Source organism: Hemicordylus capensis, chromosome 4, assembly GCF_027244095.1.
Source record: "Hemicordylus capensis ecotype Gifberg chromosome 4, rHemCap1.1.pri, whole genome shotgun sequence".
NCBI lineage: Eukaryota > Metazoa > Chordata > Lepidosauria > Squamata > Cordylidae > Hemicordylus > Hemicordylus capensis.
Window position 1 is genome coordinate 110,650,104 of NC_069660.1, and position 66,796 is coordinate 110,716,899.

At 42.3% G+C, this 66,796-nt stretch overlaps 1 protein-coding gene and 1 long non-coding RNA gene across 12 annotated transcripts; one reads left to right on the forward strand and one right to left on the reverse strand.

The window, feature by feature from the left end:
• Positions 1 to 25,792: 25,792 nt before the first annotated feature.
• LOC128324987 (uncharacterized) lies at positions 25,793 to 29,924 on the reverse strand. The gene is made up of 2 exons (XR_008307204.1): positions 29,115 to 29,924; positions 25,793 to 27,273 (listed from the first exon to the last, which is right to left on the reverse strand). It is a non-coding gene; the product is annotated as an uncharacterized LOC128324987 (long non-coding RNA).
• On the forward strand, positions 27,711 to 55,504 carry LHX8 (LIM homeobox 8). 11 transcript variants are annotated; one of them, XM_053250279.1, is made up of 9 exons: positions 27,711 to 27,729; positions 32,525 to 32,614; positions 33,274 to 33,438; positions 36,480 to 36,601; positions 42,532 to 42,752; positions 44,344 to 44,447; positions 51,986 to 52,081; positions 52,715 to 52,898; positions 54,939 to 55,504. In XM_053250279.1, exons 2-9 carry the CDS (start codon positions 32,537 to 32,539, stop codon positions 55,013 to 55,015), a joined length of 1,047 nt encoding a protein of 348 aa, XP_053106254.1. In that variant the 5' UTR covers positions 27,711 to 27,729; positions 32,525 to 32,536; the 3' UTR covers positions 55,016 to 55,504. The 11 variants fall into 11 exon arrangements, with proteins under 11 accessions (XP_053106254.1, XP_053106247.1, XP_053106255.1 ...); XM_053250272.1 differs by lacking the exon at positions 27,711 to 27,729 and adding an exon at positions 30,116 to 30,338; XM_053250278.1 differs by lacking the exon at positions 27,711 to 27,729 and adding an exon at positions 30,709 to 30,727.
• The last annotated feature ends 11,292 nt before the right edge of the window (positions 55,505 to 66,796 follow it).

Sequence of the window (66,796 nt, forward strand, 5' to 3'; positions counted from 1 at the left end):
TTCTAACCTGAAATTTGACTCTCACCTGATGTCTGACATGCCCAGGGGGCAAAGAATCTCATTCTGAAATGCTCAGAATTGTATCGGGTCAGATTCAAACCAGATCTGACTTTTTCAAACATGCACAGGCCTACTAGGAAGCATCCCAAAGTAAACTATCCCTTAATCCTTTGGCTGCATTCTGTAGGGACTAGCTACACTGGAGATTACATGCATTCTCTTGGTGATTTGTGTTTTTCTTTCTCACATTAACACCCCCATCTCTACCAAACCCTGGAGAAAATTAACATGCCCCTTATTGGTTCAGCAGAGCTATGGTACCACTGAAACAAACGGGGTGTCTTGTATGCACTTACTTTAATTCCATAGTTTCTCATATGAACCATTTGGCATTCCATCCGCCAAAGTTAGCTAACAGACACCTCGCCATTCTTTATGCAGATGACACAGTCATTCTTCCACAGACCCTGGTGAGTCTCCAAAGAGCCTTACACATCCTGACTGTATTTTGCCAAGAACAAGCACTAGAGATTAATTACACCAAAACTAAGACACCATTGTGAAGCTCCCAAAATTTTGGAGTTGGTCATTAGATGAGTACAAATTAGAACAAGAATTTTAAGAATTTTAAACTCAGGGGCATTGTTTTCCATGCCTCAAGTAAGCACAGTGCGCATCTCCAATATGTAATTCAGAATGTTCAAAAGTCTGCATTAGCCATCCAATCCTCGGGTGTCTTGCTTTTTGTCCCTGCAGCGGTTAAATTATTTTTGGCCAGGGTATATCCTTATCAAATGGCAACTCCATATTTTCAAAGATTTCCTTTTATTAGTTTAAGCCCATTGCTCCTCTTGGCAAGTTTGGAGATCTGTTTCCTCCTTATGTGATGCTGAGCAATAGCAAAACTTTAAAGGCAAAGAACGGCAGTAAAGTCTAACAATTGGCATAGATAATAAGACTAGTGAGCTTTGTTTTTCTAAATATTTATTTAAAGCAGTCTGAAAGCAAACAATTTTTTTCTTTTTCAAATGCTTGCATATTCTCTAATTATTGCTGCTCTGAAATAGGATAGGGAAGGTTTGCTTTCAAACTTCCGAGTTAAAAGCCACACATTGAAGACCTCACATGTCTCTTCAGCGCAATGCCAGCTGCAAAAGTTTAAACATATCACTTCATCCTTACGCATTTCGGGACCACATGCGGATTTGCATAACTTGCACCCAGATATGCGTTACTTTTCCAAAACAAGAAATTAATGTCTATCTTTGAAAAAGTACGTGTCTGAATTGAATAAATGGTCGTGTGTGTGTCGTCTTCTTTTTCAACGTTGATACATCATGGTAAACCAAGCAAAAGTGACAACCAGTCTGCACTCTTTTCATAGAGATGCCCTTTCCTAAAGCTGCTGTGAACAAATCTCTCAAGAGTTGTTCCTTTCCAGGAACACTTGTTCTCACAGAAAGGCCATGAATGTTGTTTGGAGGAGCCAAATAAGAGCTTCCGTTGTAAAGAGAACTAGAATTAAAAGAGGGCTGTATGCCAGAATATCCCTCAAAAGTTCTCTAGATAGACTGAGAAGCTGAAGGAACCATTTTGTAGGAGGTCCTGAGAATACAGGCAAAATGTTTGCCCCACTTACTAGTACTGGCAATTGCACTTCCTACTGCTGCTGATTGCTGAACACAATTGTGTTTATCTTTTAACCACAAAATGCCTGAATGACAGCAGGAAGTATTGTCCACACTCTGACTTGGCTTTAGATACTGTTAGGCAGAGGTGCACTTGGTTATTTTGGAACCTGGACCTAAAGGACTTTGGAGCCCCACCACACCCGAGGCACGTTAAGCATCATTTTTTAACACATAGGTTCTTGAGGGCACAAACCACACCACCCAAAACAGACTAAAGAGGATTTCAGGGCCCCCAGCGGATAGAGATGTGCATAAACTGGTTTGAAGGCCATTCTAAAGGCCTTCAAACTAGTTTGAACACAGCACTGGCTCGAAGTTCTAAGCCGGCGGGGGTGCCTCTTTAAGGGTGGGAGAGGGTTCACTTATCCCTCCTGCTGCTTTCCCCCACCAGCACTCTGTTTTTTGCCAAGTCCATGGGGCGGCAGCTTACCTCCCTGCCGCTGCTTCCCTCATATTAAGCCAGAAGTGGCCGGAAGTACCAGATGCACGTGTGACCATCGTGTGTGTGCCCATCTGACGTGAATGCACATGCACACAACAGGCACACACACACCCAGTACTTCCAGCCAGAATAATTATTTTCTTTCTGTGTGCACAGGCATGCATGCCTTGAAATCAAATCACATTTTCTAGAAAGTGTAGGCTACCACAGTGGTAACAAGTGTCCCAATTGTCCTTGTATGGAGGTGTAAGCACATAGCTATTACAACAGAGTGTTGAAGCCACTGTGTAAAAGAAATCTGCATGCACACATACACATATGCATGCACTTATTAGGACTGTCAAGCTATTAATACTAGTTGATTAATAATATTCACTTAAGTGATTAAATAAATTTTCATAGTACAAACAATTCCTTTTGGGTTATTGAATGCAGTGTGAAATAACTGACAACTTAATACATAAAATTAGTGTCAGAAAATTCCATTGTCAGAAAATATTGAAGTTGGCTTTTCTTTTTGTCATTTTCCATTACAGTAATGTTGAAGAATGAAAAGGTGTGCTTTCAGTTCTCATCCCCACCATTTAAGATTTGCCATCACTGATTATAATTACCCCCCCACACTGAATAATAAACTTAAGCTTCCATGTATTAATCTACCAATTGAACCAATTAATTCTTGCAGCTCTTTTTATTTAACCAACTTCTGTCAGTCACAGCATAGTTGAACTTCTTGAGCTCCTTTTTCAGAGAGAAAACAAGAAGCTAAACCCATAGTCAAGCTTGCATACAAACAAGGTTAGTAACAATGTAATGGGGGGTGGAGTGGTACAAAATCTGCTTGGCATGCAGAAGGTCCCAGGTTGAATCCTTGGCATCTTCAGGCAGAGCTGAGAGAGACTCCTGCCTGAAACCATGGAGAGTTGCTGCCTCTCAGTGTAGACCAGGGGTTCCCAACCAGTGGTACTCCAGATGTTACTGACCTACAATTCTCATCATCCCCAGCCACAATAAATTGTAGTTTATTAATAAAATGTAGACAGTTCTTAACTAGGTGAACCAGTGGCTTCCATAAGGCAGCTTCCTAGGTTCCTGTATAAGATAGTTTACCTAAATTAGGGCTGAGGGGAACCAGGTTTAGCATTAGCATTTCAAATTCAACTAATTTCTTTTACACACTGGCTTCATAAGAACATAAGTACAGCCCTGATGGATCAGGCCCAAGGCCCATCTAGTCCAGCATCCTGTTTCACACAGTGGCCCACCAGATGCCGTTAGAAGCCTACAGGCAGGAGTTGAGGGCATGCCCTCTCTCCTGCTGTTACTCCCCTGCAACTGGTACTCAGAGGCATCCTGCCTTTTAGGCTGGAGGTGGCCTATAGTCCTCCGACTAGTAGCCATTGATAGACTTTTCCTCCATGAAGTTATCCAAACCCCTCTTAAAGCCAACCAGGTTGTTGGCTGTCACCACATCTTGTGGCAGATAATTCCACAAGTTGATTATGCATTGTGTGAAACAGTACGTTGTGTGAAAGAGTGCTTCAGCACTCTGTTGTAAAAGCTATGTGTTATAACCCCATACAAAGACAACTGGTACATTAGTTACCACTGTGGTAGCCTACAATTCCTAAGAAATGTGAATTGATCCCAATGCATGCATGCCTGTGCACACAGAAAGAGATTCTGACATCTTTTATTCTGACATCTGACAATAATTCTGACAATTATTTTGACATCTCAGAAGATCCATTATCTTCTAGATCAAAGTCCTTAAGTCCTTACTGAATCAGTCATCTGTTGGCTGATGGATGATTTCATTCTCACAAAACATTCAGTTTGACATCAGATTATATTTTATCATCTTTGAAACACATTTCAATGTTTTAACTCTAGATTTATTTGCAAAGTTAGAGGCAACTGTGGATAATCATAAAAAGACACATAAAGTATCATACTAAATCACAGAATACGTAGATTTGTAGACAGACAGCATTTTGTCCATTGGTCACCAGAAACAGATAACATCAACAAAAAAGAAAAATCAGCGGTACAACCAAGATGGCAGTCTTTAGACCAGACCAAGCTCTTGGCAAGGAAGAAGCAGCAATGTCACAATGGTAATCAGGCTGAGACTGTTAATGGTGTGTGTGTTAGGGGGAGCACACAAATGGAATGTTCGTGAGATTATTAATCTGAAACACCACAGAAGATATTTTAAAAAACAAAATGTCTCCCATTGCATTTATACAAATGCAATATCGCTCTATCTGATACTTTCACAAAACCAACAATTATTTTAATTCACATGCCCAGTTCTACAGGAACATAAAGAATGTGGTAGCAGCAGACCACCCACTTCAGACAATGGAATATTTTGTTTCTAGAGAATATTTAGCCTGATGTCATTCTAGTGTAATGCAGTCTTACAATTAAGGAAGAATTGGCCATCTGAGTCATCTTTCCCTGCTCTTCTTTACCATCCTGCCTTTTGCAGACAATATAATTTCTAACTAGGAGAACTGGTGCGCCTTAAATGCTGGTCTGATGCACCAGTAATTGACCCTGGTTCCTTCCAGTCCACACAGCTTCCAATGCTCACCATAGACATGCCCTTGAAAGGCCTTTCTCTAGGATATTTCCAATTTTCCTAACATGCACTACACTGTGAACAAGGAGCATGCCAAACTATCATTTAGATTAGCTGAGACTAGAAATGTAAAAGGGGAGACAAATTGTTTAGTGTCTCTATTCATGCTCATGTCTAAATGTTTGTTTCCATGTGTGTTTATGGATATTGTGTTTCTGTTCTTGTCCAGAAAATGTGAATTTTCCCCCCTGCAGACTCACTTATTCCAATTAGTTTCAATGTGGGAACCACCTCTACTTCTCCTGTCCATAAAGATTTTGTTTTCCAGGCAATTTGCAGGAATTTGGGATAGGCAGATTGGGAGGACAGATGGAATGGCCAAGGTTAGTCTGAATGATATGATGCAGCATCCTTGCTAAAGTTAAGCAGATGCTAGTTTGGTCAGTAGCCAAGGAGATCCCTTGGTATTCCCTTGTCCACTTCACTGAGTTTCACCGTGGAAGAAAGGTGGGATACTCATGTAATAAATACACTGACTGCCTATGCTTGCAGTTGTTGGTTCTGCCTCATGCTGTGATTATAGCTAAAAGCAGTGGGGACAGCAGTCAGTGGATCAGAACTATGCCCATGCAATAGAGCTGTGCATCAAATTGGAAAAACAATTGGATCCAATTCGATACAGTCCCCAGAGGCACTCTTACCCCTGGACTTCGGGGCTCAAGTCCAGGGCCTCCACAGCCCCTGGGGGCCTTCAAATCCTCTTTAGTCTGTCCCGGGTGGTGTGGTTGCCTGGCAGAACATGATGATGCTTAATTGCAGGGGGGCCTCCAAAGGCCTTTAGGTCCAGGGCCCACAATTACCTAGGTGCACCTCTGACAGTCCCTATAAGTAACATTTTCATCATACTGGTTTCTATGCAAAATTCCTAATATTGGCACTGTCCAGTATGGTATTTTCCATATGATATTGAGCTGTATGGATTCTATCTGATTATCCAATGGCTTTTTTCATGCTGCTTTTCTCTGTTACGAATGTCACAGAATGTTCTTATTGAATCTGGTGATGAGCCATATATGGAAAAGGCTGAGAGGGAGAACGAGAACATGTGATTGACATTGCTGCTTCAAATCAATGCCTCTTGAAGCTTGCAGCTGCTCATAACATGCTGTAATTGTCTCATCTGCCTTCCAATCGGAGTGCTTAGGGGGAAGGACATAGAACTGAATACTTTGGCAGAACTGCTGCCCCTCAAAAACTCAACACCTCCCTAACCCTTCAGACTTGGTTGCTTCTGCACGCAAGTGCTGCTGCTCCAAAACTGCACACCTCCAATGACCAGCCTGCCTACCTTTTTCTCAAGCACCCTGGCATAGATCATCAGTCTGTACTTCAGGGGACAAAGTCACCCCAGGAAGGGCTTCCCTCCCACCATCTAAGTAAAGGAAAGATCTATGCAAAGTGTGAATGGGAGAGGAAGGTTTGCCTGTTTCTCATAAATCACTTCTGCATGAAAAGGAGGCAGTTGTGTAGATTTTCAATTACATAATTGAATATCGCCTACAATTTATTTTATTACCATACTGCCTGTCTTCTGTTGCAAGAAGTATCTGCCACCCTTGGTTGAGATGAACAACCTTTACCTTCTAGGTGAATAAGCATCTTCTAGGTGAATCAGCATCTTCTAGGTGAATAACCACATGATGTTCAAGCTCTGTAGGGTTTGGAAACTATCCTTGTCTTCTTGTAACAGAACCCCGGAAATTAGTATATCTATCTAAGTGGGGGTAAGGGGGTGGCCATTGGGGTGGATGTGGCTATGGGGTGTGGCTGTCAGGGTGGGCGTGCCTATGAAACCTGTCATGAAGAGCACTTGTGCTTCTGGATCTGTGACTATACCACTGAATCAGGATGGTATCAAGTCCTGAGAAGGGTCCACCACAGAGGCGTAACTAGGGAAAACGGCGCCCGGGGCAAGCACTGAAATTGCGCCCCCCCCCCACTCTCCTTCCCCCCGGCTGCCCCCGGAAATATGGAAATGTGTCACAGTCATAGTCAAATGTGGGTTGTGGGCTGCATCAGTGCAAGTATACTGGGGCAGGAAAAAGGAAACATGAGGCTACAAGGCTCTTTAGAAATATATATTTTAAAGAAATGTCTTGCATACTAACAGCCTAAGTTTGCAATCCTCATGGCCAGAAAATAAATGCTTTTAAACATAGTAATAGGTTTTGTGTCCCAAAATGGAAAAGACAAGACAGGTATTCTAGTCTTTTCCATCATAGATATTCTAGTCTATTCAAGATTTATGCTTATATTATAATAGAGACTTAAATTATAATAGACATATATTCTAGTCTATCATAGATATTCTATGTTTATTAATTCTATAATAATGTCTATTTGTAGCACACTTTACGTTGGTTGTATTCCTGGGAAACTCAATGGCCACATTCAGCCACCATTATTTGAGCCATGATCTCCTCCTCTTTCTGCTTCCCTCTCATACACAGTCTTAATAAATAACCTCCTGGTTTAATTAAATCACCGTTTGCCTATGCACATGAACAGCAAAACTGAGGTTTGGGCCCTTCATATACCAGAATTGCAAACCACACTGTGTGATCCTAGTTTGGAGGGCTTACTCAGCAGTTTATTGGATGTAAGCTGTGAATGTGAATGCATCCAATTGGATTGAACGTAAGGGCAAGTTATGGTTTGATTACGTAGGAAGCTGTCTACAGAGTCAGATATTGGTCCACCTAGCTCACTATTGCCCACACTGACTGGCAGCAGCTCTCCAAGGTTTCAGGCAGGAGTTTCTCCCAGCCCTACCTGGAGGTAGGGATTGAACCTGGGATCTTCTGCATGTTATTTGCAATTACATCTGACTTGCTTGAAATAAATACACATAAATAAATACCCCCCCCCCCAACATACATCTGACTTGCTTGAAATTACACAGGCAAATCAAAAAGATCATGAATAAGTAGGGGTGAGATTTTTCTTTGTTTTAAAAAAGCCTTCCCAATTTCCTCTTATTTTTAAAACTCTCTCAAAGGAAAATATAAGTTTAATATGTAAAACAAAATACACATTGAATGAAAAACCGTGATTAACTTTTAAAAAACTATTAAGTATGTAATTAGAAGGATTCCATTACATTAAGATACCAATTTCTTTAAAGCCAGAAATAATTCCTACTGAAACTTTAATTATTTAAACAAGGAGAGAAAAAGGCATGTTATCTTCCCTAACAAAGATTAAAATCAATTTAATTGGTTGTCCACTGCCTTGACATGATTCTCACTGTGAGTCAAGCAACCAAAAAGGGAAATTAATATCGCAGCTGTTAATCAAGTGATATTTGTGCACTCTATCTTATTAAAGCTACAGGGGCAGAAAGAAAAACTTCCCATTGCTACTTTTTGGACCAATTTGTTCACACTGTATTAAATGGGATTTCCCCCCCTTCAAAAATATAGATGCTGTACTTATGTTTTGGAGACATAACATCTACAATATGCACCAAATGAACAAGGCTGAAAATATTGTAGACTGTATGTTGCTAATAAAAATCTGCTATAAAGAATAAGCCTAGTATTAGTCCAGACAGACTGAACATTATTCAAAAATTATATTAATGAGTTCCAAATTAAATTTGCCACCCCACCCCCCATGCTAAGGGATGATCCAGAAGTTGTAATTACTAGCAGAGCTGCAAAGATCTTGTGTACTAGTACTACTAGTTTCCTTTTGCAATCCCACCTCTGCAAAAGGAAACTCATGCATGCAAGCCAGGAGAGTGACTTGTGACTCCACTTGCATTGCATGAGTTTCCTTTTGCAGAGGTGGGATTGCAAAAGGAAACTCGGGCAATGCAAGTGGAGCCACAAGTCGCTCTCCTGGCTTGCATTGCGTGAGTTTCCTTTTGCAATCCCACCGGGACTCACACAATGCAAGCCAGAAACACAATGCAAGCCAGAAACTCACACAATGCAAGCCAGGAGAGCGCCACTGGCTCCACTTGCAGGCAGCTACCCTCGGTTTAGGGGTGGGAGTGGGGGTGAAGCCTGCTATGCAAAGCACAGATGAGCTAAAAGGAGGGCGTTATGCAAGGGAGTAGGGGCATTCTCTCACACACAACACACACAGGGGAGAGAGAGAGATTTGAGCAATGAAACTTACTTTGTTAATGCAGAACAGAAGAATAAAATGCAGCCAGAGGGCAGTGTGGTGGGCAAACGGCAGGCAGACAGACAGAGTCAAGGAACGTCCCCAGCAGCAGCTCTCGCAAGCTACTCCGCTCCACTCCTCCTGCGTGCAGCAAGCAGGGAGGGAGGAACTGAGACAACCAGCATGGTGGTCATGTGTTCTCCGGCAGCCAATGGGAGCTCCTGCCCACCGGAGAGCTCTGTAATGACCAAAAAAAAAATCACAAAAAAAATTTTTTTTGCCAAAAGCAGGGGACTGGCAGGGGCACTTTTTGGCGCCCCCCCCAAGTGGCGCCTGGGGCACATGCCCCCCCTGCCCCCCTATCGTTACGCCCCTGGTCCACCATTAACCAATCTGAAAGTTTCTTTGCCTTTTGACTTATAATAATAAATGTATAGACATTTTGATGATATCCCATTATTTCCTATGAGCTATTATATTCTATGGGCCAATGCATCGACTCAATGGCCAATACTGATACACTGAACAATTCGATATGGTACAATTATTGGTTGGAAGATTCAAAAATAACTTGCATCTGATTGACTCCAGTGACTTTGCCCATGTACAGCCCTGTTTTCCAAAATATAGATTAGTATCTTCCCACTTCAGCTGCAGAGGTTTTTTTCTTTTTCTTTTTTTAGGACCAGAGACAGGCAAATAGAAATTTCAAGATGTTAAGAAGAGCCCTGTTTCTAGAGACCGTTATACCTAATGGTCTCTGGTGTATACAAAAGATTTTTTTAAAGCATATACCTACAAGCATAAAGTTTGAATGGGACAAACAGGTGCTTGAAAACATTTATGTCATACAGTTACATTCAAAAGAAAGCCAAAATCTAGTCATGGCTGCACTACATTGCCAACCTGATTTTGTAGCAGTGTGACATGTAGAATGGACTGAGAAAATCATTCTGTGTACACTCACTTTCAACTATAACTGTTAAATGGGTTGGCTGGATTTTGTATTGTTTCCAAAACTTTCACATCCTGTTTTACCAGAGGTAACAGTGGGACAAGAGAAATATTTGTACCTATCAAGACCAAATGATGCTTCTGCCATAAAAACGATCATCTGATTGAAGACCAGAATGCTTCCTAGGTCACTTTCAAAACCATGAAATATATATATTTGTCTTCCCAGCAAACACTCTGCAAAATTTCAAAGCACTTGATAGCTCTCAAGTCTATAGAACAATTAAAGCACATTACACAGAATGGAGCAGGGGAAAATTCTGTGTCTGTAAGTGTGGGCCAAAGTCCAACTGGACAAGAGATAATCTTATCCAGAGGACGAGTGTAAAAATGTTCCTAGCAGTGCAGAAAAGCGCTGCTGAGTACAGAATCTAGATCAGAAACATATGTGCTTCGAAAAGGTCCAGCAACAGCAATAAACACTGGATGCACATTACAAATATTCCCATTGCCAAAAGGTGGGGGAGGAAAAATGGAATAAATAGGCAAGGGTGAGAGAGAGAGAGAGAGAGAGAGAGAGAGAGAGAGAATGAGAATATGTTCGAGCCTGCCTATCTATGAAATAGTACATCAATTTCCCCAGACTTGACATTGCAAGTCTTGTGAAGTGAAGTTCTATGCATGTTTACCTGGAGGTAAGTCCCAACAGAGTTTCAGTGGGACTTATTGAGTTCTTCCCAAGTATGGATAGGATTGCAGCCATACAGTGTGATCCTAAATACATTAATTCAGAAGTAAGCATCTCTGAAATCAGTGGGACTGGCTCCAAACTGAGGCTGCAATCCACCTATGCACACTTACTTAGCAGTAACTCCCAGTGAATGCAATAAGGCTTGTTTCTGAGGACACATGCATAAGATCCAGCTGCATGTGCAAATGACACACTATATTGTGAAGATCCATCATCCATCTTCAGTCCAGGCCTCTTCTACCTTTCAGGACCCCATGTGTACAGTTCAGAATCAGGACAGGTTGTAGCATGAAAGAGAATGTCATTTCTAATTTTCTGTCGTGTTATTTGGAGCTTCTAAAAAGAGTTATGGATAATAAAAGCACAAAATGACAAGGTTTCCGGTAAATACCTAATAGAGCCTCAGACTGTCATAACTAAGCAGCATTGAAATCAATGGGACATGATGACTAACTTAAATCTCATTAATTTATATGGGACCTATTCTTGACTAACTTAGGGTGGATCTTGCTCATAGTCATAAAGGATAGTAATAAAGTCACAATTGATACCTACCAAAGAACTCACTATAATCTTTCCATTCTTCTGCAGGCAGATCAGGATAAGTAGGCTGTCATTCCAGGTTACAGTGTGACTCACATCCAGGCTCTAAATAACACATTATTTAGTTACTTATATGGGGCACCAATGCATACACCGCTACAGAAACCTCATGTTTCTTTTCGATTTTGACCCTTTGGGGGACAATCTTGTTTATTTTTCTGTGTAGAACACTTTGAGAAAGCTGTTGGAAAGCAGTATATAAATATTGGTAATCATAATTTTAATATCAGTGTATAATTATGGTCCAGCCAATGGAACTGTATGAATGGCAATTTGTTTTTAAGATTCTGTTTTATTGTTTATGCGGCAACAATGTACATGGCACTTTATAAAGTAATATATCCCCCAGTCTTCCTAATTTCAACCCTCTTTTGACCCATGAAGAATGCAGATTGGCTTACTTACTTGAACTACCTAGTGACCATTCCTTTAATTACCAGGAAGCACTGACACATGCCACTTTTGTATCTAGATTCCCAACATCCTTTAGCCCAGATTTACACGCCTTTAATTATCTCGTAATAAGAAGAAGCTCCAAAGGGTGTATCTTTTTTCAAAAGGAATTCATGCAGATGCCATAAACTATTGGAGGAACTGCGCATTGTTTTTCCCCCCTCTCTCATGAGAAATTAGAGAAGTCTCATAAGCAAGCTATGAGCAAGTAAGTCTCATAAGCAAGTCTTTGCTTAAACCCAAAAACAATTTTAATCTGTGGGAGTTGGTTCCAAGTCCAAATGTTTAGGATCAGGCCATTTCATTCATGGTGAAATTTTTTTTTTGGTTCTGAAAGACTGTAACATGGGAGACAAAATTTCCTCTCACACACAAACATAACACAGAATCTACCTTACCCCTTCTTTGACCAATCTACTAGGTTTGTTGTGGTTGTTGTTGTTTTGCTTGCTTGCTTGTTTTCTTCCCTGGAGCTGCCTCTTGTCAACCAGGGTGGTCAAAAGTTGTTTGTTTTCTTCTTTGTTTCGTTTTTTAAAAAGTTATTCCATAATTACCTTTTCCCCCTGTCGGTCCTTCATTGGTATAATGTAAATTGTCATCAGAAGTGGAACGGGGAAAATACATACAAAATGTGCCCTTTAAGAAAGCCAAGCAACCCTCCCCTCCTTTTGTGGAGCTGACAATGGTTTTTTCATCTGCTTTCTTAGCTCCTGCCGCTTTTTCGAGTTATTAAAAAACGGAGAGCAGTCACTACCTTGAAGGTATCGAATTATGCAATTGAAAGTGAGGGGAGAGAGGCGGGGGCGGAGGACATACACAAAACCAGGACTGCGTTTAGTTCGCAGAAACTGAAAATTAGCGTTAGAGATAAACAGCCCACCCATCTTCGGTGGCGGGATCAGGACGACTTAAAATCATTATTCAGCACACCAAGTCTCCAGGGGAAATTGTAAGGTTGATATAATCACACAACCGCCCCACCAAAAAGTATAATTCCTTTCAAGACTGTATTCAATAAGGTGTTTTCCCTTCCATGCAGTCAGTGGAGTGAAAACCTGAAATTACAATCACGATGTTTGTGTTGAGTTTAAACTCTGATGAGATCAAGCTTCATTTATAAAAAGTGGAGGACCAGGCTGCTGTTTTGAGTTGGTGTGGGGGTTGGGGTTTTTTTGGTTTTTTTGGTGGGTTTTTTGTGGGGGGTTTTTTGGGCAGTATACTGAAACGATCGGGTCTCGGGTGGGAGGCTGTCTCGAAACCTTTGCAGCAAATAATTTGATTCAGTGCAAGCAAGGTAATCGCACTGTGGTATATATACCACAATACACAGATGTATATGAAGAGTATGTGCTTTAATCCATCACACACAACACTCCGGGCCAAATTAAGTGTATTTGGGACTCACTGAATTTTTTAGAAATCTTGATCTTTAAACGGTCATTGAGTTCCAGAAGAAGTCACTGTAAAGCCAGGATCTTTTGGGGGTACTATTTTTCCACAGTTCCCCCAAAGATCCTGGCTTTATTCCCTGCCTATATTTGCAGAAATTTTCCTAGGAGATTGCCCACCAGGACTTGAAAGGAGGTCTGCTCTCCCGCTGGTATTAGTAAGGATTCGAATCGGATTGCAGAAACCAACCGGGATGCGAAGTTTGGCTCTCAAACGGATCAGGGAGAACAGCTGAACTTCACTTCTGGGCCACAGCTGCAGCAGCGGGGAAGGGGAGGGGATCCTGCGGGAAGACCTCTGTTGCGATGGAGGTTTTTGTGGGTGTGAGTGAAAAGATACAGGGTACCTCTCACAGCCTTCATCCGGGACGAGAGATGGAGGCCTTCCAGCCCGTTCTTCCCTGGAGGGCTGCTGGAGAAGCGAGGCAGGAAAGCACATCAGTAGGTCTCGAACTTGCTTCAGCCAGTGGGCTCGCCTTGCAGTCCTCTCTTGTTTCCAAGAAGATATAGTTACGTCTAGGAGGGAGTGAGGACCAGGGAGACTCGCTCAGTCAAGGTGGCAGAAGATGGAGCCCTTAATAAAGATTCACACTGTACAATCCGAGCTGTAAAGAGGTCGAGAGCTCTGATTGTGCTGCTGCCTTCAAGGGGAGCGGAGGGGGCGGGTTGTTTTCTATCAATAACTGCCAAAGGTGTCAGTGCCACAGCCGCCTAAGTATTCCCTGCCTTGAAGGGGGAAACTTTCATACAAGGCGATGGTTTCAAAGGACAGGAAAAGAGTTTAGAGAGAGCTTCCTTTTTGTGTGTGTGTATACACTACGGACAGTATAAGAGGCGCCTTGCGGCGTTTACAGTACATAAGCAAGTAGACGTCCCCAAGAAACTCCCAAATCTAGCCATGGGGAAGACAAAGATGACAGAGTTTAAAACTCTTAAATGTAATGGAGTCTGGAGACATGGGACCAACCAATATCCAATATTAGGACCAACCAATATCCAAAAAGCAGTATGCAAACTTTCAAGTTACACAGAATGTCTGCTCAAGCTAGGAGTCCTGTAAGTGTGAGGAGGAGGAGATTGGCTTGTCTTTGTTGCAGTCTTAAAATGGAAGAGGGGGGAAACTGGATTAAGGCTGCAATCCTACATTCACTTCCTAGTAAATCCCATTGAAAGTAATGGATGCATGGGATTTTGCTGTAGGTTAGGTTTGGGACTGGGTGAAAGGGGCTTTGCAATCTTCAGACAAGGTTAGGCAGGGCTGATCCTAACTGAAGCTGGGTGAACTATGAAGCAGGCCACTGGAAATGGTAGGTTGTGGGCAACCCCTGCTAACTGGGCAAAGAGGCACCTTTTACCGTGGTGATTGTCTTTATTTAGCAGGGGAAGAGTAACTGGCCCTATCCACCCCCAGCACAGTACTTCCAGTGACTGTTGCTGGTGTCTATCTTCTGTTTCTTTTTAGAATGTGAGCCCTTTGGGGACCGGGATCCATCTTAAGTGTTATTTCTCTGTGTAAACTGCCCTGAGCCATTTTTGGAAGGGCGGTATAGAAATTGAATTAATAATTAATAAAGAAGAAGAAGAAGAAGAGGAGGAGGAGGAGGAGGAGGAGGAGGAGGAGGAGGAGGAGGAGGAGGAGGAGGAGGAGGTGCTCTTGCCCCTGGAGTCCAGGGCCTCCTCCATACCCCCTGGGGGGGCCCCAAATCCTCTTTAGTCTCTCCTGGGGGGTGGTGTGGTTTGTGCCATCAAGAACCTACATGTTTAAGAAGAAAAAATGATGCTTAACTTGCAGCAGTGGGTCCTCCAAAGGCCTTTAGGTCCAGGCTCCAAAATTACTTAAGTGCACCTCTGATTGTGGCCAGTTTCCAGGAGCAGCAAGGCAGACCCCCCAACACCACCTCCATGGATGGTCTGGAGAGGGAGGGAGGCAAACAAGGCAGGAATTGGGTGTCTGATCTTACTAGATAAAAAGAGGGGGAGGGCATGTGATACTCTGCTTCAGGCAGCAAAATGTCATGGGTCAAACTGAAGTTAGAGCTGGGTTTGACATTTTTGCCAATGCTCAGAAGTATCTATCCCTCTCCTATTCCTCCCCAGGACAGCCTGTAGCTCAATGGTAGATTACATACTTGGCATACCTAAGGTCCCAGGTTCAATCTCTGATCCTTTGAGATAAAAGAACTGGGAGCAACCTCTGTCTGAAATTGGAAAGTTGCTGCCAGTCAGTGTATGGGCAGACTTCAAGCTTCTGGGAGATCTTTGGGTGGCGGCGGGGGGGGGGGGGACAGAGCTTCGGGAGCTTACAGCATGAAACAGCGAGATGAGGAGGAGATACCAGGCAGGCACTGATGGCAGCTTGTACAAAAATGTACAGTACATCAACAGAATATGGGGTTTCATATCAAGTCCTCTGAATACAAGTCAAAAATGTGGGGAAATGACTAGCAAGCCAGAGGTTGCGGGTTCAAATCCCCACTGCTATGTTTCCCAGGCTATGGGAAACACCTATATTGAGCAGCAGAGATTTGGGAAGATGCTGAAAGGCAGCATCTCATACTGCGTGGGAGGAGGCAATGGTAACAACCACAGGACTCTGTGGTCGCTAGGAATCCACACCAACTCCATGGCACACTTTACCTTCACTATTGCTACAACTACTATGAATATTTACACACTGCTTTTCAACAAAAGTTTCCAAAGCAGTCTACACAGACAAATAATAAGTAAATTGTGGTGGGTTGTGCTTTCATGTGGCTTGAAAGTGTATAAGCCACCTGAGGGGAGGAGTCAGTAGATAAAAAGGGGAATAGGGAGCAGCAAGAAGGCTCTTCTGTGCTGCTGTTGTGTGGGAACTGCTTTTCATTAAAGTACTCTGAACCTTTCTTATGCCTTCTTATATTGCTCTCTGTCGCAGAAGGGCCCATAATGTAGCAAGAAATATAAGGTAGATACCAGCAACAATCAATGGAGGGCTGTTGTACTGAGGTTGGATAGGGACAGTTGCTCTCCCCCTGCTAAATAAAGAGAATCACAACTTTTAAAAGGCGCCTCTTTCCTCTGTTAGCAGATGTGTAACTACTCAAGTAGACAGCTAGTCTTACAATAAAGCTGGAAGACTGAAAGGAAACAGTATTCATCTTCATTTTCTATTGTCCCACCACCACCACCACCCCCGCCTCTCATATATTTCTATTTAAGAAACAACCTGATTCCCATTCAATCCTATATGCCCAACTTGTGCAGGTTAAAATAAGCCATGAGTCACTGGGTAACCAATCAGTGTCAAAGCTATAGGAGAGGAGAGTTGGTCTTGTGGTAGCAAGCATGACTTGTCCCCATAGCTAAGCAGGGTCTGCCCTGGTTGCATCTGAATAGGAGACTTGATGTGTGAGCACTGCAAGAGAAGAGCATAAGGTTTCAAGTTCCCTCCCTCGCTTCTCCAAGATAGGACAAGATTTTTTTTAATATAGGACAAGATTTTTTTTATTGAACCAACAAACTACCAAAGCATACAGTACGTTGGCAAAGCACAATTATATACAAAGTGGTTGTTTGTACATCATATATCTACAAAGATTTACACACAAGGATTTGGAAACCCACAAGGTTAGTATATGCAGGTAGTACTGTAACTTGGGGATGGGGGAATTACAAGGCACATCAGGAGGGCGGAGAGAGATTCCTGCCTGCAACCTTGAAGAAGCCGCTGCCAGTCTGTGAAGACAATACTGAGCTAGATAGACCAATGGTCTGACTCAGTATATGGCAGTTTCCTATGTCTCTAAAGCTCCTCAGATGCATCTAGTTTGCATTGCCAGGGGAAGTTAGCAAAGGATTCATGCTGTCCTCCTTAAAATGCTCTTCTTTTCTCTCTAACCAATGAAATCTACCCTTTTTTGTCTGGCACAGGAGCTCCTTTAAGGCTGCGCCTTCTCACTTCAGAAGTGAGTTCATTGAATTCAGCGGGGCTTACTTCTGAGTAAATGTGCCTGGGATCTGTCTAAAAAGGGATGGCCAGACAAACTGAACAGGGGGAGATGTTCCTAGTGTGCCAAGTAAGGGAGAGGTCAGGGGTTTTGCTGATCGTCTACTGCAGGGCTTCCCGACCTGTAGTACTCCAGTTGTTGTTGAACTACAACTCCCATCATCCCCAGCTACAATTTAGTGTGGCTGGGGATGATGGGAGTTGTAGTTCAACAACATCTGGGGTACCACAGGTTGGAAAGTTAATATCCAGGAGTCTCCTATTCCCCTACGGAGAGCCTTTTGCCGTCATCACGTCCTAGAGCCTTATGCCCTCAGGTCCATTGAGATTTGGCATGCATGACTCACATGATTTGGGTCATGCATGTGGCGGAGGGTGCGTTGGGGAGGGGATTACCTTCACTCCACTGGCAAAAGAGACAGGAAGGGACAGGAAGAAGAGGGCTAAATCTATTTTCAAGACAAAATAGTGCTGCTGTTTCCATCAGTCGGCGGGGAAAGAAAAAAGAGCTGCTTTGGAAAAGGTTTGCATAGAAATTGGTTTTGAACTGTTAAGCCTCCTAGCCCAGGGTTTCTTAACCTTGGGCCCCCAGATGTTGTTGGGCTACAACTCCCATCATCCTCAGTCACAAAGGCCATGTCTGGGGATGATGGGAGTTGTAGTCCAACAACATCTGGGGGCCCAAGGTTAAGAAACCCTGTCTTAGCCAATGCGTGCCTGCTTGAGAGTAAGCCCGACTGCAAAGGGGGGGGGGGGGACCTACACCCTCGTAAACGCAACAGGATCGGGCCGGCTGCAGGTCCTCCTACCGACTACTTGGGTGGGACGCATGGAGTTGAAGTGATCGCTGGATCTCCCTGAGAGTCCGCAAAGAGGAAGTCAGCAGAAAGGATCGTAAGGCATCGGCCATTTGGAAAAGTCCATAAGTGTTTTCTTCGCAAGATCCTCACTCGTTTCTCCTAAGACACTGGATTCCCCTCGGCCCGGCCTGCCAGCCAAAGACGGTTTGTTTGTTTTCCTCATAAACAACAGTGAATCGACCTGAGGCCACAGGCAAGATTCCGATTATCCCCCTCTCCTGGCCAGGCCAGCGCTCCAGTTTCACACCCACTCAGTACTCACTTCCTTCTGGCTGCAGTTACTTCACGGCGCTGTGTTTATGCGGAGACTAAACCGATTAAAGCCCGTCTGTCCCCCTCTGCCTCTCCTTCCAGGAACCACCACCTGGAGGCCTGCTCTCTTTATTCACGCTTTTTGCCCGCATTCAGCCAGCCAGCCAGCACGAGCAATAATACAACTTTTTAAAAAGAATATATTATTTTAAAATTATAGGCACAAATACCAATTATAACATAAAATAATAACAGCAATCAATAAGCATATGGTTGAAACCGCATTTGTAACAGTAGTATTAAAATAAAATCACCCAACAGGGTAATGGAACAGACTTGAGACCCATGCAGTGTAAAGTCATCCTTTTAACCACAAATTAAACATGATGCTGTACACGCACTTATTTATTTATTCAGAATAGGTATATATAGCTTTCAACAACAAAAGTTAATGAAGTTGTTTGAGTGGCAAAAGAAATATTACAAAGTAAATCACATTAATTTTCAAAAGTACTGTACTACAGATTTATTTCTTTGGACCAAACTATTAGTTTTGCTTTATGCAGGGCCATAAAGAAGCTGGAGTGGGCCCAGAGACAAAATTTTAAAATGGGCCCCTCGCTGATACACACACACTCACTTCACATGTGACTTGCCTCTGGGGGGCCCCTCGAGGAGTGGGGGCCCCCAGGCAGCCACCTCCCCTTGCCTAATGGTAGTTACGCCCCTGGCTTTATGTTATCTAGATTGTTGGCTGTGTTTAATTTCCAAAATGAGACCTTCCGGCCTATAAGCTATTGCTTCTTATGCCAAAATAACAGAGGGAGTTTCTCCATTAATAAGCAAAGACACTCTGTGCATGCTCAATGTACAAGGAAGCAACTTGTGAACTGATGCTGGCAGAAGGACTGTTTCATGGCCATGGGGTGTGGGCTACTTTGGGTCATTTGATGATATTGTGTATATATGAATTGTATTGTTGGCATTCTACTGCCATACCTGCTGCCATAGTCGCCATGATTGTTTGCTCTAATATTCATTCATTCATTCATTTCTGGTCTACAGACTGCAATGGATGGATGGATGGATGGACTGCACAAAGACTCTCACAGATTATTATTGCACTGGATTCTGGCAGTGCCATGGTCGGGGTCCACAGAGCATGTGGAGCTGTTGTGCTTGAGGAATCTTAATTTCCATAGAGCACAGTCAACTTTCTCTGTATGGATGCTCTGGGTAAGGGTGTACAGCCGACTTCCTCCTCACCTATTTCCAGTGGAAGGATGGGACTTCCATAAAAGCAAACTTTCCTCCACCCTCCTTCTTCCTTGAGAAGAAATATGGGTTCCATTTGCCCTAGAGATGCAGGAACACATTCCAGGGGTACAGTTTGCATCTCAAACCTTGCTGCTCATCTTCCCTGGTGTCTCAGGTTTTTTTCTGAGTCTGATCAGGTGCTGCTGACCCAGCATCAGTGATTCTGGGATTACTCTGCAAACTATACTCTCAGTAGCATTGTTACTCACCAGGTGCTTCTGCTTCAAGAATGGACGTTACCATACCATGAGTGGTAGGGCACAGGTATCAAGAGACCCTGGGCCATTCTCTTGCCACTGGTAGTATTTGAGTATCCTCTGCCATTTCAATCCAGTCCACAGTGTGGGTGGGATCTGAGCTTGGAGAAATAGCATGAAAGAAATCTGACATGGTATCTCTCTTTCTCACTCTCAGCCGTCACTTCGGGATCCCTAGTTCAAAGGACCCTCACTGCTCTACACCAGGAGAAACAAAAACTTTCAGTTGCCATTTATTTATTTAATACATTTGTATGCCGCCTATACCAGTAGCCTCAAGGTGGTTCACAATCAGATAAAACATTTTACTGGGTGTCAAACCCCTCCAAGCCCAGTTGCTTCAAGGTGCACACTTCCTCCAACAGGTCCTCTACCAATCTGGCTTTTATTCCTTGGGGAACCAAAGAAGCACATACAGTATCCCAAGCCTACAGTGCATGAGAAAAATTATCAAAAACAAACAAAAAAACATTCTAAGCCCATCTCAGTTCATCTTGCTTTAACAACATAGGACTTCAAACCAAATTTGTAGTGAATCAAAGCAGCATACACAACTATAAGGAATCAAAGCAGGGAAATAAAATACATCTAGACTGCTGCTGCTGCTGCTGCTGCTGCTGCTGCTGCTGCTGCTGGAGAGGCCCTGGATATCTTCCTGGCATGCTCTGTCAGTCCCCAGGTCCAGAATGCACTTATGACACCAAACCACTGTGTTCCCACTAGTTATTTACTTCATACTCCAGTCTTATGACTATTGCCCATTGCTCAGTTGTCTGTTCTGGACCTCAGAGGTCTCTTCTTGTTCTCTGGCCTGGTATTTTCCCACTGCTTGCTTTGCTGGAACATTCGAATCTACTCTCCCATCCCCCCAATGCACACATACCTTTGCCAGAGGAAGTATCATTTAGGCCCATCCATCCAATATGGTTTAGTTTAGACAATGGCCTCATTCCTATCTTTTCATATGCTAACATCTTGCTCAACTGTGTTGGCTGCAGAAATGTAGCTGGCAAAGGGGATACATGTCTCATATTCTCTGCAGAACTGGAGATTAATTCCTGACATATTTGTGTTGCAGGGATAGAGAATGGGAAACCCTAGAGATTCCACAAGAGAAAGGTAGGAGAGGATAAAACAGGCTGAGATGCATTGATGAAACTTTGCACATCACCCTGGAGTTAGGAAGCATTGCAGATGTGCAAGTCAGATATTGCTGCAGACACCTAGGAGTCCAGTCCAAAGATAAATTCATCACCCCTGAATCCCTTTGAAATCAATGGGATGCAACTTGTGACAGAAGATGCATCCTGTGGACACTTGTGAATAAGCTCCATTGAACTTGGACTTGCTTTCAAGTATACTACTGTACATGCATAAAACTGATCTGTTTTTTATCGCCTTGATTTCAAAGGAATTTACATGGCAATCCTAGCCTACACTCAGAAGCTGGTGGAGCTTATGCCTTAGTAAATGTGTACAGGGTTTCAGCCTTAAGCCACACTTTCTGAATTGGCACCTATATATGAATACACCTTCTCCTTCACATATTTCTTTCTGAATGTTCCTTTTGCCATTGCAGCTTGTGAAGCTCGCTGTTATAAAATCAATAATGGAAGCTGAAGAGAGGAGGGAGAGTTGATAGCACAGGCTTTCAAAGATGACTAAGGGGGAGGACTGGTGGGGAGGAAAGACTGTGCATGCTCAACACAACACCTTTATAATAAAATCCATCTCCAGGGTAGATCTTTGACATTGGTTCCAAACTACCATTTGAATACCATTAACCTAGGGCTTCTCAAACTTGGGGCCCCAGATGTTCTTGGACTACAATCCCCATCATCCTAACACAAAGGCCATTGTAGGTGGGGATGATGGAAGTTGTCATCCAACAACGCATGGAGTCCCGAGTTTGAGAACTTCCTCAATCAACCCCCTGGTTAGCAACAAAACATAGGCAAATGACAGATCATGGCCCTCCTAAATCTAGGCAGCATTGCAATCCTTCAAATGATGTGCATCAAGGTGTGTGCATATAAGGTTCTCCTACACATCTCAGCAACAACACAGCATAGTTTACACACATAATTTCCACATCGGGTCATGCTGATGATGAAGCTGAACCTCTCTAAGGGTTGTACATTTATTACCATTGTAATGGACTGCAAGTTTTAAGTGGTGCAGTGGGGAAATGCTTGACTAACAAGCAGAAGGTTGCCAGTTCGAATCCCCACTGGTATGTTTCCCAGACTAGGGGAAACACCTATATTGGGCAGAGCAATATAGGAAGATGCTGAAAGGCATCATCATATACTGCGCGGGAGGAGGCAGTGGTAAATCCTTCCTGTATTCTACCAAATAAAACCACAGGATTCTGTAGGCCCCAGGAGTGGACACCAACTCGAAGGCACAACTTTACCTTTACAGCAGAGTGTAGAGAACATTTCACTTTTATGAGAGGTGAAAGACTAAATCCTAGAAATGTCTGACTTGTTCAATCAGACATTCTGTGGAAGTCCTCTTGGTTCCTGTTGTATATCATATGAAACTCCTGCAAGTACATGCTTCCTATTCTGCATTTACTTCCCACATGTCACTATTATTCTCTGTGTACTTGTATATCCTAGTGATCTTTCAGCTGAAATCCTTCCTGCAGCACACTTACTGGAGAATCGAGCTGCAAGCTCAATCACACTAACCACTCACATCAGGTTACCATCAGTGGGATTTCCTCATGCATAAGATCAGATGGTAAGACTGAGATCCTGTCTGAGCATTCTTACTCTGAAGTAAGTCTCATTAATTATAATTTATGGGATGGTGTCAAAATAACACAATTCTATACTTGACTACTTGGAAGGAAGCCCTGCGGAGTTCAGTGGGACTTGCATCCAGGAAAGTGTGCCTAGGATGTTATCCAAATTAATTTTGTTTTCGGCAAGAAGTGTGCTTTGTTGACAGCATTAGAAGCACCTGAGTTGTCCTGGTGAATTTCCTCCTGCTGCTGTAGTCTTGCTAGCAAAATCTTCTTTGTACAGCCAAGGAACCTGATCTGACTAAAGATTTGATTCCTGGGAGAAAGAAAGAAAGAAAGAAAGAAAGAAAGAAAGAAAGAAAGAAAGAAAGAAAGAAACCTCCGCTTCCATTCTAATGAGTGATGAAACTGTCAAGTAAGATTTTAAGACCTCCCAACATCTCAGGTTTTACATTAGTAACTTGTATCGATCTGGGTTGTCGTCCTAAACACACTCAATGGGACTTTTCTTCCATGTATCTTTACCTTTGAGTGTATGAACATCGTCCAAACCATCCTGGAGACTCTTTAGAAGTAGGTCCGTCCCTTAAATTCCCCTAATTTCTGTTAATGATAACGCTAGGTTATTGTTGTTTTAATACCTATGGAGTTCAAAATGAGGCACTCTGAAGGCTTCAAAGACTGGTTTAATGTGGCGCGAAATTTCGAGGCGAAAGCCACTCATCGGGGTGAAGTGTGGTGCGGTGAGGAAGTGGTGAATTTATGTTCTCAAGAGAAATGTGGGGTCAAATACTCTGAAAGCTAAACTCAGCTGACCAAGCGCCCGCTTAACATAACTGGACTAGAAAGCATATATCGAAAATCCAAGCCAATTAATCTGCGGGAATATCAAAGCTGAGCACAAATACTAACAGCACTTACTGTGACACGCAGCACAATAGTATAGGCGAGGAAGTCCCACTGCACTGAATTGACTTACTTCTGAGTAAACCTGTACGTAGAATGAAACACATGTGCAATCCTAAGACTGGCTATATGGAAGCCAGAGGCACTGAACAATATCGGACGTACTTCTGTGTAAATACTCATGAGCCCGATTTTATGTGGCGTTAGGCGCCCTTTGTCTCCATGAATTTTAGGCTCGCCTCAGTTCCAGCTGTGTAGGATCGGACTGCAAAGGGGGAAATTGTGGAGGGTTTGTAGCGAGACAACCTGAAACAATCCTTATTTCAATAAGTGTTGGAGCATCAATTTGGTTGTGTTTTACTTGCAATTGGTTTATCCAAAAGAATATTTTTTAAAGTGCTTTAAAAGGTCGAAGTTAGAGAAAGCAGTGTAGAGTTAACAAAATTATTGCATGTATTTTCTGTAGTGTACTGCATTTCTGGATACTTTAAATGGCCCTCTGGGCGCATCTATTATCTTGCAAAAAGCCCCATCGCGTTCTTTAGATATTCTCTCTCGCCATCCTGCATTATGCCCAAAATACCTAAGGTATGTGCAGATGTATACACGACTCCTTTTCCTTTCCTAGATACTTCCCCGTCCGTTCCTAGATAAGTTCTTGAAACACCACTGACATTCTAAATTTAAATCTTGCCCCTATAGCTCCTCTGTTAAAGATGTTTCTCTTTTCTCTTTCTTCTGACTCCTCTTGTGACTTGTCTGATTTTACAACTATCTAGAATTGATGGAAATAGAGGAAGGATGCATTTTAAATTGTCCAACCCTGGACAGCAGAGATGCAACTTAGCCAGTAAAAACAAAAATGTAAACCATAAAGAACCACAAATCCCCTACCTAATTTACCATCATGAAGTTGCTCCGGTACACTTTAAAACAACACAAACACAATTATTTAAACTCCCCGGTCTGTAGCATTTTTTAGCTACTAATAACTATAACTTCTAATTTCTTCTCTCCTGTTCCAGGTATTATTAGAAACTAAAGTTGGAAACAATGTCAAATTGCTTAAAAGTAAGTTCCTCTGAAATGTTGTTTTCGAGTGCGCATGTTCAAGGTACAACATCCGATTGACTACCAGTCGATACACCAGTGAATGCACTGATTTCTCACGAATGCTTCTTTCTACATTGTTTTTTCTTCCCAGAAATGCAGCTAATTTCAGACTGGGATATTTTAGGAACTATATAATTACTATTAGTTAACCGGAAACACGACACGTCCAAACGGCAGGTCACCTTTTGGAGTTGTTGGCCATTGCGGCCACAATCTATTGGCACAACCTGGGCTTGTTCTCTCTTCTTTGTAGAAAGAAATGATAGCCATTTAATACAGTGTTCTGTTCTGTTCTAAATGTCTGTGTTATTGTATTTCTGTTGGCAGGCCGTTCTGGCCATAGAAACACATTTCTATGTCTTCTACACGGACAATGTATTTTCAAGGGATTTGGGGAAGAGGCAATGCCCATAATGCGACCTTCTGCTATGGGAAACTGAAAAAGAGGCACAGCCAGCAAGAAAAGAAAACTTTGGAAATCTCGGCTTAGTATTGCTTCCCGGATTTCATCGAGTTTTCAACACATTCCGCAATGTGGTTCTCGACCTCAGAAGGTCGTTCCCTAGACTTATGAGGCTCTCCCTGCCCATTTGAATAGGAGGCAATGTATACATGGGATTTAGCCCTTGTAAATCTTTTTCCCCCTTGTGTTACTCGGGAACAAAACACTACTGAACATCTTGGGACTTACTTCGGAGACAGCCAGAGGGTGAGGCCAAACCAAACCAAACATATTCCCACCTGTTTTAATAATGAAACGGATAGACCTCCTTGTTCCTCTGAATATCACGGCCAAATCCTTTATTGTAGGTGGACACTTTACAATGCATAATGATGAATGGAGAAAAGTCAAGTTGCAATCAGAGCAGCCGAGTGATTCACAGACCTGCTTTTTCAAAAGAAGGCGGGACACTTTCGCTAGCAGCCCCGGTCTAACCTCTGCTTTCTGTAGGACAGTAAAAAGACTCAACTTCACCTGGAAGGCAAGGCATGCCTGCCACTTCCTTTCGGTCCTGCATCTTCTTCCAAACCAAGCCAGCGCACTTTTGCAGCCGGATTTGCTGAGTGTTGTAGTAGTCAATTTTCGGATACTAAAGGAGTTCAAAACAACCCGCTGCCTTTTGATAACGCACAGGAGCTGCGATAAGAAAGGGCAATCCGAGGGCACCGAGAAGAAACCTGCAGAAGTTAATCAACCGAGCTGATGCTGCGCCACTACTCTATAGGATATGTTGTTTAACCCAATCCTCTTAAATAAATAACACTTTATTTAAACGCAGCTGCTAACACGTTTTCAACGCTTCCCAAACATATCAGGCAGGGAAGATATTAGAAAACCGGGTTATTTCTAAATCATTGAAACAAATCGCGGGAAATTCCAAACAAACAACTCCACATTAAAAACATCTGCAATCAAAACCAAAGCTTATTAGAATTTATGGGACTTCTTTCCAAGTAATGAGTTTGGGATGAATATTATGCTCTGCAGGGGAATCCACCGTTGGGTTCTGCTTGTGTGTGTGTGTGTGTGTGTGTGTGTGTTGTTCATTACAATAGGAAAGGGAAGCAGATTTTTCTTGTATACAAGATGCGTGTATGTAAGAATTTTCTTGTATATGAGGTGCATAGTTTTGTATATTTGGAAGTAAACCCCATCGAGTTCAGTTGCTCCCATGTCAGTATGCAGAGAACATTGATTGCACCATAAGATATACATGTATTGAGCATATGGTTCAGATAGACACGAGACCCGTAACTATTTCTGGTCGAGGACACAACACAAGAAACTTGCTTCTATTAGGCATTTAGAGGGTTAACAGTGACCCCCGAAATGCCCGTGGTGGGAGGAAATAGTCCTAGGCGGAGCCCTAAAGTTAAAGCACGTTTCTTCTTCAAGCAGCTTAAATACAGGCTTCCTGATGTCCAAATTATTTTTCCTTGATTCTATCTCATTTCCGACCTTCTCGTCTCCCACCAGTCATTAGCCCTCTCTCAACAGATCACAGGAGTCTAAGACCTCCCAGCTACGCGGAGGACCCTGGCGGGCTCGGACCAGCTCTGTAATTGCTGGCACTTTTCAGAGGAAGGCCCCAAATGTGTTTATTCTTTGCAAGTAGGGCGAAGAGAAGACCAGAGTCTTTCGAATTATGTTGCTTTTGGAGTTCCAAAATACTAGATTGTCTCATCCCACCTCTTCAACCTAGTTTTAATTTCATCCCATTCATAAAGTGGGTTTCGAAACGGTTTCTGCTGTAGGAACCCAGGTGGCGATGATGTTTTGGCTGCAGAATGGCGAAGTGGCCCAGAAGTTGTTAGGCTACGACGTTACTTTGTGTGTTCAGTGCAAGGTGTGGAGTCCTTTCTGTGCATCCGCCCGAGAGCCACTCGATCCCTGGAGAAATAGAGGGCCTCCATATTTGGGGGAAGGGGCAGATCTCAGTCAGCCGTGGATGCTGGACGTTGTCCTTTGCAAGGGCATCAGTAGATTCTGTGCCACATACACAGAAATGCGGCAGACATATTCGTTCTCCCGTCAAATGCTACCCTGCTTGGTATCCCTCCTCCGGAAGTTCCACTATCACTTCCGTGGGAGAAGGAGAGGGCTGCCACTGCCACATCAAATCAAAGCCGAAAGACCGTGAAACCTGGGGAGCAGCGGAGGGGCGTCTGCCTGTGTGCAGCGTTCTGGCGCCGCGTCGAAAAGGAGGCGAGGCAGGAGGAGGTCCTTTCTGTGGGAACAGAAGGAAAAAACAATCAGGAAAGTCCCATAAATAGAAAGGCTGCTGCAATAGGAGAATGGACAGAAACTGTGACATTATGGAAATGAATAATGTGGTGTGTGCCTAGAAGGTTGTGTGTGCAGAGGGGAAATCATTAATTTCCCCTCTGCATTGGCCTAGTCATAGCCATTGTACCATAAAAGATGGCCGATGACCCGCTGAGACCCTGAATCTTCTAGAATGATCTCTCCCCCGTTCTCTATTAGAAGATGTTGTAGGCACGCTCAATACCACATCGACCTCGAAGCAAACCTGTTTTAGAGAGTCTACAGACTAGACTACTGGCATAAGGCAGTCCACTATTGGGTTCCGCTTTTTTTTAAAAAAAGAAGTTGGTTAGAAAAGGCACGCTAAGAAGATTTTTCTGTTGTCACGGAGCCTTGTAGGCTAACATGATGGCAAAAGGTAGGAACCTCGAGTGGGAAGGGCTAGAAGGCCTTGGCGATGGAAAAGGGAAGGCGAGAACCAGCCCCGGCGGCTGTCCTTGGCTTGAGCAACCGCCGTGTCTGGATTCCTGGATCCCTACCCCAGCAGGAGAGCCCCCACCACGTCAGCCTCACTGCATCTGTTTCCAGGCAGGGTTTTTCACTCCGAAGCTGCGCCAGGCGCGAACTGGCTGCTTCGCGCGCCTTCCGTGGAATGTCGAGAAGTGCCGTTCATGCCGCTTGGTGAGGTGTGTGTACCCAGCTGCAATCGCCGGCCGCAGCTCACTCGCGTCGGCTGCCGAGGCTTTCTAAAAAGCACAGTCTATCGACAGTAGCGGCCCCAGCAAAAAGAGAGAGATGGGGGGGCGGGAGTGAGAGGACAGAAAGGGCAAAATGTATTTCTGGGTGGGCGAGTTGTGTCCCAGTTAGATTTCTGAAACAGAGATGGGAGCAGGGGGATGGAGATGGGGGTGGGGGCTCCCGACCCTCCCTAGTGTCTCCAACATCATTCACGATATTTATTTTTTAAAGCCCATCATAAGGCTTGGATCTGCACAGAGCTGCTTCCTAAGCTGAAGCGCTTTCTTACGGCTTGATTTGTGATGGAGTAAAGTTACCTGATGACCAAAAGACTGACTGGCATTTTCAAATAACATTTTACGACTGAGCTAGGAACACCATCTTCCCCACACCACTACCAAAAAGAAACCAAGGTGCTAATAACCTCCTCGAACCTTATGTAGCCTCAAATCTTGCCTAAGAAAACGTTACATTTAGAAAGGAAGAGTAGAAAGGCTAATGGTAATTGCCATTCAGCAAGACATAATCTAGAATTGTGGGAACGATATGCTGCAGTCCTAGACACATTGGGATGTAAGCCTTAACCATTGAACTCAAAGGGTTACTTGTGATTAAATATGCGAAAACTTTCCGATCCCACAAACACACTTACTGAACAAGTAAGTTTCATTAATTTGAGTCAGGCCTAAGTAAGACATTCGGGTGCATGCTCTTAAACATACTTACTGGATATTCAGTCCCATTGTACTCAGGGAAGATTATTTTTGAATAAATATTAATAGGTGGGGTTGTACCTTCGCACACTCACCTAAGAATAAGACCGATTGAACAGAGTAGGTCGTATTTCCGAGTAACCGCTCTCAGGACCCCGCTAATAATTTTCACAAAGTTCCACAAATAAAACAGGCAGATTTAAAATATAGTAATCAAGATTTGTATCGTGTCACCAGACCGTCCCGGTCATCACCCATAGTCTTAAAAATGTATTGAAAGACTACGAAGGCATTTAGATCAGGCGGTGACAGAAATCCCTCACCGAATCCCCAGAAGATAAAAGTAACTCACCCAGGAACAGGTCGCCGGCGGTTTCCACCTTGATAACAATAAGAAAAAGAGAGACAGAGATCGTGATAAAGAGGGAAAGTTCAGTTAGTGACACATGGATACAATTGTCTTGTCTTCAACGCGTGTCTGGAAGTAGTTCCCGAGCCTGCTGGATTCCCCCCACCTGTCAGATGGAAGCGGCTAGTTTGGTCTACACAGCGGTCTGTTTAGGGAGCGGCAGTTCAGGAATCTGCATCGGCCTGCCCAGAAGAACTCATCATCTCCCTAACGAGCCGGGGGTGGGAAATCGAACTTGGAAAGCAGTAGGTTTCTGAAGCCACCGAGCCTAAAACGGGCTGCCCTCTCCTGCCCCACATTTGGCCCCAAGCGCCTGTAAGTTAATTAGCCCCACATTTGATACTTTCGGGAGTGATTTCCCAAATCGGGGTTTGGGGCCGCTCCTCAGATGTTGTCTCTTTTTAAGTTAATGAAAGAGATTTTATAATATCAAGATGCAGTGAGTCGATAAAGTAAAAGGGACGTATGGCTGTTCCTGGCTCGGGTAGCTGTCGTTGCTGGGGATGGAGAAAAGGATGGCTAAACCCTCGCCATCGCCTGTTCAATCTGCCTTCTCTTGCATTTCATACAGATCATGGAAAGCTTTGGCAGGAGGAGGGGAGAAACCGGGGGCGACAGGGAAGGGGGTAATCCCAAGTTAGCATACTCTAGCCTTTCCTTTTAAAAAGAGCAACAACAACAACAAAAACCCCAGTCCCAGAGTGAATTTGCTTGTAGTGATAAAGATCTGAACATGCTCGGAAGGCGGGTTTTACACAAGGAGGTGAGGCTACAACAGCCAGCCAAGATGACTTTTTTTTTGGCTTCGGGAGGTTCCACCCACTTGAAAACAAAACTTTTTTTCCCCTCAAGGGTCTGACATCAGTAAAGCAGGGAAGGAGCTCGGGAAAAGGCTTGTGCGTGAAGCTGCGAACAGCAGAGGCCTTGAAGAAGAAAGACGCACAGACCGGGAGGGTGGGAGTGTTGCTTTTGTCTTGTTCCTCCTCTAGCTTCTCTTTCAAAAACGCGTGGCTTTTTCTGTGCGGGGCGGGGGGAGCGTCGTCCTTCCTGAAGTTGGTATGTGAGAAGCGCTCCCAGCCCAGTGCCATGTATTGGAAGAGCAACCAGATGTTTGTGTGTAAACTGGACGACAAGGACGTGCCTGCGCTTCGTATCACAACAGAGAAGGTGAGCTGCTCCTTCCCCACCGACAACCCCAAGGCGAGGAGGCCTCTTTGTTCAGGAAATCGCCTTCTTCTGTATAAACTTGATCCCAGAGTGGATTCGAATTTGCCTTAGCCAACAGTTGCAATCCCGTTTACACCGGAGTAGTTCCATTTGCTTCAATGGGACTATTCCGCTTTAAGCGGCTTTTTGCAATTTATAACCCAACAGGAATGGTTAAGCCACAATTCTTCGCTTTCTTTGCTGTGGGCTTTTGGTGCGCTGGAGACAACTTTTCCCCACCCACTCTTAATTCGAAGGCAAATTGGCATTTTTTTTTCCACCTAACACCTATAAAAAGCTACATCAAGACGGGAAAGGACTTACAAAAACAAAACGCTCCAGTTCTGACGGTCGGTATAATTTTTAAAAAGGTTGATCCCCACCCCACCCCCCAGGTAGAAGTAAAAAAGAGGTTAGTAGAAAACGTGGCCACGGGGAGAAAAGGGAGAGAAATCGAGTGTTTGGGGTATAGAAGATTGACGACGCTTCCAGCTCTTGCTCTGGAGTAGTCTTTTATTTTACAGCGTCACTGGTTTGAAAATTCCACCCCCCTTGCTTTTGCTTCGAACTATTTAAAGCAATATATTATAAGCGCACCATGCGAGACAGTTCAAAACAATGTTGGTAGAGATCAACAAGTCAGGGTGAGAATCCTCAAAACCTAGCTCTGTTGGCTTCGATGGGACTACTCCGGGGTGATTGTCATAGCCTTTAAAAAGTCACAAGCACCCTTGAGGCATTGATAATCAGTACTGTAGTTGAATTCTGGATTAGCATGGTAATTTTATTAGCTTCTGTGGGAAGTTAACACCTTTATGTTTTACAAAAGAAAGTTTAAATGATGATGTAAATTGTTGGAACGGTTTCATTCATTTGGGTCAGTCTGAGGCCCGTTGGCTCTACTGTGATTTAGTGGAATCCACTTTAAACGAATCACCTAATTACGGTGTTGTAGTTTACTCCGCGATCTTGTTGCCTCTTTTAATTGTGCTCCTGAAAGTCTCCAGAATCAACGCCGCCACTGGGACTTTGAAGGTTCTGGCGGTATCTATGTACGCTTGTAAGTTCCACTGAGTTCTGTGGACTTGCTTCTGAGGAGACCCCTGCATACTATTGTAGCGGTTCATAGTCAGCTCAGCACCGCCCATCAAAAGGCTTTCAGTAAGACCATCAGTATAAGTAGCTGATGGACTGGTTGCAGAATTAGGGCAACTTAACGCGCTTCCATTTAATTACTCGTTCACTACTGCGATCTCTGCCATGTCTCTAAAGCGGACTGGATTCCCCGAAGTCCCTCTCTGCAGGAGTTAAGATCCTCCATTTTAACTTTTCTGATTTGGTGTTAAGAGGTAACTAATCCGCATTAATTGGTCTCGATTCAGCTGCTCTGTAGCTAAAATTTAACGAAGGGAGATTCTCAAATGAGGTTGGTTGGAGGTACTTTCCAACTGCTTTGTTCTGCACAGAAGAAATAGCAGGTTATGGCGACTGGGCGGCGCTTAAAGGTCGGTGAGGGCTTTTGCCACCCAGTTAGCCTCGGTTCACAACGCAACCTCTTCGCCCTGTTAAGCACCCTTAAGCTTATCACACCCCTCCCTCCAATTGCCCAAAGGAGTGATTGTTTTTAATGACCCCCCAATTAAATTCAGCTGGTTGGCTTCAATTCTTCGACTTTTTCTCTCCTTTTCATGTTCTTCAGCTCCTTCCATTCTGCGTCTGACTTCTTTTTAAAAAATAATCCTCTAGTCTAGCAGCACCTCGGCCTGTTGACTCGGCTCGAGAGTTTAAGTGGCAATTTACACCTCGGAGGCCCCAGGATGGAAGTGGTCGGTGAGCTCTAATTGCGGCAAGTCGCTCGAGCGCCGCGCAAGCTGAGGCATTTTCATTCAAATCGCGCCCTGCACGAGCGCCAGGCGGACTTTTCGGGCGGCTGCAGCAATTAGCGCTCAAGGGCCCCATTCAAGCGCTTTGCCTTGGGGCTGTTTGCCCTCTAATTGCCCTCGTTTAGCTTTGGCTGGAGAGGAAAGAAGTACGCCCCCCCTTCTTCTTCTCACCTCCTCCCCCCGGCTCAAGGGAGGGATCCCCAGCCTCAGTTTCTCCAAGGCCCCCGAGCGCTCAGTGGTTCCTCGTCTGGTCTTTCTTTACAGCTCCCGGGGCTCATGGCTGAGGAGTGTGGACGAGCTGCAGCAGCGGCTGTGGCGGGAAGAAGGCGGAAAAGCGTCGGAGAGACGGGGCTGGTGAGCGCAAGCGAGACCTTGCTGTACCCCTCGGGGGTCGGCATGCAAGAAAGAGACCCTGTGAGAGGAGAAGGGAGGCTCTGGGGCAAATGGAGGGGAAGCTGGATGTGGCGGGAGGCTCGGCGTGAGACTTTGGTTTGAATGACGGCACTGGCAGCGGCATGAGCTAGGCGAGAGTGGCGTCGCTGGAGACCACCTGGGAGGAGAAGGGCCGAGCAGCACCGCGGGAAGGCGAGGCGCCGCGCGCTCTGCGGCTACCAGCTTGGCGCGTGGATAGGTCCCCGCGTTCAAATTCCCGCCCAGCCGGGAAACTCATTGGGTGGTCTTGAGACCGGGTGACGCTTTTCATCTCCGAGGAATTTTGTGGGGTGCAACCGAGAAAGTACTGCGGGATGCTAGGGACAGCAGTAGTTGGGACTGCGTGGCACGAAAAGATGATGCATGCAAAAGAGAAGACCAGATTGGCGGGAGGGAGGGAGAGGTGGCGGTCATCGGGGCAGCGCTCCAGCTCGGCGCGGTTCAGTGGCGCCTCTGTTGGAGGGTTTGGGGGGGCACGTCGGAGGGGCTCCTGGGAGAGGGGCCCTGCATCCTGCACTTGCTGCCAGGCCCGTGGTGCGTGTGTGTATATATATATATATATATACGTGTGTGTGTGACAGGTAAGCCCAGAGGCTGCTGGAGACGAAGACTCGTGCTCCTCTTCAGCCCCGCTGTCGCCGTCGTCTTCGCCCAGGTCGCTCGCTTCCGGCTCGGGCGGCTGCGCGCCCAGCAAGTGCGTCTGCAGCAGTTGCGGCCTGGAGATCATCGACAAATACCTGCTCAAGGTGAGCTGAGCGCCAGCTCGAAGGGAAATGCCTTACTCCTCTCCCATCAGGCGCAGGAGAGGGAGGGAGGGAGGGAGGCCTCTTCCAGGCAGGCGCTGGCTTTGGTATGGAGAGGACTTCGAGGAGTTTCAAGCGGACCCTTATCCAAACTTGCTTAAACTGGGGGCTTAGCTCCAGCCTAGGGTGCCTTGAAGGGACTTACCGGTAGCTCCAGTGTATTCGTGGTGGTGGTAGTAAACCAGAAGTTGGGAGAGTGGCAGAAAAGCCTCCTGTGAACAAGTGAAGACTTTAAGAATGTAGTGTGTTCACAAGTTGGTAGGCACTAGTCTATGTTGAAACCTGGGTTAATTGTAAAAGAGTTAACAGCTTGGATTTAACAAAATTTGAGACTATTAGTTCTGATCTTTGTTGAAATATCTCTTAAATACCACCTTAAAGAGTTTTGCTTTCTTTCACTTGAGTCTTGGTGTAATTCTCTTTGAAATAAGGAAATATAAGGAGAGTTTTCAAATGTGTTAATTTTTATCTTGCTTCTTGACCCCATGACATAGTTGTTAGTGAAAATTGCCATCTTCAGCCATAATAGCTTTCATTATTTTTCCACATCAAATATCCAAAAGTGAGTGAAAGTTCTATATGAAGTACCCATCAAGTGCCATGTATGTTGCCCATTGCTATAAGCTCCCCAGAGAAACCAAAATAACTTGTTCCTACCTACCCAGGTTTAGAACACCATAAATGTTATGACATTGATCATTAGCTACAAGATCTGAAGAAGAGTAAAGTTGGAGGTCTAAATTTTTGTTGCTGTTTCCTGAAATACTGATTTTAAAAAGTGGCAGCACACTTTATATTCTCACTTGCATAAAATTAGGATATATGGAGAAGAAAATGCGGGTGGAATTGCTGGGTTTTTTTGCCTTTTCCCTTCAATTTATATTAATTCCAATTCTTTCTAGAAGTGCAGCAATTCCTAGTAGGTAACATATTATGAATTGGGAATTCAGGCTTGGTTAACTTTTTTTCTAGAGCAAATTGTTTTGATAACTTCATAGCTAATCTATCTTATTTTGCAACAATAAATATTCAGGGAATACTGTAAATGCAAAACTCATGTAAGAGTTGATTATTTGTAAATTGATTTAAGGTCAGTTATTACAACACATACTAAGGGTGCGCGAGTCTTACTTTAATAGGGAATTTAATCATCAGGGTCCTATGTGGTCCAACAAGGTATTAAAAAGTGGCATAGGTAGGCAGCTATCTACAAACTTGTAACTTTAACAGTATACAGTTTACACATCATCTTGTGTAGCAATTTTTACCACTGCTCATGTGACTGATAGTGAAGTTTATAAACATGAGCAAGAGAGATGTGTAACCTTCCTCTTGTATACGAGCCAGTTGATCTTATTTGTCCGTCTCTTTTGAGTTGGCGCTGGTATGGAATATTCTTGTTATCCATCCCTTGATTGAAGAGAAGGTTAGAGGATATAACACAGTAGCATTACATTTTAGTTTGCTGGTAAATCCTAGTAGCATAGAATCATGTTTACCTAGTTACAATAATGAAATGGCAATTGGGAATGATACAACAAGTTTCATTCAGTGTTTGAAGTTTAGGCAGTATTAAAAAATTTTGTAAGTTCATTTTCAAAGCCTTTAGTAAGAACAGTTACATATCTGCTGTACTGGTATTCTGAGCTATATTTAAAGACAATTCAGAATTGAAATTTTAAGAATTAATACGTCTTAAATAATGAGATTCTAATTTGAAATATGAAAATTTAATGAGATACATCTAGCTTAAATCTACAGCCAATTAAAATAATGAATTATTACCATTAATTTATCTGGCCTGTTTTAAACATGTTACAGTTCCTGTAATTTAGTTTGTGTCCACACTATTTTTCCAAGGTATGATTTAGTATTGCCTAATAAATGAAGCTGTGCACTCAGGATTAGTAATTTAAAATAAGGTAACAGTCTTAAATTAATTGTTGATTTTAAAGCATGGTTACCATAACTAGCAAGTTAAGTTGCAATATGGTAGTTGTGAATATCCATGATGCATTTCACAAAAATAAGCAGCTGCTGCAACTTTCACTCTTTCACAAACTACCCCTGCCAACTGAGCAAAGAGGCACCTTTTAAACATAGTGATTCTCTTTTATTTAGCAGGGAGAGAGTAACTGGCCCTACCCACCCCCAGCACAGTACCTCCAGTGACTGTTGCTGGTGTCTATCTCATGTTTCTTTTTAGATTATGAGTCCTTTGGGGACAGGGATCCATCCATCTTTCTTTCTTGATGTAAACTGCTTTGGAACCTTTTGTTGAAAAGTGATATATAAATATTTGTTGTTGTTGTTTAAGCAAGTTCTATCGTACAAAAACTCTCAATGCAATTCAAGGTTGGTGTCAAATTATACACTTTACTGGATTAAACACAATAGTTCCATATTCAGATTCATGCATGTTGCCTCTTCATATGATTATCTGTCAAAGCTTACACAAACAAATGTGTTCTAAAGGCTAGACCAGCTTATATAATACACTGAGTACAAACTCTTAGCTAACATTTGGCTTGAGACATGCTTGCAACAGTTCATTTCATATAAACTGTCACTGAAAATAGCTTAAGGAGTTGGCATCTTCATACTATCTATATTAGAGTCCTGTCTGGTGAATGACCAAAATAAAGATTCCATCTATATTCATTAAATCATCAGAGTGATTTTTGTGCACATTAATATTTTGTTCAGAGAGAGAAGTTGTCTGCAAGCAGTTTTAAGTTTATCTGAGCATGCATCAATGCTTAAAAACTCAGTCATTTTGTGGGGCTTTTATTAGAACTTTTCTGTGAAATGTGACCTCCATGTTTGTATATATTAGTAGTAGCACTGTAAATTCTGTTTGGTTACTTTAAAAACATCTAGTTTTGTTTTAGAGCTATACAGTTCTAATATTTGGATTTTTAAAATCGGTTTCTTCATGTGGGTGAACAAAATCTTTACCAAATGTACATTTTCTTTCTTCATAGGTAAATGACTTGTGCTGGCATGTGCGCTGTCTCTCTTGCAGTGTATGCAGGACCTCACTAGGAAGGCACACCAGCTGCTACATAAAAGACAAAGATATTTTCTGCAAACTTGACTATTTCAGGTATGCTTTCTCAAATTTATTATCAATTCTTCTGAAATTGCAAGTGTAGATGCATGTCACTTCAAATTTGTGTGTGTGTCTTTGCGCATCTGTATGTGCAGTGGGATGAATCCATTTACCCCGGGTCTTTTACACTGTGAGGGGAGATTCCTCTTGAGGTGTGCAGGATTATATTGGCAGAAGGCTGTGAAGTTGGATTCAGAAGTCCTTCAGGTAGGATACCTGGCATTTTGTGATGCCAGGTATTGTACATCTTGTCTTTTTAGTTGCAAGGGGTACTTATCCTTGCAGTTGATCCACAGGATTGACTGTGCCCAGTGTACCCTTAGTAGGTCTGTGGAGCAGAGGACAGGAAGGCCCAGCTCACATCTACATGCTGAGATCTTAATATGTGGCTGCCGCTTGGTAGGTCTGTGGAGCTGGCAGGTAAAGAAAAGGTTTATGTGGGGCCATATTGGCTGAAGCTAAGCAGGATGTGCAAGCTTAGCCTCCACCAGCACTATGCTGTTCTCAATATTCTTGAAACTTTGAAAAAGCAGCCCCCAAACATTTTAGAGAATCCTATGGGGAGAACGATGGGTTTGAAGAATGCATGCTCGTAGATTGCCAATTTGATCCTGGGCCTTGCCCTTTGATCCACAGCCTAAGGGAAGCAAGACTGCTTGCTTGCCTGCTTGCAATGTAACTGCCAGCCCTCACTGACTATGAACTCATGTCTGCATGCTGCCCTGCTGCTGGTGAACATAGGCAAATGGGGGTAAAATACATGTACATTTTCCTGCATACCTTGGGGTTCTCTCCACTGGTGTGTATAAAACATCTCCTGGCCTGTCTTTTGCACAGTTTTCCTACCCAGACATCTGAACGTAGTTTTGCTGTATACTAATTGGAGAGTGAGTGATATTGTATTCTACAACATGCTTATAAACAGAGGTTCACCTAGGTAACTTTGGAGCCTGGACCTAAAGGCATTTGGAGGCCCCCCTCCCCTGAAAATTAAGCATCATCATGCTCCCGCAAGCGACCGCACCACCCAGGACAGACTAAATAGGATTTGGGTGGCCCCGGGGGTTGTGGAGGCCCTGGACCTCAGCCCCGAAGTCCAGGGGTAAGAGCGCCTCTGTTTATAAACGTTCGAGAAACATGGAAACTTCTATTGTTTAAGGTGTTAAATTCCTGACTTTGAATATATATATTCTCATTTTTAAACTTCCATGCCATCTGTCATTCAGTATTTGTTAACTGGAAAGCCAAAATTATTTGTTATGAATGGGGGATATCAAAGCTGCTTACCTTGTTGGTAAATAAGCTGTTGTCAAATCACGTTTGTAGTAATTCGATGTTGCTCTTATTGTTGTCCTGCACTTCAACAATTTTTAATTGCATCTTCCCCATCCTTGATCTAAATTAAATTGCAACTCAAAGACTGCATATTGCAATAAAACACTGGGCACGATCCAGGCCTTATAAATCACTTTTGTTGCAATGATTGCAATAGAACATATATAATGTTCTTAACTTTTCCACTTCAATCAATAGGTGTTTTCAAAGTATTTAACCTCATCTGAATCATGTCACTATTCCCGATTAAACATGGTATTTTAATGATCCTGAAGATTTGTTAGGTTAAAATAGTTTTTATACCAGCTAACATGTTTATGTTGGTGTGGCTTGTGATTGGAATATGGTGGTTACAATTTTACAACTGGATGATGTGTTTTGATTTTCTTAACTTAAAACTACTTCCATTAAATCTTTCATGTTCTTATCCTCTCAAACAGCAGTAGTTTATTCCAGCAGGTAAATTGTTCTGTTTTACCAATGCAATGGGAGTAAACTATTCCTGTTCACTTCACAGCATCTATATTGAAAGGATCTCTGCCCAACAGAGTAGCTGTACTAAGATGGACTTAGTCTTGGTCTTAGCATTGAGTTTCTCAGGCTTATGGTGTTCGCTTCAAGACCAATTTGTCCAGGGCAGTTCAGGAGTTCATAGCAGTCATGACAACTATGAGCCTATCCCAAGTGTCTCAGGGCCGACACATGCTTGATCGGGTATTTTACTCATCAGGGTGGTTTTCTGTGGGTGGGGACTCCTGTGATTTCCCCATTGTCATGGACAGACCACTGTCTGGTTAAGGTTAGACTCACAATCATGGTCCACTTCTGCAGGGGTGACGGGCCTATTAGGATGGTCTGCCCAAGAAGGTTATTGGATCCAACAGGATTCCAAGAAGCATTGGGAGGATTTGGGTCTGCAGTGCTGGCTCTGCAGTGATTCTGTGTGATGCCCTGGTGAAGACCAGAACAGCAAACTCACCAGGGCAGTAGACATGATCACTCCCAAGTGCCCTCTATGACCTACTTTGAAACTGGTCACTTGATATACAGAAGAAGTGGCAAGGTAGATGACTGAAGTACAAATGGAGAGAGACTACTCAAATTCAACAGACTACAACATGAAGCGCATTTGGAGACCTATGCTCAGGCAATATGTGCAGCAAAGAAGCGATTCTCTTCTGTTCATATTGCATTCACAAGCTCCTGTCCAGTGAGCCTGTGTTCATGAGCTTGTGTTTAGGGTTGTGAGAAGGCTAATTCCCCTCATCCCATGAATCGGAATTTGGAACCATCTGTTACGTGTTGTGACATTTTTAATGAATTCTTTGTGGATAAAATCTCTCATATTCGGGCTGACTTACTTACCCACAATTATTGCAGGGTTTAATGTGCAGGTGTCCAACAGCTCCTCTTGTGGGGTTAGGCTAGATAAGTTTCAGTTTGTGACTCTTAATGATGTGGATAAGCTGTTTAGAATGTTGCAAGCCTACAACCTGTTCTCTTGACCCTTGTCCGACATGGCTTGTACTATCTGGCAGGTGGGTTGTTGTAGAAGGCCTGGTAGATAGTATAAGTGCTTCTCAGAGAGGGCAGGATGCCCTCCTGTCTTGAGGCAGTCATTAGACCTCTTCTGAAGAATCCTACATTGGATCCCGCAGAGTTAAGCAACTATAGACCTTCCATGATTGGGCAAGATAATTGTTAGGCCACCATCCTCTCAGCTCCAGACAGTCTTGGAGGAAACTGATTATCTAGATGCATTTCAAACTGGTTTTCAGGTGGACAGTGGCATGGATACTGCCTTGGTCAGCCTGATGGATGATCTCCATTGGGAATTGAAAGAGTGAGCATGACTCTGGGTTCTTCTGGGTCTCTCAGTGGCTTTTGATATTATCAAGCATAATATCCTTCTGGATTGTCTGAGAGGATCGGGAGTGAGAGGCACTTCTTTGCAGTGGTTCTGTGCTTGCCTTTTGGGCAGATTCCAGATAGTGTCGCTTGGAGACTACTGTTTTTCAAAACATGAACTTTTATATTAACCACCCAGAGATGAAAGTTTGGGTGGTATATAAGATAGATAGACAGATAGATATGGCATCCACAGAGCTCCATACTGTCTCCAATGCTTTTTAGCATCTACATGAAACTTCTGGGAAAGATAATCAGTAGGCTGATGACACCTAAATTTAATTCTCCATGTCAATGTCATAAGGAGAAGGCATAACCTCCCTAAACGACTGCCTAGAGGCAGTGATGGGCTGGATGAAGGATAACAAATTGAGACTGAATCGATATAATACAGAAGTAGTTATGGTGCAGGGTCAGAATTCAGGAGACAACTTTGATCTGCTGGTTTTGCATGGGGTCACACTTCCTCAGAAGGAACAGGTGCACAGTCTGGGAATGCTTTGGATCCCAAACCTTTCCCTGGTGTCTTGGGTTGAGGCAGTGGCAAGTGGTGCTTTCTGTCAGCTTTGGCTTGAGATAAACTACCTCAGAACAGTAGTACATATGCTGATAACCTCCAGACTTGACTACTGCAATGCCCTCTATGTGGGGCTGCCTTTGTATGTAATCTGGAAACTGCAGTTGGTACAGAATGTGGCAACCAGGTTGGTCTCTGGGTCATCTTTAAGAGACCATATTATTCCTATATTAAAAGAACTACACTGGCTACCAATATGTTTCCGAGCAAAATAGATGGTGCTGGTTATAAACTATAAGGCCCTAAACAGCTTAGACCCTGGGTATTTAGGTTTGTTTGGCTTACGGCCGTAAATAAAATGATTGATTGAGAATATATTTTTCACTATGAGCCCCATTGAGATCATATGGAGAGGCTGTCTGGTTGCTTCACAGGGACAGGCCTTCTCTGTTGCTGTCCTGAGATTCTGGAATGCGCTTTCTGCTGAAACAAGAACCTCCCCATCTCGGACAACTTTTTAAAAGTCTCTAAAGACACATGTATTCATCCAAGCTTTTTAACTAGACTTGTGGTTTTAAATTATTTTGTCTTTATGTTGCTGTAAACTGCTCAGAGATAGAAGTTTGGAGCCGTGTACAAATAAAATTTGTATTTATTACATTTTACACCAAGATGAAATGTTTAACTACTGGAATACATGCTGCTGTTTGAGAAGGTAAATGTAAGCACACCTTTTGTTTTCTGAAATGCTTTTGATTCATGCAAAACTCATCTGTGGCCTTACCCTAAATAAAGCCTGATGAGTCTGTTGAAACACAGAAAAAGAACCTGAAAACTTAGGGAGAGGGATGATAAACAGAAGGGCCAGCTAGCAATTAGTGAAACCTGCAGCTGATTGAAGCTTGGCAAACAACAAAAAAAAGATCTCTACAGAACCCCCAAAATTGCAGAAGGTACTCACTTGCATGGGTTTTGGCATAGTTAGGAGTTCTGTTACCCTTGCTCAGTAGCTTATCATTCTTTGATTCAATTGTCTCTCTGGTTTGGACACTATGTTAAGCAACTGAGGAGTATAGCATATAGAACATTCAGGGTATACTAAATTTCAGACTTTAAGACTCTGCAATCATCCATGTTTAAGTGACCTATTTGGAGCACTATAATGTGCTCAATGTGAAGCTGGACTTGAAGACATTTTAGAAGCTGCTGAATTCTGCTCTCTGTCATTAGCTGCAGTGGGCTGTAGGCCACATATTAAACCTATTCTTGTTCATGATCTCTGGCTATCCATTGGCTTTCAGATAGCAGGCCCAGCTTAAGGTGCTGGTTTCCTTTTTAAAACCTTAAATGACCCAACCCTGTGTCTTGGAATACGTGATGTCTCCCATATATTCCTCTGTGTCATCTGCAGTCAAGAGGGAAGGCTGTGCCCTGATTCCACCCCCCCCCCCTTTGGAAGTGGATTGGGGGGAACTTGGAGCAGGACCACCATAGTGGTTATGCTTCCAAACTCTCTGGTACATGAAACCCAGCTCGTAATAGCTATATATTCTTTGTATTATTTAAGTTTAAACTTAAATAACTGAAACTTGGCTGTTTGACAGACCTTTCTTGCGGATGGCTAGTAACTGTAGCTACTGATTTGATTTTTTTTTAATGTGGATTGTTTATTTCTTCCTGTGTGTGAGAGACGGTGACAATGCTTTGTTTTAAATAGAAATTTGTTTCAAAAGCTACTGGAAAGTATGTGTGCAGAGTAATATCTTGGCTTTTGTCAAAACATTAAACATTGTGAAGGTTTAAGATTTTTCTACGTTGGTAGAATGTGGCAATATAATTTTTGTACAGAATGACAGCTGTACAAGTCAAATGTGTTGACAGTCCTGATTATATCAAAATAGTCTCCCATTTATCACCATGTATGTGGCATAACGGTGCTCCTGTGCTGACTTACCTCAAAACAACTTGCCTGCCCTTATGTAATCTCCCTTATGGTTCTGACAAGAAGGCCTGGAAAGCAGGAAGGAGTGGAAAGTACAAATGTAACTGCAATGCAAGCAACCCTTCTTCTTGCTGAATAAATGGCAATGGGAATCAAACAATAGTGGCAATTAAACCATGAATGGCTTCTGTGATTTGTTCTACCCTTTTTCTTTTGTTGTAGACGGTATGGAACCCGTTGTTCTCGTTGCGGCAGGCACATCCATTCCACTGACTGGGTCCGAAGGGCTAAGGGAAATGTCTATCACTTGGCGTGCTTTGCCTGCTTCTCCTGCAAAAGGCAGCTTTCCACAGGGGAAGAGTTTGCGCTGGTCGAAGAGAAGGTTCTCTGTAGGGTACATTATGACTGCATGTTGGATAATCTGAAAAGAGAAGTAGAAAATGGTAACTTCCATCTTAAGTTCCTAGTTATAGTCTTAACTAGTGGTTTCTCAATAAATCTTGGGTGAATTCTGGAAACCATTTTCCCCTCACAGAGCTGTCCTTGAATGACCAGTTCTAAGTGGTCATAATATCTGTCATGGGGCAGTGATCTGTAACCTCCACCTATGTTCCATGGAGAACTTTACCTTGTCCCCACTTCCCTGCATTTATGACCACAGTGGGGCATACTAAAATTCTCCTTGCCATACAGGCTACTTCAAATTACCAATTCCCTTTTGTAAGTGCTAAATTGCCATTTTAGTAAATTGGTAATTGAGCACTTCCTCTGAGATAGTAACATATAGAGCAGGGGTGCACAACTTAAAGGCCACCGTGGGCCGGAACCAACCATTACTTGGTGTGCAGAGATGGAAGTTGATTTTCAGCACATTAATAGTTACATTAAAATTAAAAATATTAACAAAAATGGGATTGGAGTCGGAGGGGGGAGTGAGGAAAAAGAGGGATGATGTCAGTGGGGGTGGAGGACATCGGGTCTCAAGTGGCTCATCAGCAGGACAGGCCAAGAGCTCTTTTATGGCTCCTGCTGTAGCTGCAGGATAATCCTACCTGTGGGGCAGTGCAAAAAAAAAAAAAAAAAAGGCCCCATTGGCTGGATCTGGTGCTTGGGCCTTATGTTGTGGAGGCCAGATATAGTAGGGCCAGTTTTCTGAAAGGTTCCAATTTCTTTCTTTCTTAAAAAAATGGCTGCCATGATCACTGTTGAAAGCTAGGTTTTTGCCATTTCTACAAAGCATGCTGGTCCACATAAAATGCACATAGAGCCTTCTCAAGCAAATTAGTTTCATTTCATTTAGTTATCATTACGTTAACTAAAAGTTCTTACTCCTAGGTAATTGGAATTGGTTGTCTGAATTCATCCCTTGACAACTCCTGCTAACTGGGCAAATAGGCACCTTTTTAATATGGTGATTCTCTTTATTTAGCAGGGGGAGAGTAGCTGGCCTCCTATCCACCCCCAGCACAGTGCCCCCAGTGACTGTTGCTTGTGTCTATCATGTTTCTTTTTAAATTGTGAGCCCTTTGGGGACTGGGATCCATTTTATTTTTTTATTATTTCTCTATGTAAACCACTTTTGATGAAAAGCAGTATATAAATTGTTTAAGAGAAGAGACATGTGTAGCATATATCACTGCTTCCCTTTCCTCGATTGCAAAATTAAACAGGTTTTCAATATGGCACACCGCTCCTCTGTCTTTACAGTTCATGAAATCTTTTTTCATGAAGATGAAATGTGTGCTTGCAGTCGGGGCATGCTATGAAGTACCACTTAAATTATGAAAAATTGCATTTTGACTATCTCCTCAAAGATGTAAACTTAGGTGTGAGTACTCAGACATTAGTCAGCAGTATATAAATATTTGTCATATTTGTATTCTTATTCAGTCTAGATGAATACTACCCAGTTCAAAAGAATGATCTTTCCATATTTTATATTGAATGATACATTGCTTCTAGTGTAATGTATATAACTAAACTAATATTGGTGATGACAATCTTTAGACTTGATCTTTTTCTTTTCAATTTCAGGGAATGGCATTAGTGTAGAAGGTGCGTTATTAACAGAACAAGATGTTAATCATCCAAAACCAGCAAAAAGAGCTCGGACCAGTTTCACAGCAGATCAGCTGCAGGTAGAGGTCCTGACATGGTACACTGCTGTAAACTGTGACGGGGGAGGGGTGAGAGCATAATAGTTCTGTGCATAACATCATTCTATTAAAACTAGCTGGATATGAAGGAATACATTTCTGCACTGCAGACGATTTCTCTTGATATCAAGACACAGCATGATTCTGGAATACTTCTGTTAGCTTCAGTCATTTCATATGAAATTGTTCAAGCTTTTTTTATTTCCCTAAAGGCAGCTGGCAATTCTGTAAAGTGGAAATGTAGATGCTGATCTGTTTTGACTGCTTGATGAAATTCATTAAGTCAGACATTTACATCACTACACATAATTGCAAAAGGAGACTAAATAGCTTAAGTTCTATGTAATGTGAAGAGTCTAAAAATGTGCAGAATATAGAGCTGCAAGAAATATGAGGTTCAGTATTTTAATTTTGCTATAGATGCTGCAGCAAGTGAGAACCAAAACTGGGGCTCTTCAGAGTTGGCACAGTGTCATGTTTATTATAGCATGAGCCAAAGCTGTAGTGAAGTTTGGTCCAATATTCCCTTGGCAATAGACACTGAACTCAAAAGAGCACTAAAAGTGCTGATGTCCTTCTCTTTCAGGAAAAGCTTCCTAGTATAGTATAATGTAGCAGAGTAAATGCCAAGGAACATGGGCACTTCCTTGTATATTTCAGTTCAATCTAACATTGTTCAATTACTACTTTTTTGCTTTGTTTCTGCAGTAGTTCAGCTACTAGTTCGGTGTTATCATCATATTTTAGCAGCCATCAACTTCTGTGTTCTTTTAAAAAATGTGGCGCTAATAATACCAGTTCATTTTATACACTAACTGAATGGAAATTCCAGGACGGTTCCTTGAAACATCAAAATATATGGAGTTCTACAGCATAGATGCTGCTGAAACATAAAGCAATTCACATATGTAGAGATTGTATCTTTTACATTGCAGCCTTATCTATGTTGTTCATCCTTACACATTCAGGTGGCACAGGTTTTTCTGTCTCCCCACCCCAACCACTTATACACACTGACAAATAATGTCAGTTACAAAGGATACATTTTAAATAGAACTAAAATAATAGATTTAAGTCTACTTTCCATTCTCTTAATGTGGTGCATGTTACCTAGGACTTATTCCCAGTGCTGTGAACTGGATTTGTATTTGACTGTCAGCGCACAGGTTCCAAAGGGGTGTGGCCCACTCTGTGAGTGGCTGCAATCTTGAACCAACATGGAGTTCCATTGGCATTGGTTAGCATGTGAAAGCTTTTAGAGGGACACACATCTGTGAGCTTGCAATTGTGGCTTCTCAAAGAGTTGTACAATTTGTAATCAAGGAACTGCTGCATCATGATGTTTGAAGATATGTAATATCCCAGAATTTAATAAATTTTGATTCGACTCTAATTTTTTTTAGCTGTTGGGATCCTTCATGGACTCTAAATATGTATGCATTTTCATCCTTTAAAGAATACTCCATGCTCTTTTCAACCCTTCAGCTGTTGGTTGCTCAGACTCTTTTTTTTAACATGTGAGCAATTTTAGCTAGTATAAACACATGTGACATGGATTTTGGATATCCTCCTATATTTTAAGTGCACTTTACTACTTGACATACGTATTTGGAAGTAAACACATTTTAGCTAGCTGGAACTTCTAAACATATATAGGATTGGGCTGCAAGGGAATGAAATAACTTGACATATATTTGCTTCTGAAATCTGTGGGCTGGTTTTTGTTGTTCTGGACTCCCATATGTGGAAAGGATTTGCTTTTGCAGGTCCATACCAGGGGTGGACCTTCCATGGGGCAGGATGAAGCAGTTGCCTCATGTGCAGACGCAAGGAGAGGCATAAGGAGCAGCAAGCTGCATCCCTTGCCCCACAAGCCTCTCTGCTAGCCACTCACCCCATTGGGACTTGCTGTTAATTTCCCCCTTCTCACCCCATTGTGACACACTTATTTCACTGGGGCACATCACTTCCCTCCCACCCCTACTCCCATGAGTGAGGAACTCCTCTGCTGCCATTAACTGTCGTGGTGGCATAGTCTGAGAGTAATCATGTGCCACAAAAAAGGTTGAGCACGTATGTTGTCCTTCACCTCCAGTAGCAAAATATATTGAGCTGGCCCACACTGTTCTTGTGTTTTATAAGAAAATATATTTCTTAACTATCTAGGGTAAAGTACGACAATGTAGTCTATTAAAATGACTTTATTTTTAAAAGGTGAATGCGGGCTGGGATCCAAATGACTGCAGGGGAAGCTTCACATATATAGCATGTGAGCATCTAAAATATTGTTTCTAAGTTCTCACTTTCAAATCTTCTTCTTCCAACCCCTTCATCAGCTGAAAGGATACCATTGAAATGTGAATGAATCTCAGTAGCTTTAGATGTAGCTTGGGAAACTTCGGTTACAGGTGGGTATGGAATCCACTAGATAGCACTAGTAACTGTAGGCAGTCTTTGGATCCTGGAATATTTATTATCGGATATGTTTGGTCTTTTTTCTTGCTTCAGTTTCTTCTTCATTTGTAAATCCTATCTCTCTTCCACATCTAACAGTATCAAATATTTATATAGCAAACTTTTAATTCCTTTAAACTTATATGAAACTTTCTCTTGTGGAGTTATTCTTCTATTAACTTCTAATTTATACCTTAAATGCCAGTTCAAATGACCATTGCATCTTTTCAGTTCCCATTATTATGATTCAGTTGTGATTTATGAAAAAGTACTTAATCCTTGAGAATCCCCTTTATCAAACAAAACTCCCCAAAATGTGTTCTGTAGTTGCAGTCAGGAATAAAGAGATGAGACAATGTCACTGGATTTAAACATAAGCCCCAACTTTATTAAACTGCTAAGGCATCTGCAGTGGATTACAATAGGTTAACTTCTTAAATTCCCCCCCCCCCCACAGTGCCAGTGAGACAAGCTTACAGAGCCTGCTGCCTTCCCATCCTGCTCCTTTATGGGCAAACTCTGCTCTGGCTCCATGCAGTTGCTTTAGTTGCATGCCTGCCCATGAGACCAAGTGAGTAGCAGATGGGCACAGGACACTCTGTACCCACAGCCTTCATCTGATCTTCCCCCGTGTCCCCATTACCTGTTGTTGATGCACTGCTACAGTGCTGTCTATTAAGAAGATGGGAAGGAAGAAAAGTGTGGAGAAGAAAGTGGTGGGCTAGACCATCCTTTCCTATCTCCTCCATACTTGCTCTTTCCTTCCAGTCTTAAGTAGTGGGAGCAGATGGAGGTACAGCATTGTCAGGTTAGGGGAACTCATTTGATGTAACAAGGCACTTCACAAGTGGGACTGGCACTTTGCCATGATTCCTCAGGCTTCTGGGAAGGGGAGACTTATGTTGTTGCTGTCTAGCTGCTCCTTGCTCCTCAATGCCACACACCCCTTGATGTAGTGTTTGAGTTCCTCCCCTCATCCTTGCCTATTAGCTGTGGGTGGGTAAGGTAGGCATGCTCCAAAAGGGCTCCATTTTCTATTCCTATTATTTTAATTAATTTATTTATTTGACATATTTGTATACCACCCAAAACGCAAGTCGGGGATATTAGCTTTGAATGGTTGTCTAGGAGATTGCTCTTCATGCTCCCAGGGCACTTTAAGGTGTTCACTGTTTAGCACAGCTGTCCCGGGTTGTGAGGAATTTGATTCAGGCTCCTTGCATTTAAAACCAGTCCCTGGAGACTTTGTTCTGCTGCAATGCTTTAATGGTTCTTTGTGGACAAAATCTTTTGTATTCAGGCTGACTTGGATTCCACTGTTTTTGCAGAGTCTATTAGGGTGGTGTTGATCAATCTCTCGTGCAGTATTAGATTAGATCAGTTTCAATCTGTGATGCCTGAGGATGTAGACAAACTGTTTGGAGCGATACAGCCTACCACGTTCTCTGGATCCTTGCCCAACTTGACTGCTTCTATCTAGCAGGAAGATTGTTGATGGCCTAGTTAATATCACATCACTGAGGGAGGGTAGGATGCCTCCTTGTTTGAAGGAGGCAATGATTAGACCACTTTTTAAGAAGCCTTTCCCAGATCCCTCAGTGATAGATAGTTATAGACCGGTCTCCAATCTCCCATAGTTGGGCAAGGTGATTGAGAGAGTGGTGGCTAACCAGCTATAGGTGGTTTTGGAGGAAACCAATTATCTAGACCCATTTCAAACTGGCTTAAGAGCAGGCTATGGGGTTGAGTCTGCCTTGGTCGGCTTGATGGATGACCTTTTACCAGGGAATCAACAGAGGGAGTGTGACTCTGTTGCTTCTTTTGGATCTCTTGGTGACATTCTATACCACCATCCATGGTATCTTTCTGGATCGCCTGGGGGAACTGGGCATAGGAGACAGTGCTTTGAAGTGGTTCGCTCCTATCTCTCAGGCAGATTCCAGATGGTGGAGCTTGGTGGTGGTTGCTCTTCGAAATGGGAGCTATTATATATGGTGTCCCTCAGGGCTCCATTCTGTCAGCAATGTTTTTTAACATCTACATGAAACTGGGTGAGGTCATCAGGAGATTTGGTGGAGGTGCTCATTGTGGGGGGATCAAGATCTGAGGGATCAGTTAGATCTTCCTGTGCTGGATGGGATTATACTCCCCCAGAAGGAACAGGTGCACAGCTTGGGAGTGCTCTTGGGTCCAGGCCTCACCCTGGTATCTCAGGTGGAGACTATGGCCAGGGGCGCTTTCCATCAACTTTGGATGATTCGACAGCTGCGTCCATTCCTTGAAGATGATGATCTCAAAACAGTGGTGCATCAGCTGGTAACCTCTGTAGTTCGGAAACTTCAGTTAGTTCAAAATGAGGTAGCCAAACTGGTTTCTGGGGTAACTGGAGAGATCATATTATGTCTGTTTTAAAACAGTTGCACTGGCTGCCGATATGTTTCCAGGCAAAATACAAAGTGCTGGTTATTACCTTTTAAAGCACTGGACAGGCTTTAAAATGGCTACCTTAGAAAGCACCTTCTTCTGTATGATTCCCAACACACACTGAGGTCATCTGATGAGGTCCATCTCCATTTACCATCAGTACGTCTGATGGTGACTCAGAACCGGGCCGTTTCTGTAGCTGTTCCTTGCCTGATATCTGCAGTTTAGGCTCACTGTTGGCCTTTAAGATAGCCCTAAAAACTTGCTTGCTCGGCTTGGCTGTTCAAGGTTTTAAAGTTGTTTAAATATTTTAATTGGTTTTAAATAATTTTGAATTGTGTTAAAAAAAATTCATATTGTTTTAAGTGTGTTTTAAATGGTGTTTGTTTTTATGTCTTTTTAAACTTCTTGTGCACCGCCCAGAGCCTTTGGATGGCGCAGTCTATAAATATAAGGAATACATAAATAAAAAATCTGCCCTATTCTAAATCCTCCTCTTCTTCCTGCTAGCTGTGGACCAGCTGATTACTGAATTACTTAATCTTCTAGCTGTGCTACTCCCCCTCCCTAACAGTGCAGGGTAGAGGGGGAAATAAAACCATTCCAAGGCCAGTATAAAATAAATACTGACTGAATAGACAGGTGCTGAGCTGAAGAATATGGGAAAGGAAAGATGTAATTGTACACCAGCTGTTAACTGTGTCCAAGCCTCTTGGCTTCCCTGGCTATGCTCCATAGGACTGTGCAGCTGAGTGTTGGTGCTGGGCCCCGCCCCACCTCCTTCAGCTGCGTGAAACTGCCCCACTCATTCTGCAAGGGTGGGACTAAGTGATCTTATATTAATTTGCAAGTTATTGATACAGAGTTAACTATGTAAGTGATCTTATATTAATTTGCAAGTTATTGATACCGAGTTAACTATGATATTGTCTAATATCCCGCAAGTTCATCAACCTGGGAGTGGGGACCCTGAGGAACCTGTAAGTCAATTTCTTGAGGTCACTTGCATACTTTTTCATATATACAGCTGTGAACTATGGTGGGTCATAAATAATGTGGAAATGCTCAGTATAGTAAACTAGCCTTTAACTTTCTGGGTAAGAGAGTACCTAAACCATTTTTTCTTTGGAATTTAACAGAATGCCTGTATGTTCAGGCCAAGCAAAAAGAACTTTTACATCTGTCTGCTCCATTGGCTGACATTCAGACTGATGGCACGCTAGTGCAACAATGCTTTCTGTCACATGAGGGGAGAGCATGGTTTTCAGTTATTCCCCCTCCCAATCCTCTACAGCTGGCTGTGCCTCATGAAAATTTCCCTCAGGCTCCCTCAGCCTTAAAGGACGTATTGTTGGGAGGCATGGAGAGCTTCAGAAGCAAGGGTGGGGTTGCCAAAATCCTGTCTGACTAAAAATGCTGATGTACTGGTGCATCATTAGTCTAGGCCACTATTTCCAAATGCAAGAATAATAAGAAGAGTCATAAAGTGACTCAATGGTCAATTTTAGTCTATGATTAACTTATTGATAGTTCCTGGTGAGCAAAGTAAATTAGTGGCCATTTCTCTTAGCTTCTATGGAAAATTAAGCAAATGGTAAAGTAGCAGCAGGAGAAGGAAAGGTGCCACTTTATTGCTGAAAGTTGCACTCAACCTGTTGAATGTCAAAGACCCTTACATCAGTCTAGTTCACTGTCTTAATTAATCTAGGCCATTTTGATTTATATTGCTGATAACTTTGAAATAACTAATGTCAACAGCACAATGTTGAATTTCCTTCTCTTTCTAATAATCTTGGGTATCTGTAATCAGTTCATAGCTGGTGATCTAATACCTTCTGATGCAGGACTACCTGAAATCCTTCTAAAACCTGGAAACCTTTTAAAATTGATAATTCTTCTTTACAATTAAATTGCCATGTCTTAATAATGTGAAATAATGGCCTTGATCTTTTTATAACAATGAACTTCAACTGAAATAACTTGTGACTTACTTTTCCTTCTCCACCTATCTTTAATTTTTGGTGGATCACTAAAGACCAAATGAAAATAGCACATGGTAGGCAAGAAGCTAATTCAAACTAAAGCTGAAGGAAGTGGGCAAAAGGAAAAATCCAATTTGTGAAAGTTATTTCATAGTAGGGATTCATGCATTACTTCTGACATTGCCAGGAAGTAATTTAACTACTATAATTCATATATTGTTTAGTTGTATGAATGGTAAAAATTAGCATAATCACTTATTAATGGTCATAATATGTCATCTTAACAATATTCACATGAAACAAATATTGTAAGCAAGACTTCTATAGTGTCCTGTGTTTGCATGGGCAAAGCAAATACCTAGATCTTACTACATGAAAGTGCATTCACAATAAATTTATCTTTAGACTTATCTCTCAATGACCAATGAACAGAAGCTTGCTTAGAGTTTTACTAGTAAAGTATCTAATACTTGGGCTAATCTAGTTATTTTCATAGGCTTAGCCTCACTTGCTGAGATTAAAGCCATTTTTATGGAGAATACGCTTCTCAAAATTGCTATTGGAGGTTGGAGCATTACTGCATCTTGATACCTTTGCGGTCTTTGCTAGAACATCAGAATATAATTTGAAAATAAAAAAAACACTTCTTGCATCTTCCAGGTAATGCAAGCACAGTTTGCTCAGGACAACAATCCAGATGCACAAACACTCCAAAAACTGGCAGAAAGGACAGGCTTGAGCAGGCGTGTGATACAGGTAACTGTACTGCAGTTACTTCACAAATACTTGTGAGCAAAGATCCTCAGTTCTATGCAGCTCCTAAGAACAGTTTTCCTATTTATCAATATTTTTTTTAGCTAAAAGCAGATCTTGTATAATATCTTGCAGTCCTAAGACATTTATTCTTCTAGAACATGGCTGCACAGCTTTGACCTTCCTGCAGATGTTGAACTAAATCCCATCGTGTCTGGCTATTGGCCACTATCACTGGAAATGATACAATGGAGTTGTAGTCCAAAAACAGCTAGAGTGCTGAAGTTGTGCAGTCCTGTTATATAAGAAAATGCACAATGAATGTCTTACAAAAAATACTTTTCACATATCCAAATGGACATGGTTTTGGATGCTCCGACTGTCCTAGCAGCAATGAGAATCATAATGGTCCATGGTGAGTACTGACATTGAAAGCTCATGTACTTCCCTAGGTCTGCTGACTGCACTAATGTTAACATGTATAGTTAACTCAGGGCTAGCTACTCAGTGAAAGCACCAAAGAATTATACTGGCATTGATATGGAAAAGACCCAAATCGAAACTACTCTGTGTTAAATATGTGAACATGTTGGATAATAAATGCAATCAGCATGGTTTGTCTCTTCCCACTTCCAGGTCTGGTTTCAGAATTGCAGAGCACGCCACAAGAAACATGTTAGCCCCAACCACTCCTCTACTACTCCTGTTACGACAGTCCAACCTTCCAGGCTTTCTCCTCCAATGTTAGAAGAAATGGCATACTCAGCATATGTACCCCAGGATGGGACAATGTTAACTGCTCTACATAGTTATATGGATGGTAGGTACAGTAGTTTGCTATAACTACTTTGTAGATTAAGAAGAATATTTGAAATGTATCCCTCTGCTCAGAACCATGCCCATGGGCAGCCAAAAACACATTTATTTTGTATCTAGCATTACATTTTTGAAAAATCCTAAGTTTTCAGGACTTGTGGAATGCTTTAAAAGTCCATAGCTCTCTGGTGCAAAGAGACTGCAATGTCTGCTAGTGACTCAGTAAGGAAACAAAACCCTAAATGTAATATTTGTCCTCAAAATGCATGTGTTTGAACCTTATTTAATTTTCTGAGGGATTCATTGCCAAGTGATGAGGTTGACTCTCTTCCCATCCCACCTCCCAGCTGCTCCCCTTGCTGCTTTGGAAAAGTATTAATGGGGGAATTGTGTGTGAGGGATGAGGTTATGTGGAGGAGGACCATGCCAGCAGCAGAAGCCATTTTGGTATGGGAAACTGTACTAGCGTATGTCTTTTACCATTCTTGCATTACCATAAGCACATCATGTAAGAACCGTTTTCCCCATTTGAAGTGTCCATAATAGACTCAGAACATACCACAACAAATACCCACACATCAGCTTGTGGCTTAGTATTTCTGTAATGCAGACTAATTTAAGAATAGCTTCCTATCAGGTACTCAATAAACTGCCTGTCTCTGCCTAGCTGGGTATAAATAAGAATTCCATAAGATTTCGCAGAAGAAACTGACTTCCCAATCAGCTTGCATGCACATGTACTGTATTTTTGCACCAAGAACCCACGGGCACTACAATTTCTTTGCCAAAAAAAAAAGGAGAGTGTGGGAACTTGAAAGGGTGTGGGCTGTCTAATAACTCCTTGTCAGCCACCTCCTCTGTGGCCACCCCACCACCACCACATGGTATCCAACATGCTACAGCACTAAGGAATTCCATCTTCTCCTTTCTCATTTGAACAAGAGAGGCGACCGAACTTCCTTCTATAAGTTGTAAATGCAAAAATACAATGTATGTTTGGATATACAATTCACCAGGAAACTAGCAATCCCATCTATTGTATTCTCCTGAGAAATATCACTCATTTTAGAGAGGCTTGGTGGCTGGTGGGGAAACAGGGAGAGAGAGCCTAGTGAAATGTATCCCTTTTCCAAATTGCATCTGCTAGGCTGATAGTGATGTGAATTTCTAACAACAAATACACTTGTCTATATATTTCATGGCCACAGCTTCAAATTCTGCCCCTTGGAAGTACTTGTAGGGTCACAGACATCCAGACTCTTGGCAAGCTCTGGTTCCCAGGAGTGGAAAATAGGCAGCAGCTTGGCATAACCCTGGGCTTTGGCTTTCTTTTTTTCTTTTTAATCGTCACACTCTGAACCATACTTCTGAATTCATCAGCAGCTAGAATTCAACAGCTGTCTTGGAAGCTGTGTCTATTTCACATTTTAATTTTATCATGAGAGACATACAAACTGCATCTTTTTACATTTAAAAGTATTGTCCATGTTCAGTTCACAGCCCAAGCTTTTTAAATCTCATGTTGGGATTTTTTAAATATAAGGAGTGCAGAACTCAAAAGGCTAAGAAATATTTATATAGTACTTTAAAAAATAAAAACACCAGTGCTTTATGTAGATAGGGTTAATGTTGAGTTATACCTATTGTAGATCAAAAGGAGGAAGTCTGAGCTGTATGAAAAGCAATGGGGACTGTCTCTGGCTTCAATAGCTTTCATCCTTATTAACTGTTTTAATAAAAGGATTTCTTTTTCAGTGTACACCTTTCTTGCTCATAGGCTCTAGCCAATAGGATATGAAGCATCTCTGTAATAAGATGCCTTCGTCACAAATTACAGAGTCATGTGTATGGAGGGCTCATACATGGATAATATGGCACTGACCAGGGTGTAAAGATCTGGAAGGCACTGTCATTCTAGAAAAGGCAACTTGCACAAGCTATTTTTGCTGGTATTCCAGCCGTATACATGCAGTTGGGTTTTTATTCACAAGTAATATTTTTCTACTTGCAGTGAAGTGACCAGCAAATCTTTCTATTTTTGTAGCTCATTCACCTTCTGCTCTTGGACTCCAGCCTTTGCTACCCCATTCAATGACACAACTGCCAATAAGTCACAGCTAATTCATTTATTTCAGGGACATGACACTAAGGAGGTATCCTTGAGTCGCCTATTGTGCTCTGTCATTGAAAATCAATTTAATATTAAATAGCATCCAAAGCATTTTTGAAGACAGATTTGTTGTCCAGGTATGTAAGTATAGTTGGCCTGCAAGACACTTTTATGGCTTCTCCATAAATATGTTTACAAGACTTATTAAAAAGAAACACTTTTTTGTATTGTCTGGAAGTAGTCCATTCTAGTTGTGTGTTAATTTATTTATCATCAAAAGAGCACTTTGCCTAAAAGACAGGACTGACAATTGTGCAAAATGTTTACAATTCTTTGTGAAATTGTAGTTCCTCATTAGTTTGTATCTGTAAGTTATTGTTATTAAAAATATCTGTATTTGATTTACATGCAGCCTATACTTTTGAAGCTTATGTCCGTGAGCTGGCAAAAATTGCCAATATTTTCCAAATGACCTAAATAAAACCTTTTGTTGTAGCATGCCAAGCAAACAAGGTATTGTGTTGATAATATCATCAGTATTTTTTATAAAGGACAGCATGACTCTTGTAGTTCAGCATATAAAGGCTTAATCCCTCCAGCTCATAAATATTTGATTCTTCAGTCTCGGAACTGGTTATATCTGACATGAAATGATTTTACTACTGTATAAAGAATGTTAAAATATCAGCAAGCTTAAGATACCATTTTAAAGACCACTTAAAATCTTTTCTCTCTTCCTAGTAGCTGACATATATATGCACATAGTAGTTTCTAGGATTATTTTTGACCTAGTAAATAGGTCAAGACTATAATTACATAGTTATTTTAAATATCGTTTTGACAGACATAGACTAAGAGCAAAACTGTTTAAAACATCACACTGTAATAGCTTGAGCAAAAAAGCTTAAGGTTCTTTTAAGGCCCTCACATTTTTAGGGAACTTGGAGTAAAGGAAAATGTGCAAAGAAAAGGTAAAGGTATCTATACTAGCAAAACCTCTTAATAAATGGCAAAAGGTGATTTATAAAATAAAGAAATATAGAATTTCCAGTTAGACACCATCTTGATCAATTTTGATTTAATCTACATACATTTACATATGAATAAGAATTCTGAAGAGAGGAGCACACGTCACAGCAACTACCCATCTTAGAAGAGCTATTCTCTGCTGTGTGAGAGAAGGCAGCTCTTCCAAAATGGCACCCAACTTCTGTAGTTTTGGTAGGTGTTTATATTTTATATTTAAAAACCTGCTGCCCAATTAATCAGGGCCACATTTTTAATCAAACAGCTTTAAACAAATTAAACATTGCAGTTCTATTAACAAATGTTTATTAACTGTGTATGACCACCAAGTGGGAATCTGTATGGAAATGTGGCCTAGCAGATGGGCTGTAGCTAATAGGTACATGTCAAATCCAGCGTCTTTTCCCTGCTTGCTTTGCCTTTTCTTTATTTTTTTGTGGCCCTGTTTTCTTCCTTTCTCCCTTCCTTGGGATCCTTGCCTTGCCTACTGCATTATTCATGTCAACTCAGGCCTCTCCTGTGTGTTCATTTGTCCTATGAACCAATCCCTATTGCTGTGCTGTGCGATGCCCACCGAATAGTGAGATTCTTGGTGGCCTAGTAACTAGCTAATCATGGCAGAGTGTTGTTTGTTTGTTTTTCAAACATTGTGAGTATGTGTCCCTGCTTCCTCACAACCTGCACTGTTGGGTTACCAGACAGGTGGTGGTTGCTCATGTTCATTCTTGACCCTTTGTTTCCAAACCCCTTGAGCACAGCAAACTTGTCTTTATTTTAGTATGAAGTGTGGCAATTGCTAGGCATGCAGAGCCTAAGCTTTTCTCTGGACTTTCAGATAGCAAGTTTCCTACTCAGTGGCAAAGCAGTTCAGGAAGAAAAAGCAGAAGGACTTCTTACATAGAACAGTAAGACACTTGTAAATTATTATGTAATGGGAAAGGGACAAATAGTAGACTTGCAGTCCTGAACCTGCAACATGCCATTCAGGACTTCTGAAGTTCTAGATCTTATTTTGCACTGTGTCAAAAGATCTCCTTTATTGCTATGAACTAACAGGAATTTGTAAAAAAATAAATGCTCACTTCAAATGTGTATGCTAGACTAGCAGAATAAAACAGTGTTTGAATTATGGTAAGGTAAAAAACTAGAAGAATGGTTCTCTGGTATGCTAAGCATGCATTTGGAACCTGTTGCCAATTGTAGGTGTGTGGTTCTTCTTACTTAGGAATTCAGTGATATTTAGAGGAACTTGCCACAGTGCTCTCTCAAATGCAGAGGCAGCTGGTCACTTCTGCCCAATTAATGAGACATTGTGAATAGAAGAAGGTGTGTGTGTGTGTGTGCGTGTGTGTTTTGAAATTCACTGTACCACATGGACAGATGCTGCAAGCTTTTGCTGCTCTTACAGTAGGCCTGTGCAAAGTCAGATCGAAAATGTCAGAATTCACCCCAAACTTGCAAAATCATTTTTAAAAATTGACATTTCCAATCTGACATGACTTTCTGATATCAGATCAGAAATATCCAATCTGAGGTCAGAATTCATGTCAGGAGTTATATCAAGCGGTTGGAAGTACAAAATGGTGGATACTGTCGTTTTAAAATCTTCAAATATAGGATCTTCCCCATAGAGATGAATGTGGAAATTGAAACACTTTCACTAAAAATCACTGGTCGTTCATAGAGCCTTGAAATATGCCACATGTTTGGGTAAGGAGCTCAAGCCCCCTGTTTTGAAACTGAAGATAATTGGTTGATTCCCTGATTTTTTGTGAATGTGTGGATTTTTTAAAAAAAATGGTGAAATTTGGCTTGAAACAAGCCAGAACCTTACAAAAGGTTATGTATCTGAAGCCCCTCCTTGGAGCAGTATTCCACCCCCATGTGGAGGGGGTCAAAGGGGGCATGCTGTTACTCCTTTTCATGAAAGCAAAGGGCAGATTCCATCACATGATGGTCCAAGGAGGGACTTCAGTTTCAGATGTTTTTGACCAGCCATATCCTCTGGTCTTGGTCTATTTCTATAATGCTTCAAGAAGTACCTGGAAAAAACTGAAATGTCCACTGCCATGAGCCTGATCTGTTCTGCTGTGATATATATTTCCATGTTGGTGTGACCGAAGCAGGTGGATAATCTTCACAGTGAATAACATGTTCCTTCTCCTATGTGCTCATGTAAGTTCATTATTAACTCGTATTATTAATTTGAAGAAACTGCTGGATTTAGGTAATGCTAGCAAAAAAGAAACAAACTACTGCTTTTTATCTGCAATGCAACTTGCTTCAATCTCCCTCCAAGCATCTGGTACTGGATCGGAAAGTTCCACGGTGGAAAAGAGAAAATTGCTTCTGCTGTTCCATAGAAATGAGTGTCTATATAATTTCTACTGGGTCTGTCTATATTATTTCTATGGGGTACTACTACTGCTTGGTGTGTTCCCAAAGTAGACACTAGCTATAATTGTTCACATTTGGAATCCTCAGAGTACACAGGTGTCTGACACGGAAGATAGGTTTTCACCTGAGAAGCTCACAGCCTCAGATAAGTGAAGCTTTGGTAGTAACTGAAACAATGCCTCAGACATTTTAATCCTCACATCACTGTATGGTGGATGCTCATGGAACATACTAGCTGACATCCTGACTAAGTGCTTGTGGAAGAACATCACACTAGCCTAAAGTGGCTGTGCTAAGTACTTGCCCCAAGACTAGTATTGTGCATTGTTGCAAAGCATGCTTACAGTAACACAACTGCAGCATGGCTCAGTGGTTTCAAAGAGAACCTCTTGTGTATGTTGCACAACTGCGTGATGGTGCAAATCCCTGCGTATTAGTGTAACTGTGCAACTTTGCTCATTAAACAAGCACTTGGTTAGTCACGATGTCAGCCAGTGAGTTCTAAAGAAAGTTTCTACAGTTTTCAGAATGTTTGCAAAGCCTTGGCATGGTGCAATATATTGAGTCTTCCATGGTGTCCTGTTTGAATTTATAGTATTTTATTAAATGTTATCAAAATAGATATCCTCCTGGGTTTCCTTTTTCCTTTTAAAGTATACCACAGAGATGGCACAAACAGTGGGTACACTGTTTACACTATGCAGCAATAACGTGGCAGGGAGGAGGAGTGGTTGTTGTCTGTTAGAATAATATTTCCCTTACCAGGGTTCCTGTCAGGGAATTAGCCTATTCTGAATGTGTGTACTTATGTCTGGAGACCAAGGATAGACTGGGACTTGTGTTGGTGTACCATTCACCCCACTGCCCAACAGAGTCCCTAACTGAGCTGACTGATTTGGTTGTGGAGTTTGCATTGGAGTCTCCCTTTCTGGTAGTTCAGGGGGACTTTAACGTTCACTTTGGAATCAATTGGTCAGGATCAACTCAGGAGTTCATAGTGGCCATGACAACTATGGGCCTATCACAAGTGGTCTCAGGACCTACAAACGTTGCTGGTCACACTCTTGGTTTGGGGTGGGGTTTTTTTTGTCTGATCAGGAAGGTGTTCTGTGGGTGGGAACTCCTGTGACTTCCCCATTGTCATGGACGGACTACCATCTGGTTAAGGTTGAACTCGCAGCCTCATCCCCTTCTCTGCAGCACTGAAAGATCTGTTAGGATGGTTCACCCTAAAAGGCTATTGGATCCAGTAGGATTCCAAGAAGCCTTGGAAGGCTTTAAGGTTGGTTCTGCTAGCAATTCTGTTGATGCCCTTGTTCAGACTTGGACTAATGCATTTACTAGGGCAGTTAACATGATTGCTCCTAAGCACCCTCTCCGGCCCATTTCTAAATTAGCCCCTTGGTATACAGAAGAACTATGGGGGCTGAAGCGGCAAGGTAGATGGTTGGAGCACAAGTGGAGAAAGACTGTTCTCTAATCTGACAGATTACAACACAGAGTGCATTGGAAGATCTTTGTTCTGGCAATGCTTGCAGCAAAGAAGCAGTTGTTTTCTGCCTGTGTTGATTCTGAAAGCTCACGTTGAGCAGAGTTGTATAGGATTCTGAGAAGGCTAGTAAATGCCCCTCCTCCCCTGAATGCGTATTTGGATCCATCAGTTACCCATTGTGATGTTTTTAATGATTGTTTTGCAAATAAAATCTCTCATATTCAAATTGAACTAGACTCTACAGTTACTGCAGAGTCTACTGTGGAGTGTCCAGCAGCTAAAATAGATGATTTTCAGTTTGACTCCCAAGGATATGGATAAAATACTTGGGACACTTTGCCTTACCACCTGTCCTCTTGAGCCTTGCCAACATGGCTTATATGATCTAGTAGGAAAGATATTGGAGAGGTTCCTGTTAAGATCATTAGTGCTTTTCTGAGGGAGGGCAGACCACTTTTGAAGAAACCTGCCCTGGATCCTTCAAATGGGGCAATTATAGGCCAGTTTCCAACTTCCCATGGGTGGGCAAGGTGATTTGAAAGGATGTCTTCCTCCAAGACAGCTCCAGGCTGTCTTGGAGGAAGCAGATTATTTGGGCCAATTTCAAACTGGCTTTTGGGCAGGCTATGGGGTTGAGACAGCCTTAGTTGGCCTGTTGGGTGATCTTCAATTAGGAATTGACGGCGGGAGTGTGACTCTGCCAATCCTTTTGGACCCCTTGGCGGCTCTCGATACCATCGGCCATGGTATCCTTCTGGGGCACCAAAAGGAGTTGGGAGTTGGAGGCACTGCTTTGCAATGGTTCTATTCTTAACTCTCAGATAGGTTCCAGATGGTATCGCTTGGAGAATGTTGCTCTTCAAAACAAGAGCTCTGGTATGGAGTTCCACAACTCCATACTGTGTCCATACTTTTTAACATCTGCATGAAACCACAGGGAAAGATCATCAGGGGATTTGATGCAGGGTGTTATCAATATGCTGATGACACCCAAATTTATTTATCAGTGTTGACTTCAACAGGAAATGGCCTAACTTCTCTAAATGCCTGCCTGGAGACAGTAATGGGCTGGCTGAGGGAGAACTAACTGAGGCTGAATCCAAGCAAGACAGAAGTACTCATTGTGGGAGGTCAAGACTTAGGAAGTGGTTTAGATCTGCCTGTTCTGGAAGGGGTCACACTCTCCCAAAAAGAGCAGGTACATTGTCTGGGAGTACTCTGGACCCAAATCTCTCTGTGATTTCTCAGGTTGAGGCAGTGGCCAGGAGTGCTTTCTATGAGCTTTGGCTGACTTGCCAGCAATGTCAATTTCTGGCGATAAACTTCCTTAAAATAGTGGTGCATGTGCTGGTAGCATCCAGACTTGACTTCTGCAATGTACTCTACATTGGGCTGCTTTGTACATAGTTCAGAAACTGCAGTTAGTATAGAATGCAGCCGCCAGGTTGGTCTCTGGGCTTGCCCGAAGATATCATATTATACCCATTTTAAAAGACCTGTACTGGCTGCCAGTAAGTTTATGGGAGAAATACAAAGTGCTGGTTATTACCTATAAAGCCCTGAATGGCTTGGGTCCGAGGTATTTATGAGAATGCTGCCTTTTTCATCAACCCCGCTGCCTATTAATATCATCTGGGGAAGTTCACTTGCAGTTTCCACTGGCTCAGTAGGTGGCAACTTGAAACCAGCCCTTTTCTAGAGTTGCCTCAAGGATTCTGGAATATGCTTCCTAATGAGATTAGATTTCCCCCTTTTCGGAATGATTTTTTAAGAAGGACCTGAAAACATACCTGTTTAGCCAGGCTCTCAGCTTATAGTTTTAAAGCTTTGGGTTCTAGAATTTTTATTTGTACCTTAAAATTGTTTTAATTGTATTAATGTTTTAATGGTTGTTTTTAGATTGTGAACAGCCCAGGGACTTCTGTATAGGGCAGTATAGAAAGGTACTAAATAAAATAATTAAAAATAAAGGTAAGTACTATGATACCCAAACATCTGTAAGTTCCTTTTGACCCTTGGGCGCAATTTGAACATACTTTAAAAGTGTCTCCCTCTAACAGCTTTCATATTCCTTGCAATTCCAGAATAAGCATCACCTTTTAAAATTGGTGGGGGGCAGTTTGTATCTCACCCCTGATTGAAAGCTCAATTGCAGATGAAGACAAATAACAATATATCATCATCAGTTTTATTACAGCCATTGGCCAGCAGAAATGGTAGTAACAAATATACACAATACGTCAATAAAACAATGCTAAAACACAATATGACAGATTACAATCAATAATAATAAATTATTTAAAAACAACAGACAGCTCTCGCAGTTAGGCACTTAATAGGGACCTCAACCTAATGGCAATATAGAAAAATTTAGCCACAACTGCTGTAGTCCAAATAACAATATAATTATTTTTAAGATGTTATTGAAGTATAAAAGTGTGCTGTTTCAATGAGATTGGTCTTCAATGTACAGCACAAGGCATGGTATCAGTTATGAAAGGGTTAAAATCTCTTAGGCTAGCCAATAAACTATACTGTCATGTGCATGGATTATGAATAAAGATTTCTCCTCTGTGTACTTCCCAAATGTACTTTGTACGTTCATTGTACTTTGTGGCAAATCTTCTCGCCACAGGCTTCCCTTGAAATCTGACCTGAAGCCACTCTGGATGGTGCTAACTTTGACTTATGAGTAGTTTGATGCCGTATGGGGTCAGATCATTCATTCATTCATTCATTCATTCATTTGATTTCTATACCGCCCTTCCAAAAAATGGCTCAGGGTGGTTTACACGGAGAAATAACAGACAAAATGATCATAGTTCCTAAGGTGGCAGAGTGTTGAAATTGATGGTAATCTGTACTGTATCCTATTGCGGTGCCCAAGCCAAACATAAGAGGAGCACATATTGCTGGGGTCTCATGTATTGCTTTCCTGCAAATGGCATGTCAAAGTCTCCTTGTACATGGTAAGCGGATAAGCAGATGGCCTCTTCTTTCTGATTCATATCATTTCCCACCTACTAGGAGATGTTAACATGGGTTTTCTTTTCAAACTGTTGTGCTCCTGAATGATTCTAAGGTATGGCCAAGTGGAGGCTTGTATCACTTATTCTCTATGGATATTTAAATTTATTCATGAAGTTTTACCTCTGCCTTATATTCCGCTTTTTGTTAGCAACTTGAATTATTCTTTTTCAAATGAAGTGGGGTATACTATTTAAATATTAGCTTTTATAGGCTGGATTTTTGTGTACTTCGCAAGTTTTTCTTGTAGCACCCATCAGCTGGCTAGAACTGGTCTTTGTTCTGCTGGGGAACCTCTCAGTTCTCAAGCTATGCTTTGTTATTGGCATAATCCCATACTATATAGGAAGAAAGCTTGAAGTCAAAAGTGAATGTGGAAAATAGGCCATGCTGAGAACCTGCTAGATAATGAGGCGGGTCTCACGATCAGTGAGACCTGCCTCAAGAGGGTTAGTGGGGAAAGCAGGCTTAGCCCGCTCTCCCCGCAGACAAGCAGGGAGGCCACCCACGTGACTACCAGCTCCGTTACGGAGCTGGCGGGGGCTGGGGGAATCGGGGGCGAGTGCGCAGGGCATGCTGGAGAGACCCCCAAGCCAGGAGGTTGCTTTTAAGTCTCCCGATCAAGGGTCTACTCTTGAGTTGCTGCTGAGCAGACCCATGCCGCAGCAACACACAATCGAAAAGCCTGGGTTTGCGGAGCACTCACTCCACTAACCTTGGCTAAGGGGAGGGGCATTTAAGTGGGTTACCCACTTTGGTGAGACCGAGCTCAGCTGCGAGCCTGGTGGTTCTCACAGTCCTTCAAAATCGGGCTAGGCTCCCTTATTTTATTTTATTTTATTTATCTGAAACATTTGATATACTGCCCACTCCGAAGACTCTGGGTGGTGTACAAAAACTTGCAAAACAAGACAACATTAATATTACATTCTAAATAAAACTAAAGTAACTAACGCGAGGGGGGGGAAATAGGTAAACTACAGGGTAAAAGCCTGGCAAAAAAGAAAAGTCTTCAATAGAGATTTAAAAATTGACAAGGAAGGAGCCAAACGAATCTGCAGGGGAAGGGAATTCCAGAGAAGTGGGGCAGCAACCAAGAAGGCCCTTTCACAGGTCCTAGCACCCTGAACCTCTCGGAAATTGGGGACTGACAAAAGGGCCATCTGAGCAGATCTGACCGGACAGGATGTAACTGGATGGGAGAGGTGGATCTGTAGGTAAACAGGTGCCAAACCCCGCAAGGCTTGGAAGGTCAAAACCAGGACCTTAAATTGAACTCAGTAGCGAATAGGCAAACAGTGCAATGACTGCAGGAGAGGTGTTACCCTGTCATATTTTCTGGCACCCATAAGTAAATGAGACACTGCATTCTGAACCTGTTGTAGCTTTCCGATCATCCTCAAAAGTAACCCTAGGTAGAAGGCGTTACAATAATCTAGGCGGGAGATAACAAGGGCATGGGTCACTGTCATTAATGCTTGCCGATCAAGGTAAGGGCATAATTGGCGAATCAGATGGAGCTGGGCAAAGGCACTTCTGGCTGCAGCCTCTACCTGCTGTTCAAGCAGGAGGTGTGAGTCCAAAAGGACCCCCAAATCACATACAAGCTCTTTCGGGGGCAGTGCCACCCCATCTAAAACAAGGTTCACATCCAGCTGTTGGCCGGTACGAGGGCTGAGTAAGAGTAGTTCAGACCTGGTGGGATTCAGTCTGAGCTTATTTTGATTCATCCAGACCTTAACAGCTTCCAGGCATTGAGTAAGCACAGAAACAGCTTCTCCAGAATGGTCTGGGATGGCAATATACAACTGAGTATCATCAGTGTATTGATGAAATCTCACCCCAAACTGGGAAATGACCTGACCTAGTGGCTCCATATAGATGTTAAAGAGGATGGGGCAAGAACTGAACCCTGGGGAACTCCATAAAGGAGAGGCCATGGGTCAGAGCATCTGTCCTCAATGCATACCGACTGGACATGCCCACTAAGGTAAGAACGGAACCACTGTAAAACAGTGCTCCCGATACCCAGCCCACGCAGGCGGTCAAGGAGGATAGCATGATCGATAGTGTCGAAAGCCCGATTTTTGTATGACTGTGAGAATGGCCTCAATGTATTGTGCTTGAGGCTGTGTGGTTCCTAATCTTTCTTGAGACAAGAAGTATGAGAACACAGTGTATTAATGTTGGGCACACTTCACCATGACATCCTGCTCAGATGTAAATCTTTGCTTGGGCTACCTCACTGGATTAATTTCAAGTCTCTCTCAAAAGTTGTCATAGGACTGATCTGAACAACTAGTTCAATGATATTAAGGATCAGAACCTGTGAATGAATAAACCTCTGCTTATACTGAGTAAAGTGCTGTTCATGTTTTATCCTGGTCAGAGATGGAAATTGAAAGGCTGTAATCCCAGTCCAGCTCTAGCACACACAATAAGTCATTTGTACCAATAGTGTGTACTAAATACCTACCCAAATGTGTCAGCATTTGTGTGATGCAAAGGTCTGATTCCATATGCAGACTTCCTTTGGATTCCTACATGCAGCTATGCAATACCTGCATTTCCAACAAGTTTCTTCATCCCTGTAATGTTAAATTTTAAGTGACTTACTGATGCATTCTAATCTCAGTTGGGATTGGTAATCGGTATAACATTGGGTTCCCATTTCAGATGAATGACATATTTACAAGAATAGTTGGATCAGTCAGTCTCAGATGTTCAAGATTATGCTGCAAAGCTGTGTATTAAAATGCATTTGTTGTGGAGGATATACAAATCATAACTATAGCAATGTTATCAATGGATCTCACCTTTAAAATAGCTTATTTGGCACTGGTCATCTAGACCTATTTCATTTAACAATAGTCAGTGCCCATTCATTCATTCATGTCATAATCATTCATATTTCCAGTCATAGTATTATGAGGAATGGTATGTGGTTTAAAATGGGGATGGACAATGACTCCTCGTTTCTTTCTAAACAGTAGCCCTGAACTAGCTATAGAAAAATGGTATTCTCCTTGCATATAAAACATGCATTTTCCTAGTTGTATCCTAAAAGGATAGCAGTTGCACACTGAGTAAATTATAATTCCCAAGTAGAGTTTCAAGAATCAATTTTGTGCTGGAAGAAAAAGGGCAAACATGTACAGTACACATTCAGATAATCAAAGTATGTGTAACATAGATAAAATGTTGTGTTTGAAAGTTCTTTATTTTGCCAGAAAAACTGGTTATGTACATTTGTAATGGTACATAGAGTGACCCATTCCTGGGAAATGATGTGCAGGTTTAATCCAAGTTGTCTAGTTCATGAGCTGTACCAACAGCTATAATGGGTTTTGGCTGTAAGTTGTGCATGTTGCAAACCAACTTTTGTTATTTAAAAGCTGGTCTTAAGAGCAAAAGCTCACTTACTGCATCACATGTTCCAGAGCTGTGTATCTCTTGTTATCCTGCTCTTTTCCTAAAGTTGTGTGACAGTGAGTTGGTAACCAACTAAAATTCATGTGTAGAAGTCATATTTGATCTTTCATAGTATATTTCTATTCATAGTTAACTATTCTGGTTTCTGGCCAACCAGCATAAACTAATCTCTCTTGCTGTTAGATGTATGTCACACTTGGTCATAATTTAGGCAAACTGAATTGTCGGGAGGGAATAAAAAAACTTCCCTTAGGGTGAATTAGCAATGCTCTCACGCCATGCACCTCCAGGTTTGCATAGTGGCCAAAATGAAACAGTAATATGAGCGTGGGAAGTTTGGTAGTGGAATCTTGCATACATGAACTTGGCTGTTTTATAGGAGAGAGAAAGCCAAACTGCCTGGTAAGGAGGTCTCAAG

What these genes read in the sequence shown, in the direction of transcription:
- LHX8 (XM_053250272.1), top strand. Translation starts at nt 30,258, where the DNA reads ATGTATTGGAAGAGCAACCAGATGTTTGTGTGTAAACTGGACGACAAG. An exon ending in TGAGCAGGCGTGTGATACAG is followed by an intron (nt 52,082 to 52,714) that starts GTAACTGTACTG and finishes TCCCACTTCCAG; the next exon opens with GTCTGGTTTCAGAATTGCAG. An exon ending in TCTACATAGTTATATGGATG is followed by an intron (nt 52,899 to 54,938) that starts GTAGGTACAGTA and finishes CTATTTTTGTAG; the next exon opens with CTCATTCACCTTCTGCTCTT.